Below are 72089 nucleotides of genomic sequence, written 5' to 3'. Positions count from 1 at the left end.
GAAGAGTGAATCTTCTTACTGTCTATGATTTGAACCATTCCTGTGACGCTAGTTATAGATTCCGATGCGACACTCCAGGTTTACTGTATCCCTTGGACCTTCTCATTGACGATGAAACACAGAAATTGCAACGGAAGTTAATACAAAAGGCACAATGCCGACTTAAGTACAAGAAGACTGACTCTTCTTACTGTCTACGGTTTGAACCATTTCTGTGACACTAGTTATAGATTCCGATGCTACACTCCATGTTTAATGTATCCTTTGGACCTTCGTATTGACGATGAAACACAGAAATTGCGTCGGAATTAAATGCTAAAGGCACAATGCAGACTTAAGGACAAGACGACTGACTCTTCTTACTGACTTTGTTTTGAACCATTCCTGTGACACTAATAAGAGATTCCGATGCTTCACTTCAGGTTTATTGTATCCCTCTGACCTTCTTATTGACGATGAAACACAGAAATTGCATCGGAATTAAATAGAAAAGGCACAATGCCGACTTAAGTACAAGAAGACTGACTCTTCTTCCTTACTATGTTTTGAACCATTCCTGTGACACTAGTTATAGATTCCGATGCTTCACTTCAGGTTTACTGTTTACCTTGGACCGTCTTATTGACGATGAAACACAGAAATTGCAGCGGAATTAAATACAAAAGGCACAATGCCGACTTAAGTACAAGAAGACTGACTCTTCTTACTGACTATGTTTTGAACCATTCCTGTGACACTAGTAATAGATTCCGATGCTTTACTTCAGGTTTACTGTATCCCTCTGACCTTCTTATTGACGATGAAACACAGATATTGCATCGGAATTAAATACAAAAGGCACAATGCCGACTTAAGTTCAAGAAGACTGACTCTTCCTACTGTCTATGTTTGGAACCATTCCTGTGACACTAGTATTAGATTCCGTTGCTTCACTTCAGGTTTACTGTATCCCTCTGACCTTATTGCCGATGAAACACAGAAATTGCATCGGAATTAAATACAAAATGCACAATGCCGACTTAAGGACAAGAAGACTGACTCTTCATACTGACTATGCTTTGAACCATTCCTATGACACTAGTTATAGATTCCGATGCTTCACTTCAGGTTAACTGTATCCCTGTGACCTTCTTATTGACGATGAAACACAGAAATTGCATCGGAATTAAATACAAAAGGCACAATGCCGACTTAAGTACAAGAAGACGGACTCTTCTTACTGTGTAAAATTTGAAACATTCCAGTGACACTAGTTATAGATTCCGATGCTTCACTTCAGGTTTACTGTGTCCCTGTGACCTTCGTATTGACGATGAAACACAGAAAGTGCATCGGAATTAAATACAGAAGGCACAATGCCGACTTAAGTACAAGAAGACTGACTCTTCTTACAGTCAATGTTTCTAACCATTACAGTGACACTAGTTATTGAATCCGATGCTTGACTCCAGGTTTACTGTATCCATTGGACCTTCGTATTGACGATGAAACACAGAATTTGCATCGGAATTAAGTAGAAAAGGCACAATGCCGACTTAAGTACAAGAAGACTGACTCTTCTTACTGACTATGTTTGAACCATTCCTGTGACACTAGTTATAGATTCCGATGCTTCACTCCAAGTTTACTGTATCCCTTGGACGTTCTAATTGACGATGAAACACAGAAATTGCTTTGGAATTAAATAGAAAAGGCACAATGCCGACATAAGTACAGGAAGACTGACTCTTCTTACTGATTATAGTTTGAACCATTCCTGTGACACTAGTTATGGATTCCGTTGCTTTACTTCAAGTTCACTGTATACCGTGGACTTTCTTATTGACGATGAAACACAGAAATTGCATCGGAATTAAATACAAAAGGCACAATGCCGACTTAAGTACAAGAAGACTGACTCTTCCAACTGTCTATGCTTTGAACCATTCCTGTGACACTAGTTTTGGATTCCGATGCTTCACTTCAGGTTAACTGTATCCCTCTGACCTTCTTATTGACGATGAAACTCAGAAATTGCATGGGAATTAAATACAAAAGGCACAATGCCGGCTTAAGTACAAGAAGACTGACTCTTCCTACTGTCTATGTTTTGAACCATTCCTGTGACACTAGTTATAGATTCCGACGCTTCACTTCAGGTTTACTGTATCCCTCTGACCTTATTGCCGATGAAACACAGAAATTGCATCGGAATTAAATAGAATAGGCACAATGCCGGCTTAAGAACAAGAAGACTGACTCTTCTTACTGACTTTGCTCTGAACCATTCCTGAGACACTAATTATAGATTCCGATGCTTCACTTCAGGTTTATTGTATTCCTCTGACCTTCTTATTGACGATGAAACACAGAAATTGCATCGGAATTAAATAGAAAATGCACAATGCCGACTTAAGTACAAGAAGACTGACTCTTCTTACTGTCTATGTTTTGAACCATTCTTGTGACACTAGTTATAGATTCCGATGCTTCACTCCGGGTGTACCGTATCCCCTGGACCTACTTATTGACGATGAAATACAGAAATTGCATTGGAATTAATTACAAAAGGCACAATGCCGACTTAAGAACAAGAAGACTGACTCTTCTTACTGACTATGTTTTGAACCATTCCTGTGACTCTAGTTATAGATTCCGATGCTTCACTTCAGGTTTACTGTATCCCTTGGACCTTCTTATTGACGATGAAACACAGAAATTGCATCGGAATTAAATACAATAGGCAAAATGCCGACTTAAGTACACGAACACTGACTCTTCTTACTGTCTGTGTTTTGAACCATTCCTGTGACACTAGTTATACATTCCGATGCTACACTCCAGGTTTACTGTATCCCTTGGACGCTCTTATTGACGATGAAACACAGAAATTGCTTCGGAATTAAATACAAAAGGCACAATGCCGACTTAAGTACAAGAAGACTGACTCTTACTATTGTCTATATTTTGAACCATTCCTGTGACACAAGTTGTGGATTCCGATGCTTCACTTCAGGTTTACTGTATCCCTCTGATCTTCTTATTGACGATGAAACACAGAAATTGCATCGGAATTAAATACAAAAGGCACAATGCCAACTTAAGGACAAGAAGACTGACTCTTCATACTGACTATGCTTTGAACCATTCCTATGACACTAGTTATAGATTCCGATGCTTCACTTCAGGTTAACTGTATCCCTGTGACCTTCTTATTGACGATGAAACACAGAAAGTGCATCGGAATTAAATACAAAAGGCACAATGCCGACATAAGTACAAGAAGACGGACTCTTTTTACTGTCTAAAATTTGAAACATTCCAGTGACACTAGTTATAGATTCCGATGCTTCACTTATGGTTTACTGTGTCCCTGTGACCTTCGTATTGACGATGAAACACAGAAAGTGCATCGGAATTAAATACAAAAGGCACAATGCCGACTTAAGTACAAGAAGACTGACTCTTCTTACAGTCAATGTTTCTAACCATTACAGGGACAGTAGTTATTGAATCCGATGCTTGACTCTAGGTTTACTGTATCCCTTGGACCTTCTTATTGACGATGAAACACAGAAATTGCTTCGGAATTAAATACAAAAGACATAATGCCGACTCAAGGACAAGAAGACTGACTCTTCTTACTGACTATGTTTTGAACCACTCCTGTAACACTAGTTATAGATTCCGATGCTTCACTTCAGGTTTACTGTATCCCCCTGACATTCTTATTGACGATGAAACACAGAAATGGCATCGGAATTAAATACAAAATGCACAATGCCGACTTATGTACAAGAAGACTGACTCTTCTTACTGACTATGTATTGAACCATTCCTGTGACACTAGTTATAGATTCCGATGATTCACTCCAGGTTTACTGTATCCCTTGGACCTTCTTATTGACGATGAAACACAGAATTTGCATCGGAATTAAGTAGAAAAGTCACAATGCCGACTTAAGTACAAGAGAACTGACTCTTCTTACTTACTATGTTTGACCCATTCCTGTGACACTAGTTATAGATTCCGATGCTTCACTTCAGGTTTACTGTATCCCTTGGACCTTCTCATTGGCGATGAAACACAGAAATGGCATAGGAATTAAATACAAATGGCAAAATGCCGACTTAAGTACACGAAGAGTGAATCTTCTTACTGTCTATGTTTTGAACCACTCCTGTGACACTAGTTATAGATTCCGATGCGACACTTGCGATCCTTCACTATTTTGTTCGCTGGAGAACAAATGAAGCCTTGAGCGCTAAGAGGACTTTTACTGTTTTTCTCGAGTAAGACGGACGCAGATTTGTGGCGGTCTGATCTAATTTTTGCTAAATGTATAAAAACGTGTATGTCTGAGTTGAGTGAAGTGTAAAGAACTGTTATAACTTACCGTGACGACGCACGAGCGACTCAAAGAAGACAATGGCTATATAAAAGAGCGCTAAATGGACATGATACGGACATAAAAATCTACCGTCATTGTTGTATTAAGCTTAAGGTACGATAGATGTTTTAGTTATAATAAATATTTGTTCTGGGAATACTGAATCATTTAGCAGTGCTCATTCCTATTATCTCCTCAGTATTATTTTCATTTTAATTATGCATTTTGCTAATATTACAGACTCTAAGATCAGCAGTCCAATGTGCGTGTTACATTGATAAAAAGAAAACTGTTTTATCGTCTTCTTGCATCAGCTTTAATATTGAATTTCTCTTTTGTGTGATGTTACAGTTGTTTTTGCGCCCTTAAGAACTTTCTGGTCCCTTAGGAAATTGTTTTGTCATAACAATAACTTCACAACCGGGTATGATCGTATCTACGATCATGAAGTAATTAGAAAGACGATAACGCAATTTCTTAATCAATAGCACGCTAGTTGAGACTGCCTCAAGCCACGCGAAACTGCAAGTAGAAACTATTCACATCTCATAATGCAATATTTTATGACAATGGTCAATCCATGATTCTTACGCCAATTGCGATTGATAAAACAGTAAGCTAAATCTCAATTTCCAACTTTCCATTGAATAGCAACATCACTTCTATTTTGTAGCATCACACTTGGCGCCCGAACAGGGACTTGACCAAAAATTAGTTCAGATTCTTGGAAAATTTTCTATGTGCTTGTGTTAATAAATGTTCTCTCGTTTCATGTACACATCATCTCTCTGTGAGTAAGACAGAAAATACGCTGGTCGATAACGCAGTTTAATTATCGAGAGAAAGGAAAAGAAAAGAGACGCGAATTTGCTGAGACAACATAGCGGTAACCAAGCCATCAAAAAGTAAGTCAGAATTTTGCATACGCAGTGTAGTGCTTCAGTAGCAACGTTGCTTTTCCAAGTCGATCCACATCCTTTCTATCTCCTTCCCGCTATAGAAAATCTGCTTTATTTTATCTTTCAAAGTAAAATTATTCGTAGTCTGATAATAGAAATTATTTCTCCCCATTGTTAGTATAGCTGTATTACATTTTCAACATGGTGGATAGTGTGCGCAATTTGCAGTGAAGAGTATCTTCATTCATTTGTCTGAAACGGTTAGGTTCCATCTTGTCTTCTTGCCAGATAGAATTTCATTTGTTGCTCACGCGAGAGTGGTGCTCTTAGCGGACTCACCACGTCACTGACAAACGACGAAAGCCTTACGTAGCACGTGATTTACTAACGAAAATGGCGGATAGTAAACAGAGACAGGTGACAACAGGAGACGGGAGTGAAGACGTTAATAGTATTCCATACCCTTTACGATCGCGAACGGTAGGTTCCCGTGTGGAAACTGAACTAACCATGTCTGTAACAGGGGAAAGTGACCCTAAAGTCCAAATTCTTCCCGCTGCAGCTACAAATGACCTCGGCGCGTTAATGGAAATGCTGAAACAACAGTTTGACGCAGTAAATGAGACTATAAAAACACAAAATGAGACTGTTAACGCCCGATTAGATGCTGTAAGCGAATCAGTAAAAACACAAAATGAAACTGTTAACGCCCGATTAGATGCTGTAAGCGAATCAGTAAAAACACAAAATGAGACTATAAAAACACAAAATGAGACTGTTAACGCCCGATTAGATGCTGTAAGCGAATCATTAAAAACACAGCTAGGCACAATCAAAACGGATCTGTATAAAGAAATAACGGCTGAATTAAATACCCATTTGGGTGAGGTGCAAACTAAGATCAGTGATCAAATTCAGAAAATGCAGAAACAGGTGAAAAGTGAAATAGCTGAAGTATCTGGAACATTAAACACAAAAATTCAGGCAGCTACCAAAGAAATAAACTCAGTTAGAAATGCAGTATCTGACATTGAAGGTGTAGTGGAGGATCTGTCGAGGCAGATAGACTCAATCAATATTGAAGAACAGGTTAAGAGCACCGTGAAAGCACACGCGGAGGCATTGTCGGAACACTACAGTGAATGGATAAAGGGTAAAGATATTTTTATCGAAAAGAAGGTCAGGGAGGAGCTTAGGGAGACTGTCAAGGATGTAACTTACGAAATCTTAGCTGCTCCTGGTAAGTCGGGAGACACAGTAGTTTCTGAATTGGGACAGATTCGGAGGACACTCACACGGGATCTTCCCGAGTGGAAGCAGCAAGTAGTGGACGAAGTCAGAATGCTGAGAAACTGGGTAGAAAATCCGCACACGCATACGCAAACGATAGGGAACAACTCTTTAGACGGTGACGAATGTCAGTCAACTCCTTATTGTTCACCGCCTGATTACATGCAAAACAACAGTCCTGTTGAGTCCCGAGTAGGGAAACTAAATGATCCGCCCACAATTGTGAGTTTAATGCAAGAGGAAAGTGTGATTAAGCATCGCACTTTTCCTGTTTTTCATCCGCAGAAGCGAGAAATACACCCCATCGTGTTCCTAAAGAATTTTTCCGGCATATTTCCCAGGAGCTGGACAGACAGACAGCGTATTCAGTTCGTCACTGGCTTTATTTCTGGTGATGCAGCTTTATGGGGAACGGAAATGGTAGACACGTGTAGGAATTATGAAGAGTTTGAGAAAATGTTCTTGGCAAAATTTTGGAGTAATGGGGTACAGCAAAGATTAAGGAAGGAGGTGTATGGTGCGGAAATTTTCAATGAGAAGCATGGAAGTCTCCGGCGATACTTTGAGAAGTATCTAGCAAAAATTAAATTCTGGGATTCTCCGATTTCTTCCAAGGACGTAATTATGATTCTCAAAAGCAAACTCCCTGTGTCTATTAGAGAGAAATTAGTAAATGTGTCCGAAGAAGACACGGATGTATTCCTTTCTGTGCTGGATTCCTTAGATTTAATTAGCGAGGATGTGCGCTCCAAGGTTGGCAGCGGCAAATTCTTCCCTGGCAGCCAGCAGAATGCATCGCACGCGGACAACAATGCGCCCAAGGAGAGAGCGAGCTACTGCGACCGCTGTTACCAACCTGCCAGCGGTTATCAAAACGCAAACGGCAATAACTTTAAACGGAAGCAGAAAACCAATTACAGTAATCAGCAGAGATACCACCCAATTTACAACCACCAGGTACAACATCAGTACGGAAACCCACCCTTTAATTCTGCGCCTGAGCAGTATGGAAATTCTCCACAAACTAGTGGTAATGTTTCAAATGTGCCAGTGTACAATCAAAGTTATAGGTCGAAAAATAGCAAGTGGCATGGACAAGGCGGAGGCCACCCAGCACATCAGAACAACTTTTCACAGAATAGAGGACCGCGGAACAATTTTCAAATGGCACCAAATGCGAACTTTCCTTCACAAGGAAATGGTTTTGCCGGGAACCAAAAGATCGGGCGACAGCAGACGTCTCAAGTATTTTATTCACAAGTGAATGCACCCAGTGGATTTTACCCCTCTACACCGGCATTTGTACCACATAACCAGCACCAATATGAAACGGAACAAACACTTAAGGCCATGAATGACAAACAGGTTAAACATCCTGCGGAAAATTAGAGGCAGCACCTTTCAGCCTCCTAGAGGTCGCTGCCGGTTCCAGTGGGGGTACTAACGAATACTCTGATTCTGAGTATGTTAATGCGATACGGTACGACCATGAGACCGACTTACGAGATGACCTTGCACGTGACAAAGAAGCTCAAAACATTAACAACATTTATGATGAACAGGTCCAGGCTGCGATTAAGATTTCTATTGCCAACATTCCTTTCACAGCCGTTGTTGATACAGGAGCAAACATCAATGTCATGTCACCATGTCTCTTCAGACAGGTGTCTTCTGTTTCAAAAGTTTTATCATTGCCGATTCAGGGTTGCTCCATATCGGGAGCGACTGGTCCATTGAAACAAAGAGTTAGTTTACAGACACAGCCTCAACTGCAGATAGAATCTATTTCGGTTTCCTGCCTCTTGCTTACTGGAAATTTCCTTGTGTGAACTGTTAATGATAAGTATTGTGTTGAACAGCGCAATGACTACATGGTAACGGCTACTACATGTCATCTTTAAGTATTAAATGTTAAGTATGGAAAAATTGTTTATAGTAATGGACATGAACTGATATTTCTTCAACAAGCTGAAGCAGGAAATAGGGGTTGCACCAGGAATTTCAATTTAATTTTAAGTTAGTATTAAGAAAAAAAGTGCTTGCGAGGTGATTGCCCGGAGCTAAATAAAATATGTAAAGGTGAGAAATGGAGGAGGATGCGTAAATAAGCACTTCTCTCAAGGTACAAGAATATTTATAGATTTATTTTTAGTAATGTAAGTACTTGAAGTTCTGTTGTAAAAGCCCAAATTACCTGCTTAAAAAAAAAAAGGTACATGTTCAAACAGTCCAGACAGTGGACAGGAGTAGAAGAAATAGCTTAAAGTTCAGTTAAAGCGTGCTGTTAAATGGAAAAGCAAGTGGTAACCCACATGTGTTCACGCAAGGAGACAATAAGCTGTAGTAAACGAAGTTAGGTGAAATACAGTACAAATAGAGGCAAACCATGAAGCATCAATAATGTAGCGTAAGTACTCCACGAGGCCACTAATTGCTATGAAAGTAAACTATTTCCCTGTGATCTGAGCCCAATGTAAAGAGTATATGAGGAATGTTAGCTGACGAATTGATTTCAGTAGAATCGAGGTACTAAATAACCACACAGCAAGCCACCTGTATCATAAATAAGTCCAAGTAAAGATCTTCAGAAGATCTGTAGTGTAATCTAGCGACCATTCAATACCCTAATTGAAGACTAATCTAAAGAACAAGCAATGCAGTGATATTTAAACTTAATATTGACTATAACCTGAGTAAGACGTAGAAGTAGCAAAGCATGCTGTAAGGAAGGAGGTTGAAGTTTATGTATGTGCCTATGTTTATTAAGATAATTTTATTTACATGCAGATTTTATTGCAAAAATGTCTCCTAAGACACTCCTCTTATGAAATCCATTTTCCTTGTGCCCGTTCCTTTTGATCCTGGTTCATTAACCCAGACCAAGGGTCGACTTGTAAAAGGCACGTGTGCTTCGGGGCAAAGCAGTGCTTATGAGAAATGAGACACGTAGCGTGATGAACTTCGCTAGCTTTGGTAATGTTTGTTATGGACCGGTTGCGTAAACCCAGTGAACTGTCGGTAATTCCATTCATGCGAAAAATAGTAGACACGCGTTACCCTATTTTTTTTTAACAGAGAACGATTGCTGAGTACATGAAGCGAAGAGGGAGACCTATTGTTTTCCAGTCTGCCCTCAAATTTATAAAAAAAAAAAAAAATTGGCAAGCACAAAAAAAAAAAAAAAAAAAAAGATTCAGCGTTAAATGCGTACTCGTTAAGTAGTAGATATGCTGCGTGGCAGTAGAAAATGATCTTGGCTGCACTAAAGAATAAATGCAACGAGTGTTGCGAGACCTGTAGTTTTCATAATGAGGAGATGAGCCCTTAAAAGAAAGTTTGAAAGAATATTTTTAGGTTCACTAGTGAAAGTAAACCTTGAGATATAAAGAGTCCATTCATAAAGCAGTTGTTCACTGGACTTAACAAAAGGAGTGACCATTAATTGTAAATATTAGCTCGTAAGTGATCTTTTGTAAATAGTAGAATATAAGTCTTTCTGTACCAATGGAGGAAACCTGCAAAATTAATTGTTTTGTAAATGAACTCCATCGGCGAAGGAACTAAGCACGAATGCTGAGTGAAGATGCACACTAAAGTGCGACGTGCATAATAAAAGTAACTGTTCACTGTATATTAGTGGTAGTGTTGTACTGCAAGTGTAAAAAGAAGTCAAGGCTACGACAACAGGTGCAACGCAAAGTTCAGTGTTGTTCTAAGTGCAGCGACAGCTAAAACATTCGTCGTCAGTTACCTGTGAGCTTCATGGGAGGCAGTTGACAGAAGTATGGAGGCAACTTCAGTGTCCGGCTCCTCCGATGGGAAACGCGCGCGAGGTGTTTGTATCGATGCACTCGTGTGATACGAAGTTCACAAAAAAAAGGAGCAATCTGCGACCAGCAGCTCTGTTACAGCCTTAGCGCGAACGGATACTGAGTATTGGAGCTCACGCAACACTGTGCAGCCGCTGTGAGTGGCTGACGTGTGGGTGACGAAACAATCCAAACTTTAAACTGCTAACCGCCATGACTTCCATCGTACATACTGGAGGAAAGACATTTGTACACTTGTGTGACTACATTTTCATACGTAAATTAAGCAATTTTCTTGGGTTGAAGTTAAGATGAGTGAGAAGTAGATTGTTAGATTACTCAGGCCTTAAAGCCATTAATACCGGCACTCCTGAACACTGCTAAAATGAATTATAATCCTGTCTCTTGATGGACAAAGGAAATGAATGTGCACTATAGGAAGACCCTAAACTCCAGACCAGTCCCGATCCTTAACAAATGTATCCAATAGGTTGTAAGTCATACTAATAATTTTCCACTTCTTCTGTTTCATATTGTAAACAAGAACCCGGGAAGCCACTTGAATTCCTGGCACCACAGTGGAAAGGACAGATGTACTGCATGATGAACGCCGTAGACAGCTAACACAGAAAGTGAAAGCATCACGAAGTGTAGTGCTACGTTATTAAACTGTAATTGAACCGCAATGAGTCAACAGATGCTCGAACATTGTCCACTCTAGTTTAGTGAAAATAAGCACTCACTGTACTCATGTATTAGTTGTTAAGCTCAAGAGAAAGTAATTCCTGAATTCTATCCCCTGAAGTGCGAAATGAACGTTCACTTATTGTTATAAGCAAATATGGACCAAACTTAAAAATGCACATAAATGTTAGTCTTGGTATTATGGAATGAAGTGACTGATGAACAAAGAATGAAAAACTTTATTTTGAAAAATGATAAATATCTGATATATGTTTATAAATGTGATTTCAATTTATGTACTTTGTACGCCAGTAACATTATGTAAATGTCACACCAAAAATCACGAATATCTCATGAGGACATGAGGATCGAGGTAATCCTTCGGCATTCCCTCTCTCCTCATGGGAGGCAATGTGATATTCGCTATTTTTTACTTCATTAAAACAGCAAATACGAGTAGTTAATACTTTCAGCCAGAAGGCAAATACTTGTTTGTAAATAATGATTAATGTATAATGAGGCGTCGCATAGTGACGGTGGAATTTTCTAGTGATGTAATTTGTCGTCTTTGGGCGGCAATATAAACAGAAAAGTACGGATGGATATGCGATCCTTCACTATTTTGTTCGCTGGAGAACAAATGAAGCCTTGAGCGCTAAGAAGACTTTTACTGTTTTTCTCGAGTAAGACAGACGCAGATTTGTGGCGGTCTGATCTAATTTTTACTAAATGTATAAAAACGTGTATGTCTGAGTTGAGTGAAGTGTAAAGAACTGTTATAACTTACCGTGACGACGCACGAGCGACTCAAAGAAGACAATGGCTATATAAAAGAGCGCTAAATGGACATGATACGGACATAAAAATCTACCGTCATTGTTGTATTAAGCTTAAGGTAAGATGGATGTTTTAGTTATAATAAATATTTGTTCTGGGAATACTGAATCATTTAGCAGTGCTCATTCCTATTATCTCCTCAGTATTATTTTCATTTTAATTATGCATTTTGCTAATATTACAGACTCCAAGATCAGCAGTCCAATGTGCGTGTTACATTGATAAAAAGAAAACTGTTTTATCGTCTTCTTGCATCAGCTTTAATATTGAATTTCTCTTTTGTGTGATGTTACAGTTGTTTTTGCGCCCTTAAGAACTTTCTGGTCCCTTAGGAAATTGTTTTGTCATAACAATAACTTCACAACCGGGTATGATCGTATCTACGATCATGAAGTAATTAGAAAGACGATAACGCAATTTCTTAATCAATAGCACGCTAGTTGAGACTGCCTCAAGCCACGCGAAACTGCAAGTAGAAACTATTCACATCTCATAATGCAATATTTTATGACAATGGTCAATCCATGATTCTTACGCCAATTGCGATTGATAAAACAGTAAGCTAAATCTCAATTTCCAACTTTCCATTGAATAGCAACATCACTTCCATTTTGTAACATCACACACTCCAGGTTTACTGTATCCCTTGGACCTTCTCATTGACGATGAAACACAGAAATTGCATCGGAATTAAATAGAAAAGGCACAATGTCGACTTGAGTACAAGAAGACTGACTCTTCTTACTGTCTATGCTTTGAACCATTTTTGCGACACTAGTCATAGATTCCGATGCTTCACTCCAGGTTTACTGTATCCCTTGGATTTTCTTATTAACGATGAAACACAGAAATTGCAGCGGAATTAAATACAAAAGGCACAATGCCGACTTAAGTACAAGAAGACTGACTCTTCATACTGACTATGTTTGAACCATTCCTGTGACACTAATTATAGATTCCGATGCTTCACTTCAGGTTTACTGTATCCCTTGGACCTCCTCATTGACGATGAAACACAGAAATTGCATCGGAATTAAATACAAATGGCAAAATGCCGACTTAAGTACACGAAGAGTGAATCTTCTTACTGTCTATGTATTGAACCATTCCTGTGACACTAGTTATAGATTCCGATGCGACACTCCAGGTTTACTGTATCCCTTGGACCTTCGCATTGACGATGAAACACAGAAATTGCATCGGAAGTTAATACAAAAGGCACAATGCCGACTTAAGTACAAGAAGACTGACTCTTCTTACTGTCTATGTTTTGAACCATTCCTGTGACACTAGTAATGGATTCCGATGCTTCACTTCAGGTTTACTGTATCCCTCTGACCTTATTGCCGATGAAACACAGAAATTGCATCGGAATTAAATACAAAATGCACAATGCCGACTTAAGGACAAGAAGACTGACTCTTCATACTGACTATGCTTTGAACCATTCCTATGACACTAGTTATAGATTCCGATGCTTCACTTCAGGTTAACTGTATCCCTGTGACCTTCTTATTGACGATGAAACACAGAAATTGCATCGGAATTAAATACAAAAGACACAATGCCGACTTAAGTACAAGAAGACGGACTCTTTTTACTGTCTAAAATTTGAAACATTCCAGTGACACTAGTTATAGATTCCGATGCTTCACTTCAGGTTTACTGTGTCCCTGTGACCTTCGTATTGACGATGAAACACAGAAAGTGCATCGGAATTAAATACAAAAGGCACAATGCCGACTTAGGTACAAGAAGACTGACTCTTCTTACAGTCAATGTTTCTAACCATTACAAGGACACTAGTTATTGAATCCGATGCTTGACTCCAGGTTTACTGTATCCCTTGGACCATCTTATTGACGATGAAACACAGAAATTGCTTCGGAATTAAATACAAAAGACACAATGCCGACTCAAGGACAAGAAGACTGACTCTTCTTACTGACTATGTTTTGAACCATTCCTGTGACACTAGTTATAGATTCCGATGCTTCACTTCAGCTTTACTGTATCCCTCTGACCTTCTCATTGACGATGAAACACAGAAATTGTATCGGCTTTAAATAGAAAAGGCACAATGCCGACTTAAGTACAAGAAGACCGACTCTTCTTACTGCCTATGATTAGAACCATTCCATTGTCACTAGTTAAAGATTCCGATGCTTCACACCAGGTTTACTGTATCCCTTGGACCTTCTTATTGACGATGAAACACAGAATTTGCATCGGAATTAAGTAGAAAAGTCACAATGCCGACTTAAGTACAAGAGAACTGACTCTTCTTACTGACTATGTATTGAACCATTCCTGTGACACTAGTTATAGATTCCGATGCTTCAATTCAGGTTTATTGTATCCCTCTGACCTTCTTATTGACGATGAAACACAGAAATTGCATCGGAATTAAATAGAAAAGGCACAATGCCGACTTAAGTACAAGAAGACTGACTCTTCTTACTTACTATGCTTAGAACCATTCCTGTGACACTAGTTATAGATTCCGATGCTTAACTTCAGGTTTACTGTTTACCTTGGACCGTCTTATTGACGATGAAACACAGAAATTGCAGCGGAATTAAATACAAAAGGCACAATGCCGACTTAACTACAAGAAGACTGACTCTTCTTACTGACTATGTTTTGAACCATTCCTGTGACACTAGTAATAGATTCCGATGCTTTACTTCAGGTTTACTGTATCCCTCTGACCTTCTTATTGACGATGAAACACATATATTGCATCGGAATTAAATACAAAAGGCACAATGCCGACTTAAGTACAAGAAGACTGACTCTTCCTACTGTCTATGTTTGGAACCATTCCTGTGACACTAGTATTAGATTCCGTTGCTTCACTTCAGGTTTACTGTATCCCTCTGACCTTATTGCCGATGAAACACAGAAATTGCATCGGTATTAAATACAAAATGCACAATGCCGACTTAAGGACAAGAAGACTGACTCTTCATACTGACTATGCTTTGAACCATTCCTATGACACTAGTTATAGATTCCGATGCTTCACTTCAGGTTAACTGTATCCCTGTGACCTTCTTATTGACGATGAAACACAGAAATTGCATCGGAATTAAATACAAAAGGCACAATGTCGACTTAAGTACAAGAAGACGGACTCTTCTTACTGTCTAAAATTTGAAACATTCCAGTAACACTAGTTATAGATTCCGATGCTTCACTTCAGGTTTACTGTGTCCCTGTGACCTTCGTATTGACGATGAAACACAGAAAGTGCATCGGAATTAAATACAAAAGGCACAATGCCGACTTAAGTACAAGAAGACTGACTCTTCTTACAGTCAATGTTTCTAACCATTACAGTGACACTAGTTATTGAATCCGATGCTTGACTCCAGGTTTACTGTATCCCTTGGACCTTCTTATTGACGATGAAACACAGAAATTCCTTAGGAATTAAATACAAAAGACACAATGCCGACTCAAGGACAAGAAGACTGACTCTTCTTACTGACTATGTTTTGAACCACTCCTGTGACACTAGTTTTAGATTCCGATGCTTCACTTCAGGTTTACTGTATCCCTCTGACCTTCTTATTGACGATGAAACACGGATATGGCATCGGAATTAAATACAAAAGGCACAATGCCGACTTATCTACAAGAAGACTGACTCTTCTTACTGACTATGTATTGAACCATTCCTGTGACACTAGTTATAGATTCCGATGCTTCACTTCAGGTTTACTGTGTCCCTGTGACCTTCGTATTGACGATGAAACACAGAAAGTGCATCGGAGTTAAATACAAAAGGCACAATGCCGACTTAAGTACAAGAAGACTGACTCTTCTTACAGTCAATGTTTCTAACCATTACAGTGACACTAGTTATTGAATCCGATGCTTGACTCCAGGTTTACTGTATCCCTTGGACCTTCTTATTGACGATGAAACACAGAAATTGCTTCGGAATTAAATACAAAAGACACAATGCCGACTCAAGGACAAGAAGACTGACTCTTCTTACTGACTATGTTTTGAACCATTCCTGTGACACTAGTTATAGATTCCGATGCTTCACTTCAGCTTTACTGTATCCCTCTGACCTTCTCATTGACGATGAAACACAGAAATTGTATCGGCTTTAAATAGAAAAGGCACAATGCCGACTTAAGTACAAGAAGACCGACTCTTCTTACTGCCTATGATTAGAACCATTCCATTGTCACTAGTTAAAGATTCCGATGCTTCACACCAGGTTTACTGTATCCCTTGGACCTTCTTATTGACGATGAAACACAGAATTTGCATCGGAATTAAGTAGAAAAGTCACAATGCCGACTTAAGTACAAGAGAACTGACTCTTCTTACTGACTATGTATTGAACCATTCCTGTGACACTAGTTATAGATTCCGATGCTTCAATTCAGGTTTATTGTATCCCTCTGACCTTCTTATTGACGATGAAACACAGAAATTGCATCGGAATTAAATAGAAAAGGCACAATGCCGACTTAAGTACAAGAAGACTGACTCTTCTTACTTACTATGCTTAGAACCATTCCTGTGACACTAGTTATAGATTCCGATGCTTAACTTCAGGTTTACTGTTTACCTTGGACCGTCTTATTGACGATGAAACACAGAAATTGCAGCGGAATTAAATACAAAAGGCACAATGCCGACTTAACTACAAGAAGACTGACTCTTCTTACTGACTATGTTTTGAACCATTCCTGTGACACTAGTAATAGATTCCGATGCTTTACTTCAGGTTTACTGTATCCCTCTGACCTTCTTATTGACGATGAAACACATATATTGCATCGGAATTAAATACAAAAGGCACAATGCCGACTTAAGTACAAGAAGACTGACTCTTCCTACTGTCTATGTTTGGAACCATTCCTGTGACACTAGTATTAGATTCCGTTGCTTCACTTCAGGTTTACTGTATCCCTCTGACCTTATTGCCGATGAAACACAGAAATTGCATCGGTATTAAATACAAAATGCACAATGCCGACTTAAGGACAAGAAGACTGACTCTTCATACTGACTATGCTTTGAACCATTCCTATGACACTAGTTATAGATTCCGATGCTTCACTTCAGGTTAACTGTATCCCTGTGACCTTCTTATTGACGATGAAACACAGAAATTGCATCGGAATTAAATACAAAAGGCACAATGTCGACTTAAGTACAAGAAGACGGACTCTTCTTACTGTCTAAAATTTGAAACATTCCAGTAACACTAGTTATAGATTCCGATGCTTCACTTCAGGTTTACTGTGTCCCTGTGACCTTCGTATTGACGATGAAACACAGAAAGTGCATCGGAATTAAATACAAAAGGCACAATGCCGACTTAAGTACAAGAAGACTGACTCTTCTTACAGTCAATGTTTCTAACCATTACAGTGACACTAGTTATTGAATCCGATGCTTGACTCCAGGTTTACTGTATCCCTTGGACCTTCTTATTGACGATGAAACACAGAAATTCCTTAGGAATTAAATACAAAAGACACAATGCCGACTCAAGGACAAGAAGACTGACTCTTCTTACTGACTATGTTTTGAACCACTCCTGTGACACTAGTTTTAGATTCCGATGCTTCACTTCAGGTTTACTGTATCCCTCTGACCTTCTTATTGACGATGAAACACGGATATGGCATCGGAATTAAATACAAAAGGCACAATGCCGACTTATCTACAAGAAGACTGACTCTTCTTACTGACTATGTATTGAACCATTCCTGTGACACTAGTTATAGATTCCGATGCTTCACTTCAGGTTTACTGTGTCCCTGTGACCTTCGTATTGACGATGAAACACAGAAAGTGCATCGGAGTTAAATACAAAAGGCACAATGCCGACTTAAGTACAAGAAGACTGACTCTTCTTACAGTCAATGTTTCTAACCATTACAGTGACACTAGTTATTGAATCCGATGCTTGACTCCAGGTTTACTGTATCCCTTGGACCTTCTTATTGACGATGAAACACAGAAATTGCTTCGGAATTAAATACAAAAGACACAATGCCGACTTAAGTACCAGAAGACTGACTCTTCTTACTGCCTATGATTAGAACCATTCCATTGGCACTAGTTAAAGATTCCGATGCTTCACTCCAGGTTTACTGTATCCATTGGTCCTTCGTATTGACGATGAAACACAGAATTTGCATCGGAATTAAGTAGAAAAGGCACAATGCCGACATAAGTACAGGAAGACAGACTCTTCTTACTGATTATAGTTTGAACCATTCCTGTGACACTAGTTATGGATTCCGTTGCTTTACTTCAAGTTTACTGTATACCGTGGACCTTCTTATTGACGATGAAACACAGAAATTGCATCGGAATTAAATAGAAAAGGCACAATGTCGACTTAAGTACAAGAAGACTCACTCTTCTTACTGTCTATGCTTTGAACCATTCCTGTGACACTAGTTATAGATTCCGATGCTTCACTCCAGGTTTACTATATCCCTTGGACCTTCTTATTGACGATGAAATATAGAAATTGCATCGGAATTAAATTGAAAAAGCACAATGCCGACTTAAGTAAAAGAAGACTGACTCTTCTTACTGACTATGTTTTGAACCATTCCTGTGACACTAGTTATAGATTCCGATGCTTCACTTCAGGATTACAGTATACCTTGGCCCTTCTTATTGACGATGAAACACAGAAATTGCATCGGAATTAAATACAAAAGGCACAATGCCGACTTAAGTACAAGAAGACTGACTCTTCCAACTGTCTATGCTTTGAACCATTCCTGTGACACTAGTTTAAATTCCGATGCTTCACTTCAGGTTAACTGTATCCCTCTGACCTTCTTATTGACGATGAAACTGAGAAATTGCATGGGAATTAAATACAAAAGGCACAATGCCGGCTTAAGTACAAGAACACTGACTCTTCCTACTGTCTATGTTTTGAACCATTCCTGAGACACTAGTTATAGATTCCGACGCTTCACTTCAGGTTTACTGTATCCCTCTGACCTTATTGCCGATGAAACACAGAAATTGCATCGGAATTGAATAGAAAAGGCACAATGCCGGCTTAAGAACAAGAAGACTGACTCTTCTTACTGACTTTGCTCTGAACCATTCCTGAGACACTAATTATAGATTCCGATGCTTCACTTCTGGTTTATTGTATCCCTCTGACCTTCTTATTGACGATGAAACACAGAAATTGCATCGGAATGAAATAGAAAATGCACAATGCCGACTTAAGTACAAGAAGACTGACTCTTCTTACTGTCTATGTTTTGAACCATTCTTGTGACACTAGTTATAGATTCCGATGCATCACTCCGGGTGTACTGTATCCCCTCGACCTTCTTATTGACGATGAAATACAGAAATTGCATTGGAATTAATTACAAAAGGCACAATGCCGACTTAAGAACAAGAAGACTGACTCTTCTTACTGTCTGTGTTTTGAACCATTCCTGTGACACTAGTTATACATTCCGATGCTACACTCCAGGTTTACTGTATCCCTTGGACGTTCTTATTGACGATGAAACACAGAAATTGCATCGGAATTAAATACAAAAGGCACAATGCCGACTTAAGTACAAGAAGACTGACTCTTACTATTGTCTATATTTTGAACCATTCCTGTGACACTAGTTGTGGATTCCGATGCTTCACTTCAGGTTTACTGTATCCCTCTGATCTTCTTATTGACGATGAAACACAGAAATTGCATCGGAATTAAATACAAAAGGCACAATGCCAACTTAAGGACAAGAAGACTGACTCTTCTTACTGACTATGTTTGAACCATTCCTGAGACACTAGTTATAGATTCCGATGCTTCACTCCAGGTTTACTATATCCATTGGACCTTGTTATTGACGATGAAACACAGATATTGCATCGGAATTAAATACAAAAGGCACAATGCCGACTTAAGTACAAGAAGACTGACTCTTCTTACTGACTATGTTTTGAACCATTCCTGTGACACTAGTTATAGATTCCGATGCTTCACTTCAGGTTTACTGTGTCCCTTGGTCCTTCTTATTGACGATGTAGCACAGAAATTGCATCGGAATTTAATACAGAAGGCACAATGCCGACTTAAGTACAAGAAGAGTGACTCTTCCTACTGTCTATGCTTTGAACCATTCCTGTGTCGCTAGGTTTGGATTCCGATGCTTCACGTCAGGTTTACTGTAACCCTCTGACCTTCTCATTGACGATGAAACACAGAAATTGCATCGGAATTAAATACAAAAGGCACAATGCCGACTTAAGGACAAGAAGACTGACTCTTCCTACTGTCTATGTTTTCAACCATTTCTGTGACACTAGTTATAGAGTGCGATGCTTCACTTCAGTTTTACTGTATCCCTTGGACCTTCTTATTGACGATGAAACACAGAAATTGCATCGGAATTAAATACAAAAGGCACAATGCCGACTTAAGTACAAGACGTCTGACTCTTCTTACTGACTATGTTTTGAACCATTCTTGTGACACTAGTTATAGATTCCGATGCTTCACTCTAGGTTTACTGTATCCCTTGGACCATCTTATTGACGATGAAATACAGAAATTGCAACGCAATTAAATAGAAAATGCACAATGCCGACTTAAGTACAAGAAGACTGACTCTTCCTACTGTCTATGTTTTCAACCATTTCTGTGACACTAGTTATAGATTGCGATGCGTCACTTCAGGTTTACTGTATCCCTTGGACCTTCTTATTGACGATGAAACACAGAAATTGCATCGGAATTAAATACAAAAGGCACAATGCCGACTTAAGTACAAGACGTCTGACTCTTCTTACTGTCTATGTTTTGAACCATTACTGTGACACCAGTTATTGATTCCGATGCTTCACTCCAGGTTTTCTGTATCCCTTGGACCTTCTTATTGACGATGAAACACAGAAATTGCATCGAAATCAAATAGAAGAGGCACAATGCCGACTTCAGTACAAGAGGACTGACTTTTCTTACTGTCTATGTTTTGAACCATTCCTGTGACACTAGTTATAGGTTCCGATGCTTCACTCCAGGTTTACTGTATCCCTTGGACCATCTTATTGACGACGAAACACAGAAATTGCATCGGAATTAAGTAGAAAAGGCACAATGCCAACTTATGTACAGGCTGATACTGATCTTCGGCCTGACATGGCTGCTTGTCCTGTTCCAGAGGTTGCCCGTCAGTCTGCAAGATCCGGGCAGTCGCAGAGGGTGGGCTTACTGGTAGTTGGGAGCTCCAACGTCAGGCGCGTAATGGGGCCCCTTAGGGAAATGGCAGCAAGAGAGGGGAAGAAAACCAATGTGCACTCCGTGTGCATACCGGGGGGAGTCATTCCAGATGTGGAAAGGGTCCTTCCGGATGCCATGGAGGGTACAGGGTGCACCCATCTGCAGGTGGTCGCTCATGTCGGCACCAATGATGTGTGTCGCTATGGATCCGAGGAAATCCTCTCTGGCTTCCGGCGGCTATCTGATTTGGTGAAGACTGCCAGTCTCGCTAGCGGGATGAAAGCAGAGCTCACCATCTGCAGCATCGTCGACAGGACTGACTGCGGACCTTTGGTACAGAGCCGAGTGGAGGGTCTGAATCAGAGGCTGAGACGGTTCTGCGACCGTGTGGGCTGCAGATTCCTCGACTTGCGCCATAGGGTGGTGGGGTTTCGGGTTCCGCTGGATAGGTCAGGAGTCCACTACACGCAACAAGCGGCTACACGGGTAGCAGGGGTTGTGTGGCGTGGGCTGGGCGGTTTTTTAGGTTAGATGGCCTTGGGCAAGTACAGAAAGGGCAACAGCCTCAACGGGTGCGGGGCAAAGTCAGGACATGCGGGGACCAAGCAGCAATCGGTATTGTAATTGTCAACTGTCGAAGCTGCGTTGGTAAAGTACCGGAACTTCAAGCGCTGATAGAAAGCACCGAAGCTGAAATCGTTATAGGTACAGAAAGCTGGCTTAAGCCAGAGATAAATTCTGCCGAAATTTTTACAAAGGTACAGACGGTGTTTAGAAAGGATAGATTGCATGCAACCGGTGGTGGAGTGTTCATCGCTGTTAGTAGTAGTTTATCCTGTAGTGAAGTAGAAGTGGATAGTTCCTGTGAATTATTATGGGTGGAGGTTACACTAAACAACCGAACTAGGTTAATAATTGGCTCCTTTTACCGACCTCCCGACTCAGCAGCATTAGTGGCAGAACAACTGAGAGAAAATTTGGAATACATTTCACATAAATTTTCTCAGCATGTTATAGTCTTAGGTGGAGATTTCAATTTACCAGATATAGACTGGGACACTCAGATGTTTAGGACGGGTGGTAGGGACAGAGCATCGAGTGACATTATACTGAGTGCACTATCCGAAAATTACCTCTAGCAATTAAACAGAGAACCGACTCGTGGAGATAACATATTGGACCTACTGATAACAAACAGACCCGAACTTTTCGAATCTGTATGTACAGAACAGGGAATCAGTGATTATAAGGCCGTTGCAGCATCCCTGAATATGGAAGTTAATAGGAATATAAAAAAAGGGAGGAAGGTTTATCTGTTTAGCAAGAGTAATAGAAGGCAGATTTCAGACTACCTAACAGATCAAAACGAAAATTTCTGTTCCGACACTGACAATGTTGAGTGTTTATGGAAAAAGTTCAAGGCAATCGTAAAATGCGTTTTAGACAGGTACGTGCCGAGTAAATCTGTGAGGGACGGGAAAAACCCACCGTGGTACAACAACAAAGTTAGGAAACTACTGCGAAAGCAAAGAGAGCTCCACTCCAAGTTTAAACGCAGCCAAAACCTCTCAGACAAACAGAAGCTAAACGATGTCAAAGTTAGCGTAAGGAGGGCTATGCGTGAAGCGTTCATTGAATTCGAAAGTAAAATTCTATGTACCGACTTGACAGAAAATCCTAGGAACTTCTGGTCTTACGTTAAATCAGTAAGTGGCTCGAAACAGCATATCCAGACACTACGGGATGATGATGGCATTGAAACAGAGGATGACACGCGTAAAGCTGAAATACTAAACACCTTTTTCCAAAGCTGTTTCACAGAGGAAGACCGCACTGCAGTTCCTTCTCTAAATCCTCGCACAAACGAAAAAATGGCTGACATCGAAATAAGTGTCCAAGGAATAGAAAAGCAACTGGAATCACTCAATAGAGGAAAGTCCACTGGACCTGACGGGATACCAATTCGATTCTACACAGAGTACGCGAAAGAACTTGCCCCCCTTCTAACAGCCGTGTACCGCAAGTCTCTAGAGGAACGGAGGGTTCCAAATGATTGGAAAAGAGCACAGATAGTCCCAGTCTTCAAGAAGGGTCGTCGAGCAGATGCGCAAAACTATAGACCTATATCTCTTACGTCGATCTCTTGTAGAATTTTAGAACATGTTTTTTGCTCGCGTATCATGTCATTTCTGGAAACTCAGAATCTACTATGTAGGAATCAACATGGATTCCGGAAACAGCGATCGTGTGAGACCCAACTCGCCTTATTTGTTCATGAGACCCAGAAAATATTAGATACAGGCTCCCAGGTAGATGCTATTTTTCTTGACTTCCGGAAGGCGTTCGATACAGTTCCGCACTATCGCCTGATAAACAAAGTAAGAGCCTACGGAATATCAGACCAGCTGTGTGGCTGGATTGAAGAGTTTCTAGCAAACAGAACACAGCATGTTGTTATCAATGGAGAGACGTCTACAGACGTTAAAGTAACCTCTGGCGTGCCACAGGGGAGTGTTATGGCACCATTGCTTTTCACAATATATATACATGACCTAGTAGATAGTGTCGGAAGTTCCACGCGGCTTTTCGCGGATGATGCTGTAGTATACAGAGAAGTTGCTGCATTAGAAAATTGTAGCGAAATACAGGAAGATCTGCAGCGGATAGGCACTTGGTGCAGGGAGTGGCAACTGACCCTTAACATAGACAAATGTAATGTATTGCGAATATATAGAAAGAAGGATCCTTTATTGTATGATTATATGATAGCGGAACAAACACTGGTAGCAGTTACTTCTGTAAAATATCTGGGAGTATGCGTACGGAACGATTTGAAGTGGAATGATCATATAAAACTAATTGTTGGTAAGGCGGGTACCAGGTTGAGATTCATTGGGAGAGTGCTTAGAAAATGTAGTCCATCAACAAAGGAGGTGGCTTACAAAACACTCGTTCGACCTATACTTGAGTATTGCTCATCAGTGTGGGATCCGTACCAGGTCGGGTTGACGGAGGAGATAGAGAAGATCCAAAGAAGAGCGGCACGTTTCGTCACTGGGTTATTTGGTAACCGTGATAGCGTTACGGAGATGTTTAATAAACTCAAGTGGCAGACTCTGCAAGAGAGGCGCTCTGCATCGCGGTGTAACTTGCTCGCCAGGTTTCGAGAGGGTGCGTTTCTGGATGAGGTATCGAATATATTGCTTCCCCCTACTTATACTTCCCGAGGAGATCACGAATGTAAAATTAGAGAGATTAGAGCGCGCACGGAGGCTTTCAGACAGTCGTTCTTCCCGCGAACCATACGCGACTGGAACAGGAAAGGGAGGTAATGACAGTGGCACGTAAAGTGCCCTCCGCCACACACCGTTGGGTGGCTTGCGGAGTATCAATGTAGATGTAGATGTAGATGTAGAAGAATGACTCTTCTTACTGATAATAGTTTGAACCATTCCTGTGACACTAGTTACAGAATCCGATGCTTTACCTCAGGTTTACTGTATCCCTCTGAACTTCTTATTGACGATGAAACACAGAAATTGCATCAGAATTAAATACAAAAGCCACAATGCCGACTTAAGTACAATAAGACTGACTCTTCCTACAGTCTATGATTTGAACCATTTCTGTGACACTAGTTGAAGAGTCCGATGCATCACCTCAGGTTTTCTGTATCCCTTGGACCTTCTTATTGACGATGAATCACAGAAATTACATCGGAATTAAATACAAAAGGCACAATGCCGGCTTAAGTTCAAGAAGACTGACTCTTCTTACTGTCTATATTTTGAACCATTCCAGTGACACTAGTTATAGATTCCGATGCTTCACTTCAGGTTTACTGTATCCCTTGGCCTCCTTATTGACGATGAAACACAGAAATTGCATTGGAATTAAATACAAATGGCACAATGCCGACTTAAGTACAAGAAGACTGACTCTTCTTACTGTCTATGTTTGAACTATTAGTGTGGCACTAGTTATAGATTCCAATGCTTCACTCCAGGTTTACTGTATCCCTTGGACCTTCTTATTGACGATGAAACACAGAAATTGCACCGGAATCAAACACAAAAGGCACAATGCCGATTTAAGGACAAGAAGACGGACTCTTCTTACTGACTATGTTTTGAACCATTCCTGTGACACTAGTTATAGATTCCGATGCTTCACTTCTGGTTTACTGTACCCCTCTGACCTTCTTATTGACGATGAAACACAGATATTGCATCGGAATTAAATACAAAAGGCACAATGCCGACATAAGTACAAGAACACTGTCTCTTCCTACTCTCTATGATTTGAACCATTCCTTTGACACTAGTTATAGATTCCGATGCTTCACTTCAGGTTTACTGTATCCCTTGTACCTTCTTATTGACGATGAAACACAGAAATTGCATCGGAAATTAATACAAAAGGCACAATGCCGACTTAAGTACATGAAGACCGACTCTTCTGATTGACAATGATTTGAACCATTCATGTGACACTAGTTATAGATTCGAATGCTTCACTTCTGGTTTACTGTGTCCCTTGGACATTATTATTGACGATGAAACACAGAAATTGCATCGGAATTAAATACAAAATGCACAATGCCGACTTGAGTACAAGAAGACTGACTCTTGTTACTTTCTATGTTTTGAACCATTCTTGTGACACTAGTTATAGGTTCCGGTGCTTCACTCCAGGTTTAATATATCCCTTGGACCTTCTTATTGACAATGAAACACAGAATTTGCGTCGGAATTAAATACAAAAGGCTCAATGTCGACTTAAGTACAAGAAGACTGACTCTTCTTACTGTCTATGTTTTGAACCATTCCTGTGACACTAATTGTAGATTTCGATGCTTCACTTCAGGTTTACTGTATCCCTTGGACCTTCTTATTGACGATGAAACACAGAAATTGCATCGGAATTAAATACAAAAGTCACAATGCCGACTTAAGGACAAGAAGACTGACTCATCCTATTGTCTATGCTTTGAACCATTCCTGTGACACTAGTTTTGAAATTCCGATGCTTCACTTCAGGTTTACTGTATCCCTCTGTCCTTCCTATTAACGATGAAACACAGAAATTTCCTGGGAATTAAATACAAAAGGCACAATCCCGACTAAAATACAAGAAGACGGACTCTTTGTACTGTCTATGTTTGAACCATTCATGTGACACTAGTTATAGATTCCGATGCTTCAATTCAGGTTTACTGTATCCCTCTGACCTTATTGCCGATGAAACACAGAAATTGCATCGGAATAAAATACTAAAGGCACAATGCCGACTTAAGGACAAGAAGACCAACTCTTCTTACTGGCTATGTTTTGAACCATTCCTGTGACACTAGTTATAGATTCCGATGCTTCACTTCAGGTTTACTGTTTCCCTTGGACATTCTAATTAACGATGAAGCACAGAAATTGCATCGGAATTAAATATAAAAGGAACAATGCCGACTTAAGTACAAGAAGACTGACTCTTCCTACTGTCTATGCTTTCAACCATTTCTGTGACACTAGTTATAGATTCCGATGCTTCTCTCCAGGTTTACTGTATCCCTTGGACCACCTTATTGACGATGAAACACAGAAATTGCATCGGAATTAAATAGAAAAGGCACAATGCCGACTTAAGTACAAGAAGACTGACTCTTCTTACTGTCTATGTTTTCAACCATTACTGTGACACTAGTTATTGATTCCGATGCTTCACTCCAGGTTTTCTGCATCCCTTGGACCTTCTTATTGACGATGAAACACAGAAATTGCATCGGAATTAAATACAAAAGGCACAATGCCGACTTAAGTACAAGAAGACTGACTCTTACTCCTGTCTATGCTTTCAACCATTTCTGTGACACTAGTTATAGATTCCGATGCTTCTCTCCAGGTTTACTGTATCCCTTGGACCACATTATTGACGATGAAACACAGAAATTGCATCGGAATTAAATAGAAAAGGCACAATGCCGACTTAAGTACAAGTAGAGTGACTCTTCTTACTGATTATAGTTTGAACCATTCCTGTGACACTAGTTACAGAATCCGATGCTTTACTTCAGGTTTACTGTATCCCTCTGACCTTCTTATTGACGATGAAACACAGAAATTGCATCGGAATTAAATACAAAAGCCACAATGCCGACTTAAGTACAAGAAGACTGACTCTTCTTACTCTCTATATTTTGAACCATTCCAGTGACACTAGTTATAGATTCCGATGCTTCACTTCAGGTTTACTGTTTCCCTTGGACATTCTAATTAACGATGAAGCACAGAAATTGCATCGGAATTAAATATAAAAGGAACAATGCCGACTTAAGTACAAGAAGACTGACTCTTCCTACTGTCTATGCTTTCAACCATTTCTGTGACACTAGTTATAGATTCCGATGCTTCTCTCCAGGTTTACTGTATCCCTTGGACCACCTTATTGACGATGAAACACAGAAATTGCATCGGAATTAAATAGAAAAGGCACAATGCCGACTTAAGTACAAGAAGACTGACTCTTCTTAATGTCTATGTTTTGAAACATTCCAGTGACACTAGTTATAGATTCCGATGCTTCACTCCAGGTTTGCTGTATCCCTTGGACCTCCTTCTTGACGATGAAACACAGAAATTGCATCAGAATCAAATACAAAAGGCACAATGCCGATTTAAGGACAAGAAGACTGACTCTTCTTACTGACTATGTTTTGAACCATTCCTGTGACGATAGTTATAGATTCCGATGCTTCACTTCATGTTTACTGTACCCCTCTGACCTTCTTATTGACGATGAAACACAGAAATTGAATCGGAATTAAATACAAAAGGCACAATGCCGACTTAAGTATATGAAGACTGACTCTTCTTATTGTCTATGTTTGAACCAATCCTGTGACACTAGTTATAGATTCCGATGCTTCACTTCAGGTTTACTGTATCCCTTGGACCTTCGTATTGACGATGAAACACAGAAATTGCATCGGAATTAAATACAAAAGGCACAATGCCGACTTAAGTACAAGAACACTGTCTCTTCCTACTCTCTATGTTTTGAACCATTCCTTTGACACTAGTTACAGATTCCGATGCTTCACTTCAGGTTTACTGTATCCCTTGGACATTCTTATTGACGATGAATCACAGAAATTGCATCGTAATTAAATACAAAATGCACAATGCCGACTTGAGTACAAGAAGACTGACTCTTCTTATTTTCTATGCTTTGAACCATTCCTGTGACACTAGTTATAGGTTCCGGTGCTTCACTCCAGGTTTAATATATCCCTTGGACCTTCTTATTGACGATGAAACACAGAATTTGCGTCGGAATTAAATACAAAAGGCACAATGCCGACTTAAGGACAAGAAGACTGACTCCTCTTACTGACTATGATTTGAACCATTCCTGTGACACTAGTTATAGATTTCGATGCTTCACTTCAGGTTTACTGTATCCTTCTGACTTTCTTATTGACGATGAAACTCAGAAATTGCATCGGAATTAGATACAAAAGGCACAATGCCGACTTAAGTACAAGAAGTCTGACTCTTCTTACTGTCTATGTTTTGAACCATTACTCTGACACTAGTTATTGATTGCGATGCTTCACTCCAGGTTTACTGTATCCCTTGGACGTTCTTATTGACGATGAAACACAGAAATTGTATCGGCTTTAAATAGAAAAGGCACAATGCCGACTTAAGTACCAGAAGACTGACTCTTCTTACTGCCTATGATTAGAACCATTCCATTGGCACTAGTTAAAGATTCCGATGCTTCACTCCAGGTTTACTGTATCCATTGGACCTTCGTATTGACGATGAAACACAGAATTTGCATCGGAATTAAGTAGAAAAGGCTCAATGCCGACATAAGTACAGGAAGACTGACTCTTCTTACTGATTATAGTTTGAACCATTCCTGTGACACTAGTTATGGATTCCGTTGCTTTACTTCAAGTTTACTGTATACCGTGGACCTTCTTATTGACGATGAAACACAGAAATTGCATCGGAATTAAATAGAAAAGGCACAATGTCGACTTAAGTACAAGAAGACTCACTCTTCTTACTGTCTATGCTTTGAACCATTTCTGTGACACTAGTTATAGATTCCGATGCTTCACTCCAGGTTTACTATATCCCTTGGACCTTCTTATTGACGATGAAATATAGAAATTGCATCGGAATTAAATAGAAAAAGCACAATGCCGACTTAAGTAAAAGAAGACTGACTCTTCTTACTGACTATGTTTTGAACCATTCCTGTGACACTAGTTATAGATTCCGATGCTTCACTTCAGGATTACAGTATACCTTGGCCCTTCTTATTGACGATGAAACACAGAAATTGCATCGGAATTAAATACAAAAGGCACAATGCCGACTTCAGTACAAGAAGACTGACTCTTCCAACTGTCTATGCTTGGAACCATTCCTGTGACACTAGTTTAAATTCCGATGCTTCACTTCAGGTTAACTGTATCCCTCTGACCTTCTTATTGACGATGAAACTCAGAAATTGCATGGGAATTAAATACAAAAGGCACAATGCCGGCTTAAGTACAAGAAGACTGACTCTTCCTACTGTCTATGTTTTGAACCATTCCTGTGACACTAGTTATAGATTCCGACGCTTCACTTCAGGTTTACTGTATCCCTCTGACCTTATTGCCGATGAAACACAGAAATTGCATCGGAATTGAATAGAAAAGGCACAATGCCTGCTTAAGAACAAGAAGACTGACTCTTCTTACTGACTTTGCTCTGAACCATTTCTGAGGCACTAATTATAGATTCCGATGCTTCACTTCAGGTTTATTGTATCCCTCTGACATTCTTATTGACGATGAAACACAGAAATTGCATCGGAATTAAATAGAAAATGCACAATGCCGACTTAAGTACAAGAAGACTGACTCTTCTTACTGTCTATGTTTTGAACCATTCTTGTGACACTAGTTATAGATTCCGATGCTTCACTCCGGGTGTACTGTATCCCCTGGACCTTCTTATTGACGATGAAATACAGAAATTGCATTGGAATTAATTACAAAAGGCACAATGCCGACTTAAGAACAAGAAGACTGACTCTTCTTACTGTCTGTGTTTTGAACCATTCCTGTGACACTAGTTATACATTCCGATGCTACACTCCAGGTTTACTGTATCCCTTGGACGTTCTTATTGACGATGAAACACAGAAATTGCATCGGAAATAAATACAAAAGGCACAATGCCGACTTAAGTACAAGAAGACTGACTCTTACTATTGTCTATATTTTGAACCATTCCTGTGACACTAGTTGTGGATTCCGATGCTTCACTTCTGGTTTACTGTATCCCTCTGATCTTCTTATTGACGATGAAACACAGAAATTGCATCGGAATTAAATACAAAAGGCACAATGCCAACTTAAGGACAAGAAGACTGACTCTTCTTACTGACTATGTTTGAACCATTCCTGAGACACTAGTTATAGATTCCGATGCTTCACTTCAGGTTTACTGTATCCCTTGGACCTTCGTATTGACGATGAAACACAGAAATTGCATCGGAATTAAATACAAAAGGCACAATGCCGACTTAAGTACAAGAACACTGTCCCTTCCTACTCTCTATGTTTTGAACCATTCCTTTGACACTAGTTACAGATTCCGATGCTTCACTTCAGGTTTACTGTATCCCTTGTACCTTCTTATTGACGCTGAAACACAGAAATTGCATCGGAAATTAATACAAAACGCACAATGCCGACTTAAGTACATGAAGACCGACTCTTCTGATTGACAATGATTTGAACCATTCATGTGACACTAGTTATAGATTCCGATGCTTCACTTCAGGTTTACTGTATCCCTTGGACATTCTTATTGACGATGAATCACAGAAATTGCATCGTAATTAAATACAAAATGCACAATGCCGACTTGAGTACAAGTAGACTGACTCTTCTTATTTTCTATGCTTTGAACCATTCCTGTGACACTAGTTATAGGTTCCGGTGCTTCACTCCAGGTTTAATATATCCCTTGGACCTTCTTATTGACGATGAAACACAGAATTTGCGTCGGAATTAAATACAAAAGGCACAATGCCGACTTAAGGACAAGAAGACTGACTCCTCTTACTGACTATGATTTGAACCATTCCTGTGACACTAGTTATAGATTTCGATGCTTCACTTCAGGTTTACTGTATCCTGCTGACTTTCTTATTGACGATGAAACTCAGAAATTGCATCGGAATTAGATACAAAAGGCACAATGCCGACTTAAGTACAAGAAGTCTGACTCTTCTTACTGTCTATGTTTTGAACCATTACTCTGACACTAGTTATTGATTGCGATGCTTCACTCCAGCTTTACTGTATCCCTTGGACGTTCTTATTGACGATGAAACACAGAAATTGTATCGGCTTTAAATAGAAAAGGCACAATGCCGACTTAAGTACCAGAAGACTGACTCTTCTTACTGCCTATGATTAGAACCATTCCATTGGCACTAGTTAAAGATTCCGATGCTTCACTCCAGGTTTACTGTATCCATTGGACCTTCGTATTGACGATGAAACACAGAATTTGCATCGGAATTAAGTAGAAAAGGCACAATGCCGACATAAGTACAGGAAGACTGACTCTTCTTACTGATTATAGTTTGAACCATTCCTGTGACACTAGTTATGGATTCCGTTGCTTTACTTCAAGTTTACTGTATACCGTGGACCTTCTTATTGACGATGAAACACAGAAATTGCATCGGAATTAAATAGAAAAGGCACAATGTCGACTTAAGTACAAGAAGACTCACTCTTCTTACTGTCTATGCTCTGAACCATTTCTGTGACACTAGTTATAGATTCCGATGCTTCACTCCAGGTTTACTATATCCCTTGGACCTTCTTATTGACGATGAAATATAGAAATTGCATCGGAATTAAATAGAAAAAGCACAATGCCGACTTAAGTAAAAGAAGACTGACTCTTCTTACTGACTATGTATTGAACCATTCCTGTGACACTAGTTATAGATTCCGATGCTTCACTTCAGGATTACAGTATACCTTGGCCCTTCTTATTGACGATGAAACACAGAAATTGCATCGGAATTAAATACAAAAGGCACAATGCCGACTTAAGTACAAGAAGACTGACTCTTCCAACTGTCTATGCTTTGAACCATTCCTGTGACACTAGTTTAAATTCCGATGCTTCACTTCAGGTTAACTGTATCCCTCTGACCTTCTTATTGACGATGAAACTCAGAAATTGCATGGGAATTAAATACAAAAGGCACAATGCCGGCTTAAGTACAAGAAGACTGACTCTTCCTACTGTCTATGTTTTGAACCATTCCTGTGACACTAGTTATAGATTCCGACGCTTCACTTCAGGTTTACTGTATCCCTATGACCTTATTGCCGATGAAACACAGAAATTGCATCGGAATTGAATAGAAAAGGCACAATGCCGGCTTAAGAACAAGAAGACTGTCTCTTCTTACTGACTTTGCTCTGAACCATTCCTGAGACACTAATTATAGATTCCCATGCTTCACTTCAGGTTTATTGTATCCCTCTGACCTTCTTATTGACGATGAAACACAGAAATTGTATCGGAATTAAATAGAAAATGCACAATGCCGACTTAAGTACAAGAAGACTGACTCTTCTTACTGTCTATGTTTTGAACCATTCTTGTGACACTAGTTATAGATTCCGACGCTTCACTCCAGGTGTACTGTATCCCCTGGACCTTCTTATTGACGATGAAATACAGAAATTGCATTGGAATTAATTACAAAAGGCACAATGCCGACTTAAGAACAAGAAGACTGACTCTTCTTACTGTCTGTGTTTTGAACCATTCCTGTGACACTAGTTATACATTCCGATGCTACACTCCAGGTTTACTGTATCCCTTGGACGTTCTTATTGACGATGAAACACAGAAATTGCATCGGAATTAAATACAAAAGGCACAATGCCGACTTAAGTACAAGAAGACTGACTCTTACTATTGTCTATATTTTGAACCATTCCTGTGACACTAATTGTGGATTCCGATGCTTCACTTCAGGTTTACTGTATCCCTCTGATCTTCTTATTGACGATGAAACACAGAAATTGCATCGGAATTAAATACTAAAGGCACAATGCCAACTTAAGGACAAGAAGACTGACTCTTCTTACTGACTATGTTTGAACCATTCCTGAGACACTAGTTATAGATTCCGATGCTTCACTCCAGGTTTACTATATCCCTTGGACCTTGTTATTGACGATGAAACACAGATATTGCATCGGAATTAAATTCAAAAGGCACAATGCCGACTTAAGTACAAGAAGACTGACTCTTCTTACTGACTATGTTTTGAACCATTCCTGTGACACTAGTTATAGATTCCGATGCTTCACTTCAGGTTTACTGTGTCCCTTGGTCCTTCTTATTGACGATGTAGCACAGAAATTGCATCGGAATTTAATACAAAAGGCACAATGCCGACTTAAGTACAAGAAGAGTGACTCTTCCTACTGTCTATGCTTTGAACCATTCCTGTGTCACTAGTTTTGGATTCCGATGCTTCACGTCAGGTTTACTGTAACCCTCTGACCTTCTCATTGACGATGAAACACAGAAATTGCATCGGAATTAAATACAAAAGGCACAATGCCGACTTAAGGACAAGAAGACTGACACTTCTTACTGACTTTGTTTTGAACCATTCCTTTGACACTAATTATAGATTCCGATGCTTCACTTCAGGTTTAATGTATCCCTCTGACCTTCGTATTGACGATGAAACACTGAAATTGAATCGGAATTAAATAGAAAACGCACAATGTCGACTTAAGTACAAGTAGACTGACTCTTCCTACTGTCTATGTTTTCAACCATTTCTGTGACACTAGTTATAGAGTGCGATGCTTCACTTCAGTTTTACTGTATCCCTTGTACCTTCTTATTGACGATGAAACACAGAAATTGCATCGGAATTAAATACAAAAGGCACAATGCCGACTTAAGTACAAGACGTCTGACTCTTCTTACTGACTATGTTTTGAACCATTCCTGTGACACTAGTTACAGATTCCGATGCTTCACTTCAGGTTTACTGTGTCCCTTGGTCCTTCTTATTGACGATGTAGCACAGAAAATGCATCGGAATTTAATACAAAAGGCACAATGCCGAGTTAAGTACAAGAAGACTGACTCTCCTTACTGTCTATGTTTTGAACCATTCCTGTGACACTAATTATAGATTCCGATGCTTCACTTCAGGTTTAATGTATCCCTCTGACCTTCGTATTGACGATGAAACACAGAAATTGAATCGGAATTAAATAGAAAACGCACAATGTCGACTTAAGTACAAGTAGACTGACTCTTCTTACTGTCTATGTTTTGAACCATTCTTGTGACACTAGTTATAGATTCCGATGCCTCACTCTAGGTTTACTGTATCCCTTGGACCATCTTATTGACGATGAAATACAGAAATTGCAACGCAATTAAATAGAAAATGCACAATGCCGACTTAAGTACAAGAAGACTGACTCTTCCTACTCTCTATGTTTTCAACCATTTCTGTGACACTAGTTATAGATTGCGATGCTTCACTTCAGGTTTACTGTATCCGTTGGACCTTCTTATTGACGATGAAACACAGAAATTGCATCGGAATTAAATACGAAAGGCACAATGCCGACTTAAGTACAAGACGTCTGACTCTTCTTACTGTCTATGTTTTGAACCATTACTGTGACACTAGTTATTGATTCCGATGCTTCACTCCAGGTTTTCTGTATCCCTTGGACCTTCTTATTGACGATGAAACACAGAAATTGCATCGAAATCAAATAGAAAAGGCACAATGCCGGGTTCAGTACAAGAGGACTGACTTTTCTTACTGTCTATGTTTTGAACCATTCCTGTGACACTAGTTATAGGTTCCGATGCTTCACTCCAGGTTTACTGTATCCCTTGGACCATCTTATTGACGACGAAACACAGAAATTGCATCGGAATTAAATAGAAAAGGCACAATGCCAACATATGTACAGGCTGATACTGATCTTCGGCCTGACATGGCTGCTTGTCCTGTTCCAGAGGTTGCCCCTCAGTCTGCAAGATCCGGGCAGTCGCAGAGGGTGGGCTTACTGGTAGTTGGGAGCTCCAACGTCAGGCGCGTAATGGGGCCCCTTAGGGAAATGGCAGCAAGAGAGGGGAAGAATACCAATGTGCACTCCGTGTGCATACCGGGGGGAGTCATTCCAGATGTGGAAAGGGTCCTTCCGGATACCATTGAGGGTACAGGGTGCACCCATCTGCAGGTGGTCGCTCATGTCGGCACCAATGATGTGTGTCGCTATGGATCCGAGGAAATCCTCTCTGGCTTCCGGCGGCTATCTGATTTGGCGAAGACTGCCAGTCTCGCTAGCGGGATGAAAGCAGAGCTCACCATCTGCAGCATCGTCGACAGGACTGACTGCGGACCTTTGGTACAGAGCCGAGTGGAGGGTCTGAATCAGAGGCTGAGACGGTTCTGCGACCGTGTGGGCTGCAGATTCCTCGACTTGCGCCATAGGGTGGTGGGGTTTCGGGTTCCGCTGGATAGGTCAGGAGTCCACTACACGCAACAAGCGGCTACACGGGTAGCAGGGGTTGTGTGGCGTGGGCTGGGCGGTTTTTTAGGTTAGATGGCCTTGGGCAAGTACAGAAAGGGCAACAGCCTCAACGGGTGCGGGGCAAAGTCAGGACATGCGGGGACCAAGCAGCAATCGGTATTGTAATTGTCAACTGTCGAAGCTGCGTTGGTAAAGTACCGGAACTTCAAGCGCTGATAGAAAGCACCGAAGCTGAAATCGTTATAGGTACAGAAAGCTGGCTTAAGCCAGAGATAAATTCTGCCGAAATTTTTACAAAGGTACAGACGGTGTTTAGAAAGGATAGATTGCATGCAACCGGTGGTGGAGTGTTCATCGCTGTTAGTAGTAGTTTATCCTGTAGTGAAGTAGAAGTGGATAGTTCCTGTGAATTATTATGGGTGGAGGTTACACTAAACAACCGAACTAGGTTAATAATTGGCTCCTTTTACCGACCTCCCGACTCAGCAGCATTAGTGGCAGAACAACTGAGAGAAAATTTGGAATACATTTCACATAAATTTTCTCAGCATGTTATAGTCTTAGGTGGAGATTTCAATTTACCAGATATAGACTGGGACACTCAGATGTTTAGGACGGGTGGTAGGGACAGAGCATCGAGTGACATTATACTGAGTGCACTATCCGAAAATTACCTCGAGCAATTAAACAGAGAACCGACTCGTGGAGATAACATATTGGACCTACTGATAACAAACAGACCCGAACTTTTCGAATCTGTATGTACAGAACAGGGAATCAGTGATTATAAGGCCGTTGCAGCATCCCTGAATATGGAAGTTAATAGGAATATAAAAAAAGGGAGGAAGGTTTATCTGTTTAGCAAGAGTAATAGAAGGCAGATTTCAGACTACCTAACAGATCAAAACGAAAATTTCTGTTCCGACACTGACAATGTTGAGTGTTTATGGAAAAAGTTCAAGGCAATCGTAAAATGCGTTTTAGACAGGTACGTGCCGAGTAAAACTGTGAGGGACGGGAAAAACCCACCGTGGTACAACAACAAAGTTAGGAAACTACTGCGAAAGCAAAGAGAGCTCCACTCCAAGTTTAAACGCAGCCAAAACCTCTCAGACAAACAGAAGCTAAACGATGTCAAAGTTAGCGTAAGGAGGGCTATGCGTGAAGCGTTCATTGAATTCGAAAGTAAAATTCTATGTACCGACTTGACAGAAAATCCTAGGAACTTCTGGTCTTACGTTAAATCAGTAAGTGGCTCGAAACAGCATATCCAGACACTACGGGATGATGATGGCATTGAAACAGAGGATGACACGCGTAAAGCTGAAATACTAAACACCTTTTTCCAAAGCTGTTTCACAGAGGAAGACCGCACTGCAGTTCCTTCTCTAAATCCTCGCACAAACGAAAAAATGGCTGACATCGAAATAAGTGTCCAAGGAATAGAAAAGCAACTGGAATCACTCAATAGAGGAAAGTCCACTGGACCTGACGGGATACCAATTCGATTCTACACAGAGTACGCGAAAGAACTTGCCCCCCTTCTAACAGCCGTGTACCGCAAGTCTCTAGAGGAACGGAGGGTTCCAAATGATTGGAAAAGAGCACAGATAGTCCCAGTCTTCAAGAAGGGTCGTCGAGCAGATGCGCAAAACTATAGACCTATATCTCTTACGTCGATCTCTTGTAGAATTTTAGAACATGTTTTTTGCTCGCGTATCATGTCATTTCTGGAAACTCAGAATCTACTATGTAGGAATCAACATGGATTCCGGAAACAGCGATCGTGTGAGACCCAACTCGCCTTATTTGTTCATGAGACCCAGAAAATATTAGATACAGGCTCCCAGGTAGATGCTATTTTTCTTGACTTCCGGAAGGCGTTCGATACAGTTCCGCACTATCGCCTGATAAACAAAGTAAGAGCCTACGGAATATCAGACCAGCTGTGTGGCTGGATTGAAGAGTTTCTAGCAAACAGAACACAGCATGTTGTTATCAATGGAGAGACGTCTACAGACGTTAAAGTAACCTCTGGCGTGCCACAGGGGAGTGTTATGGCACCATTGCTTTTCACAATATATATACATGACCTAGTAGATAGTGTCGGAAGTTCCACGCGGCTTTTCGCGGATGATGCTGTAGTATACAGAGAAGTTGCTGCATTAGAAAATTGTAGCGAAATACAGGAAGATCTGCAGCGGATAGGCACTTGGTGCAGGGAGTGGCAACTGACCCTTAACATAGACAAATGTAATGTATTGCGAATATATAGAAAGAAGGATCCTTTATTGTATGATTATATGATAGCGGAACAAACACTGGTAGCAGTTACTTCTGTAAAATATCTGGGAGTATGCGTACGGAACGATTTGAAGTGGAATGATCATATAAAACTAATTGTTGGTAAGGCGGGTACCAGGTTGAGATTCATTGGGAGAGTGCTTAGAAAATGTAGTCCATCAACAAAGGAGGTGGCTTACAAAACACTCGTTCGACCTATACTTGAGTATTGCTCATCAGTGTGGGATCCGTACCAGGTCGGGTTGACGGAGGAGATAGAGAAGATCCAAAGAAGAGCGGCACGTTTCGTCACTGGGTTATTTGGTAACCGTGATAGCGTTACGGAGATGTTTAATAAACTCAAGTGGCAGACTCTGCAAGAGAGGCGCTCTGCATCGCGGTGTAGCTTGCTCGCCAGGTTTCGAGAGGGTGCGTTTCTGGATGAGGTATCGAATATATTGCTTCCCCCTACTTATACTTCCCGAGGAGATCACGAATGTAAAATTAGAGAGATTAGAGCGCGCACGGAGGCTTTCAGACAGTCGTTCTTCCCGCGAACCATACGCGACTGGAACAGGAAAGGGAGGTAATGACAGTGGCACGTAAAGTGCCCTCCGCCACACACCGTTGGGTGGCTTGCGGAGTATCAATGTAGATGTAGATGTAGATGTAGAAGAGTGACTCTTCTTACTGATAATAGTTTGAACCATTCCTGTGACACTAGTTACAGAATCCGATGCTTTACTTCAGGTTTACTGTATCCCTCTGAACTTCTTATTGACGATGAAACACAGAAATTGCATCGGAATTAAATACAAAAGCCACAATGCCGACTTAAGTACAATAAGACTGACTCTTCCTACAGTCTATGATTTGAACCATTTCTGTGACACTAGTTGAAGAGTCCGATGCTTCACCTCAGGTTTTCTGTATCCCTTGGACCTTCTTATTGACGATGAATCACAGAAATTACATCGGAATTAAATACAAAAGGCACAATGCCGGCTTAAGTTCAAGAAGACTGACTCTTCTTACTGTCTATATTTTGAACCATTCCAGTGACACTAGTTATAGATTCTGATGCTTCACTTCAGGTTTACTGTATCCCTTGGCCTCCTTATTGACGATGAAACACAGAAATTGCATTGGAATTAAATACAAATGGCACAATGCCGACTTAAGTACAAGAAGACTGACTCTTCTTACTGTCTATGTTTGAACCATTAGTGTGGCACTAGTTATAGATTCCGATGCTTCACTCCAGGTTTACTGTATCCCTTGGACCTTCTTATTGACGATGAAACACAGAAATTGCATCGGAATCAAACACAAAAGGCACAATGCCGATTTAAGGACAAGAAGACGGACTCTTCTTACTGACTATGTTTTGAACCATTCCTGTGACACTAGTTATAGATTCCGATGCTTCACTTCAGGTTTACTGTACCCCTCTGACGTTCTTATTGACGATGAAACACAGATATTGCATCGGAATTAAATACAAAAGGCACAATGCCGACATAAGTACAAGAACACTGTCTCTTCCTACTCTCTATGATTTGAACCATTCCTTTGACACTAGTTATAGATTCCGATGCTTCACTTCAGGTTTACTGTATCCCTTGTACCTTCTTATTGACGATGAAACACAGAAATTGCATCGGAAATTAATACAAAAGGCACAATGCCGACTTAAGTACATGAAGACCGACTCTTCTGATTGACAATGATTTGAACCATTCATGTGACACTAGTTATAGATTCGAATGCTTCACTTCTGGTTTACTGTGTGCCTTGGACATTATTATTGACGATGAAACACAGAAATTGCATCGGAATTAAATACAAAATGCACAATGCCGACTTGAGTACAAGAAGACTGACTCTTGTTACTTTCTATGTTTTGAACCATTCCTGTGACACTAGTTATAGGTTCCGGTGCTTCACTCCAGGCTTAATATATCCCTTGGACCTTCTCATTGACAATGAAACACAGAATTTGCGTCGGAATTAAATACAAAAGGCTCAATGTCGACTTAAGTACAAGAAGACTGACTCTTCTTACTGTCTATGTTTTGAATCATTCCTGTGACACTAATTGTAGATTTCGATGCTTCACTTCAGGTTTACTGTATCCCTTGGACCTTCTTATTGACGATGAAACACAGAAATTGCATCGGAATTAAATACAAAAGTCACAATGCCGACTTAAGTACAAGAAGACTGACTAATCCTATTGTCTATGCTTTGAACCATTCCTGTGACACTAGTTTTGAAATTCCGATGCTTCACTTCAGGTTTACTGTATCCCTCTGACCTTCCTATTAACGATGAAACACAGAAATTGCATGGGAATTAAATACAAAAGGCACAATGCCGACTAAAATACAAGAAGACAGACTCTTTGTACTGTCTATGTTTTGAACCATTCCTGTGACACTAGTTATAGATTCCGATGCTTCACTTCAGGTTTACTGTATCCCTCTGACCTTATTGCCGATGAAACACAGAAATTGCATCGGAATAAAATACTAAAGGCACAATGCCGACTTAAGGACAAGAAGACCAACTCTTCTTACTGGCTATGTTTTGAACCATTCTTGTGACACTAGTTATAGATTCCGATGCTTCACTTCAGGTTTACTGTTTCCCTTGGACCTTCTCTTTGACGATGAAACACAGAAATTGCATCGGAATTAAATACAAAAGGCACAATGCCGACTTAAGTACAAGAAGACTGACTCTTCCTACTGTCTATGCTTTCAACCATTTCTGTGACACTAGTTATAGAGTCCGATGCTTCACTTCAGCTTTACCGTATCCCTTGGACCTTCTTATTGACGATGAATCACAGAAATTGCATCGGAATTAAATACAAAAGGCACAATGCCGACTTAAGTACAAGAAGACTGACTCTTCTTAATGTCTATATTTTGAAACATTCCAGTGACACTAGTTATAGTTTCCGATGCTTCACTTCAGGTTTACAGTATCCCTTGGACCTTCTTATTGACGATGAAACACAGAAATTGCATCGGAATTAAATACAAAAGGTACAATGCCGACTTAAGTACAAGAAGTCTGACTCTTCTTACTGTCTATGTTTTCAACCATTACTGTGACACTAGTAATTGACTCCGATGCTTCACTCCAGGTTTTCTGTATCCCTTGGACCTTCTTATTGACGATGAAACACAGAAATTGCATCGGAATTAAATACAAAAGGAACAATGCCGACTTAAGTACAAGAAGACTGACTCTTCCTACTGTCTATGCTTTCAACCATTTCTGTGACACTAGTTATAGATTCCGATGCTTCTCTCCAGGTTTACTGTATCCCTTAAACCACCTTATTGACGATGAAACACAGAAATTGCATCGGAATTAAATAGAAAAGGCACAATGCCGACTTAAGTACAAGTAGAGTGACTCTTCTTACTGATTATAGTTTGAACCATTCCTGTGACACTAGTTATAGAATCCGATGCTTTACTTCAGGTTTACTGTATCCCTCTGACCTTCTTATTGACGATGAAACACAGAAATTGCATCGGAATTAAATACAAAAGCCACAATGCCGACTTAAGTACAAGAAGACTGACTCTTCTTACTCTCTATATTTTGAACCATTCCAGTGACACTAGTTATAGATTCCGATGCTTCACTTCAGGTTTACTGTTTCCCTTGGACCTTCTAATTAACGATGAAGCACAGAAATTGCATCGGAATTAAATACAAAAGGAACAATGCCGACTTAAGTACAAGAAGACTGACTCTTCCTAGTGTCTATGCTTTCAACCATTTCTGTGACACTAGTTATAGATTCCGATGCTTCTCTCCAGGTTTACTGTATCCCTTGGACCACCTTATTGACGATGAAACACAGAAATTGCATCGGAATTAAATAGAAAAGGCACAATGCCGACTTAAGTACAAGAAGACTGACACTTCTTAATGTCTATATTTTGAAACATTCCAGTGACACTAGTTATAGATTCCGATGCTTCACTCCAGGTTTGCTGTATCCCTTGGACCTCCTTATTGACGATGAAACACAGAAATTGCATCAGAATCAAATACAAAAGGCACAATGCCGATTTAAGGACAAGAAGACTGACTCTTCTTACTGACTATGTTTTGAACCATTCCTGTGACGATAGTTATAGATTCCGATGCTTCACTTCATATTTACTGTACCCATCTGACCTTCTTATTGACGATGAAACACAGAAATTGAATCGGAATTAAATACAAAAGGCACAATGCCGACTTAAGTATATGAAGACTGACTCTTCTTATTGTCTATGTTTGAACCATTCCTGTGACACTAGTTATAGATTCCGATGCTTCACTTCAGGTTTACTGTATCCCTTGGACCTTCGTATTGACGATGAAACACAGAAATTGCATCGGAATTAAATACAAAAGGCACAATGCCGACTTAAGTACAAGAACACTGTCTCTTCCTACTCTCTATGTTTTGAACCATTCCTTTGACACTAGTTACAGATTCCGATGCTTCACTTCAGGTTTACTGTATCCCTTGTACCTTCTTATTGACGCTGAAACACAGAAATTGCATCGGAAATTAATACAAAACGCACAATGCCGACTTAAGTACATGAAGACCGACTCTTCTGATTGACAATGATTTGAACCATTCATGTGACACTAGTTATAGATTCCGATGCTTCTCTCCAGGTTTACTGTATCCCTTGGACCACCTTATTGACGATGAAACACAGAAATTGCATCGTAATTAAATACAAAATGCACAATGCCGACTTGAGTACAAGAAGACTGACTCTTCTTATTTTCTATGCTTTGAACCATTCCTGTGACACTAGTTATAGGTTCCGGTGCTTCACTCCAGGTTTAATATATCCCTTGGACCTTCTTATTGACGATGAAACACAGAATTTGCGTCGGAATTAAATACAAAAGGCACAATGCCGACTTAAGGACCAGAAGACTGACTCCTCTTACTGACTATGATTTGAACCATTCCTGTCACACTAGTTATAGATTTCGATGCTTCACTTCAGGTTTACTGTATCCTTCTGACTTTCTTATTGACGATGAAACTCAGAAATTGCATCGGAATTAGATACAAAAGGCACAATGCCGACTTAAGTACAAGAAGTCTGACTCTTCTTACTGTCTATGTTTTGAACCATTACTCTGACACTAGTTATTGATTGCGATGCTTCACTCCAGGTTTACTGTATCCCTTGGACGTTCTTATTGACGATGAAACACAGAAATTGCATCGAAATTAAATAGAAAAGGCACAATGCCGACTTAAGTACAAGAAGGCTGACTCTTCCTACTGTATATGTTTTGAACCATTCGTGTGACACTAGTTATAGATTCCGATGCTTCACTCCAAGTTTACTGTGTCCCTTGGACCATCTTATTGACGATGAAACACAGTAATTGCATCGGAATTAAATAGAAAAGGCACAATGCCGACTTAAGTACAAGAAGGCTGACTCTTCTTACTGTCTATATTTTGAAACATTCCAGTGACACTAGTTATATATTCCGATGCTTCACTTCAGGTTTACTGTATCCCTCTGACCTTATTGCCGATGAAACACAGAAATTGCATCGGAATTAAATACAAAAGGCACAATGCCGACTTAAGTACAAGAAGACTGACTCTTTTTACTCTCTATATTTTGAACCATTCCTGTGACACTAGTTATAGATTCCGATGCTTGACTTCAGGTTTACTGTTTCCCTTGGACCTTCTAATTAGCGATGAAAAACAGAAACGGCATCGGAATTAAATAGAAAAGGCACAATGCCGACTTAAGTATAAGAAGACTGACTCTTCCTACAGTCTATGTTTTGAACCATTCATGTGACACTAGTTGAAGTGTCCGATGCTTCACTTCAGGTTTTCTGTATCCCTTGGACCTTCTTATTGACGATGAATCACAGACATTACATCGGAATTAAATACAAAAGGCACAATGCCGGCTTAAGTTCAAGAAGACTGACTCTTCTTACTGTCTATATTTTGAACCATTTGAGTGACACTAGTTATAGAGTCCGATGCTTCACTCCAGGTTAACTGTATCCCTTGGACCTTCTTATTGACGATGAAACACAGAAATTGCATCGGAATTAAATACAAAAGGCACAATGCCGACTTAAGGACAAGAAGACTGGCTCTTCTTACTGACTATGTTTTGAACCATTCCTGTGACACTTGTTATGGATTCCGATGGTTCACTTCAGGTTTACTGTACCCCACTGACCTTCTTATTGACGATGAAACACAGAAATTTCAACGGATTTAGATACGAAAGGAACAATGCCGATTTAAGTACAAGAAGACTGTCTCTTCTTACTGACTTTGATTTGAACCATTCCTGTGACACTAGTTATAGATTCCGATGCTTCACTTCAGGTTTATTCTATCACTCTGACCTTCTTGTTGACGATGAAACACAGAAATTGCATCGGAATTAAATACAAAAGGCTCAATGTCGACTTAAGTATAAGAAGACTGACTCATCCTGTTGTCTATGCTTTGAACCATTCCTGTGACACTAGTTTTGAAATTCCGATGCTTCACTTCAGGTTTACTGTATCCCTCTGACCTTCCTATTAACGATGAAACACAGAAATTGCATGGGAATTAAATACAAAAGGCACAATGCCGACTAAAATACAAGAAGACTGACTCTTTGTACTGTCTATGTTTTGAACCATTCCTTTGACACTAGTTATAGATTCCGATGCTTCACTTCATGTTTACTGTATCCCTCTGACCTTATTGCCGATGAAACACAGAAATTGCATCGGAATAAAATACTTAAGGCACAATGCCGACTTAAGGACAAGAAGACCGGCTCTTCTTACTGGCTATGTTTTGAACCATTCCTGTGACACAAGTTATAGATTCCGATGCTTCACTTCAGGTTTACTGTTTCCCTTGGACCTTCTTTTTGATGATGAAACACAGAAATTGCATCGGAATTAAATACAAAAGGCACAATGCCGACTTAAGTACAAGAAGACTGACTCTTCCTACTGTCTATGCTTTCAACCATTCCAGTGACACTAGTTATAGATTCCGATGCTTCTCTCCAGGTTTACTGTATCCCTTGGACCACCTTATTGACGATGAAACACAGAAATTGCATCGGAATTAAATAGAAAAGGCACAATGCCGACTTAAGTACAAGTAGAGTGACTCTTCTTACTGATTATAGTTTGAACCATTCCTGTGACACTAGTTACAGAATCCGATGCTTTACTTCAGGTTTACTGTATCCCTCTGACCTTCTTATTGACGATGAAACACAGAAATTGCATCGGAATTAAATACAAAAGCCACAATGCCGACTTAAGTACAAGAAGACTGACTCTTCTTACTCTCTATATTTTGAACCATTCCAGTGACACTAGTTATAGATTCCGATGCTTCACTTCAGGTTTACCGTATCGCTTGGACCTTCTAATTAACGATGAAGCACAGAAATTGCATCGGAATGAAATACAAAAGGAACAATGCCGACTTAAGTACAAGAAGACTGACTCTTCCTACTGTCTATGCTTTCAACCATTTCTGTGACACTAGTTATAGAGTCCGATGCTTCACTTCAGGTTTACCGTATCGCTTGGACCTTCTAATTAACGATGAAGCACAGAAATTGCATCGGAATGAAATACAAAAGGAACAATGCCGACTTAAGTACAAGAAGACTGACTCTTCCTACTGTCTATGCTTTCAACCATTTCTGTGACACTAGTTATAGATTCCGATGCTTCACTCCAGGTTTACTGTATCCCTTGGACCTCCTTATTGACGATGAAACACAGAAATTGCATCAGAATCAAATACAAAAGGCACAATGCCGATTTAAGGACAAGAAGACTGACTCTTCTTACTGACTATGTTTTGAACCATTCCTGTGACGATAGTTATAGATTCCGATGCTTCACTTCAGGTTTACTGTACCCCTCTGACCTTCTTATTGACGATGAAACACAGAAATTGAATCTGAATTAAATACAAAAGGCACAATGCTGACTTAAGTATATGAAGACTGACTCTTCTTATTGTCTATGTTTGAAACATTCCTGTGATACTAGTTATAGATTCCGATGCTTCACTTCAGGTTTACTGTATCCTTTGGACCTTCGTATTGACGATGAAACACAGAAATTGCATCGGAATTAAATACAAAAGGCACAATGCCGACATAAGTACAAGAACACTGTCTCTTCCTACTCTCTATGTTTTGAACCATTCCTTTGACACTAGTTATAGGTTCCGGTGCTTCACTCCAGGTTTAATATATCCCTTGGACCTTCTTATTGACGATGAAACACAGAATTTGCGTCGGAATTCAATACAAAAGGCACAATGCCGACTTAAGTACAAGAAGTCAGACTCTTCTTACTGTCTATGTTTTGAACCATTACTGTGACACTAGTTATTGATTCCGATGCTTCACTCCAGATTTCCTGTATCCCTTGGACCCTCTTATTGACGATGAAACACAGAAATTGCATCGAAATTAAATGGAAAATGCACAATGCCGACTAAAGTACAAGAAGGCTGACTCTTCCTACTGATTATAGTTTGAACCTTTCCTGTAACACTAGTTACAGAATCCGATGCTTTATTTCAGGTTTACTGTATCCCTCCGCCCTTCTTATTGACGATGAAACACAGAAATTGCAACGGAATTAAATAGAAAAGGCACAATGCCGACTTATGTACAAGAAGAGTGACTCTTCTTACTGATAATAGTTTGAACCATTCCGGTGACACTAGTTATAGATTCCGATACTTCACTTCAGGTTTACTGTTTCCCTTGGACCTTCTAATTAACGATGAAACACAGAAATTGCATCGGAATTAAATACAAAAGGCACAATGCCGACTTAAGTATAAGAAGACTGACTCTTCCTACAGTCTACGATTTGAACCATTTCTGCGACACTAGTTGAAGTGTCCGATGCTTCACTTCGGGTTTTCTGTATCCCTTGGACATTCTTATTGACGATGAATCACAGAAATTACATCGGAATTAAGTACAAAAGGCACAATGCCGGCTTAAGTTCAAGACGACTGACTCTTCTTACTGTCTTTATTTTGAACCATTCCAGTGACACTAGTTATAGATTCCGATGCTTCACTTCAGGTTTACTGTATCCCTTGGACCTCCTTAATGACGATGAAACACAGAAATTGCATCGGAATTAAATACAAAAGGCACAATCCGACTTAAGTACAAGAAGACTGACTCTTCTTACTGTCTATGTTTGAACCATTAGTGTGGCACTAGTTATAGATTCCGATGCTTCATTCCAGGTTTACTGTATCCCTTGGACCTTCTTATTGACGATGAAGCACAGAAATTGCATCGGAATCAAATACAAAAGGCACAATGCCGACATAAGGACAAGAAGACTGACTCTTCTTACTGACTATGTTTTGAACCATTCCTGTGACACTAGTTATAGATTCCGATGCTTCACTTCAGGTTTACTGTACCCCTCTGACCTTCTTATTGACGATGAAATACAGAAATTGCATCGGAATTAAATACAAAAGGCACAATGCCGACTTAAGTACATGAAGGCAGACTCTTCTTACTGTCTATGTTTTTAACCATTCCTGTGACACTAGTTATAGTTTCCGATGCTTCACTCCAGGTTTACTGTATACCTTGGACCTTCTTATTGACGATGAAACACAGAAATTGCTTCGGAATTAAATACAAGAGGCACAATGCCGTCTTAAGTCAAGAAGACTGACTTTTCTTACTGACTATGTTTTGAACCACTCCTGTGACACTAGTTATAGATTCCGATGCTTCACTTCAGGTTTACTGTGTCCCTGTGCCCTACGTATTGACGATGAAACACAGAAAGTGCATCGGAATTAAATACAAAAGGCACAATGCCGACATAAGTACAAGAAGACTGACTCCTCTTACAGTCAATGTTTCTAACCATTACAGTGACACTAGTTATTGAATCCGATGCTTGACTCCAGGTTTACTGTATCCCTTAAACCTTCTTATTGACGATGAAACACAGAAATTGCTTCGGAATTAAATACAAAAGACACAATGCCGACTCAAGGACAAGAAGACTGTCTCTTCTTATTGACTATGTTTCGAACCACTCCTGTGACACTAGTTATAGATTCCGATGCTTCACTTCAGGTTCACTGTATCCCTCTGACCTTCTTGTTGACGATGAAACACAGAAATGGCATCGGAATTAAATACAAAAGGCACAATGCCGACTTATGTACAAGAAGACTGACTCTTCAAACTGACTATGTATTGAACCATTCCTGTGACACTAGTTATAGATTCCGATGCTTCACTTCAGGTTTACCGTATCCCTCTGACCTTCTCATTGACGATGAAACACAGAAATTGTATCGGCTTTAAATAGAAAAGGCACAATGCCGACTTAAGTACAAGAAGACTGACTCTTCTTACTGCCTATGATTAGAACCATTCCATTGACACTAGTTAAAGATTCCGATGCTTCACTCCAGGTTTACTGTATCCCTTGGACCTTCTTATTGACGACGAAACACAGAATTTGCTTCGGAATTAAGTGGAAAAGACACAATGCCGACTTAAGTACAAGAAGACTGACTCTTCTTACTGACTATGTTTGAACCATTCCTGTGACACTAGTTACAGATTCCGACGCTTCACTTCAGGTTTACTGTATCCCTTGGACCATCTCATTGACGATGAAACACAGAAATTGCATCGGAATTAAATACAAATGGCAAAATGCCGACTTAAGTACACGAAGAGTGAATCTTCTTACTGTCTATGTTTTGAACCATTCCTGTGACACTAGTTATAGATTCCGATGCGACACTCCAGGTTTACTGTATCCCTTGGACCTTCTCATTGACGATGAAACACAGATATTGCATCGGAAGTTAATACAAAAGGCACAATGCCGACTTAAGTACAAGAAGACTGACTCTTCTTACTGACTATGCTTTGAACCATTTCTGTGACACTAGTTATAGATTCCGATACTTCACTTCGGGTTTACTGTATCCCTCTGACATTCTTAATGACGATGAAACACAGAAATTGCATCGGAATGAAATACAAAAGGCACAATGCCGACTTAAGTACAAAAAGTCTGACTCCTCTTACTGTCTATGTTTTGAACCATTCCTGTCACACTAGTTATAGATTCCGATGCTTCACTCCAAGTTTACTGTATCCCTTGGACGTTCTAATTGACGATGAAACACAGAAATTGCATCGGAATTAAATAGAAAGGGCACAATGCCGACTTAAGTACAGGAAGACTGACTCTTCTTACTGATTATAGTTTGAACCATTCCTGTGACACTAGTTATGGATTCCGTTGCTTTACATCAGGTTTACTGTATACCGTGGACCTTCTTATTGACGATGAGACACAGAAATTCCATCGGAATTAAATAGAAAAGGCACAATGTCGACTTAAGTACAAGAAGACTCACTCTTCTTACTGTCTATGCTTTGACCATTCCTGTGACACTAGTTATAGATTCCGATGCTTCACTCCAGGTTTACTGTATCCCTTGGACCTTCTTATTGACGATGAAATATAGAAATTGCATCGGAATTAAATAGAAAAAGCACAATGCCGACTTATGTACAAGAAGACTGACTCTTCTTACTGACTATGTTTTGAACCATTCGTGTGACACTAGTTATAGATTCCGATGCTTCACTTCAGGATTACAGTATACCTTGGCCCTTCTTATTGACGATGAAACACAGAAATTGCATCGGAATTAAATACAAAAGGCACAATGCCGACTTAAGTACAAGAAGACTGACTCTTCCAACTGTCTATGCTTTGAACCATTCCTGTGACACTAGTTTTGGTTTCCGATGCTTCACTTCAGGTTAACTGTATCCCTCTGACCTTCTTATTGACGATGAAACTCAGAAATTGCATGGGAATTAAATACAAAAGGCACAATGCCGACTTAAGTACAAGAAGACTGACTCTTCCAACTGTCTATGTTTTGAACCATTCCTGTGACACTAGTTATAGATTCCGACGCTTCACTTCAGGTTTAATGTATCCCCCTGACCTTATTGCCGATGAAACACAGAAATTGCATCGGAAATAAATAGAAAAGGCACAATGCCGGCTTAAGGACAAGAAGACTGACTCTTCTTACTGACTTTCTTCTGAACCATTCCTGAGACACTAATTATAGATTCCGATGCTTCACTTCAGGTTTATTGTATCCCTCTGACCTTCTTATTGACGATGAAACACAGAAATTGCATCGGAATTAAATAGAAAATGCACAATGCCGACTTAAGTACAAGAAGACTGACTCTTCTTACTGTCTATGTTTTGAACCATTCTTGTGACACTAGTTATAGATTCCGATGCTTCACTCCGTGTGTACTGTATCCCCTGGACCTTCTTATTGACGATGAAATACAGAAATTGCATCGGAATTAAATACAAAAGGCACAATGCCGACATAAGTACAAGAAGACTGACTCTTCTTACTGACTATGTTTTGAACCATTCCTGTGACTCTAGTTATAGATTCCGATGCTTCACTTCAGGTTTAGTGTATTCCTTGGACCTTCTTATTGACGATGAATTACAGAAATTGTATCGGAATAAAATACAAAAGGCACAATGCCGACTTAACTACAAGAAGACTAACTCCTCCTACTGTCTATGTTTTGAATCATTCCTGTGACACTAGTTTTGGATTCCGATGCTTCACTTCAGGTTTACTGTATCCCGCTGACGTTCTTATTGACGATGAAACACTGAAATTGCATGGGAATGTAATTCAAAAAGCACAATGCCGACTTAAGTACAAGAAGACTGACTCTTCCTACTGTCTGTGTTTTGAACCATTCCTGTGACACTAGTTATACATTCCGATGCTACACTCCAGGTTTACTGTATCCCTTGGACCTTCTTATTGACGATGAAACACAGAAATTGCATCGGAATTAAATACAAAAGGCACAATGCCGACTTAAGTACAAGAAGACTGACTCTTCTTAATGACTATGTTTAGAAAAATTCCTGTGACACTAGTTATAAATTCCGATGCTTCACTTCAGGTTTACTGTATCCCTCTGGCCTTCGTAGTGACGATGACACACAGATGTTGCATCGGAATTAAATAGAAAAGCCACAATACCGACTTAAGTACAAAAAGACTGACTCTTCTTACTGTCATTGTTTTGAACCATTCCTGTGACACTAGTTATAGATTCCGATGCTTCGCTCCAGGTTTACTGAATCTCTTGTACCTTCTAATTGACGTTGAAACACAGAAATTATATCGGAATTCAATGGAAAAGGCACAATGCCGACTTAAGTACAGGAAGACTGACGCTTCTTACTGATTATAGTTTGAACCATTCCTGTGACACTAGTTATAGATTCCGATGCTTTACTTCAGGTTTACTGTATACCTTGGCCCTTCTTATTGACGATGAAACACAGAAATTGCATCTGAATTAAATACAAAAGGCACAATGCCGACTTAAGTACAAGAAGACTGACTCTTACTATTGTCTATATTTTGAACCATTCCTGTGACACTAGTTGTGGATTCCGATGCTTCACTTCAGGTTTACTGTATCGTTCTGACCTTCTTATTGACGATGAAACACAGAAATTGCATCGGAATTAAATACAAAAGGCACAATGCCAACTTAAGGACAAGAAGACTGACTCTTCTTACTGACTATGTTTTGAACCATTCCTGAGACACTAGTTATAGATTCCGATGCTTCACTCCAGGTTTACTATATCCCTTGGACCTTCTTATTGACGATGAAGCACAGAAATTGCATCGGAATTTAACACAAAAGGCACAATGCCGACTTAAGTACAAGAAGAGTGACTCTTCCTACTGTCTATGCTTTGAACCATTCCTGTGTCACTAGTTTTGGATTCCGATGCTTCACTTCAGGTTTACTGTATCCCTCTGACCTTCTCATTGACGATGAAACACAGAAATTGCATCGGAATTAAATAGAAAAGGCATAATGCCAACTTAAGTAAAAGAAGACTGACTCTACTTACTGTCTATGATTTGAACCATTCCTGTGACACTAGTTGTAGATTCCGATGCTTCACTTCAGGTTTAATGTATCCCTCTGACCTTCTTATTGACGATGAAATACAGAAATTGAACCGGAATTAAATAGAAAAGGCACAATGTCGACTTCAGTACAAGTAGACTGACTCTTCTTACTGACTTTGTTTGAACCATTCCTGTGACACTAATTATAGATTCCGATGCTTCACTTCAGGTTTACTGTATCCCCTTGACCTTCTTATTGACGATGAAACACAGAAATTGCATGGGAATTAAATACAAAAGGCACAATGCCGACTAAAATACAAGAAGACTGACTCTTCGTACTGTCTACGTTTTGAACGATTCCTGTGACACTAGTTATAGATTCCGATGCTTCACTTCAGGTTTACTGTATCCCTCTGACCTTATTGCCGATGAAACACAGAAATTGCATCGGAATTAAATACAAAAGGCACAATGCCGACTTAAGGACAAGTAGACTGTCTGTTCTTAATGACTATGTTTTGAATCATTCCGGTGACACTAGTTATAGATTCCGATGCTTCACTTCAGGTTTACTGTATCCCTCTGACCTTCTCATTGACGATGAAACACAGAAATTGCATCGGAATTAAATAGAAAAGGCATAATGCCAACTTAAGTAAAAGAAGACTGACTCTACTTACTGTCTATGATTTGAACCATTCCTGTGACACTAGTTGTAGATTCCGATGCTTCACATGAGGTTTACTGTATCGCTTGGACCTTCTTATTGACGCTGAAACACAGAAATTGCATCGGAAAAAAATACAAAAGGCACAATGGCGACTTCAGTACATGAAAACCGACTCTTCTTATTGACAATGATTTGAACCATTCCTGTGACACTAGTTATAGATTCCGATACTACACTCCAGGTTTATTGTATCCTTTGGACCTTCTTATTGACGATGAAACACAGAAATTGCATCGGAATTAAATACAAAAGGCACAATGCCGACTTAAGGACAAGAAGACTGACTCTTCTTACTGACTTTGTTTGAACCATTCCTGTGACACTAATTATAGATTCCGATGCTTCACTTCAGGTTTAATGTATCCCTCGGACCTTCTTATTGACGATGAAATACAGAAATTGAACCGGAATTAAATAGAAAAGGCACAATGTCGACTTAAGTACAAGTAGACTGACTCTTCTTACTGACTTTGTTTGAACCATTTCTGTGACACTAATTATAGATTCCGATGCTTCACTTCAGGTTTACTGTATCCCCTTGACCTTCTTATTGACGATGAAACACGGAAATTGCATGGGAATTAAATACAAAAGGCACAATGCCGACTAAAATACAAGAAGACTGACTCTTCGTACTGTCTACGTTTTGAACGATTCCTGTGACACTAGTTATAGATTCCGATGCTTCACTTCAGGTTTACTGTATCCCTCTGACCTTATTGCCGATGAAACACAGAAATTGCATCGGAATTAAATACAAAATGCACAATGCCGACTTGAGTACAAGAAGATTGACTCTTGTTACTTTCTATGTTTTGAACCATTCCTGTGACACTAGTTATAGGTTCCAGTGCTTTGCTTCAGGTTTACTGTATCCCTCTGACCTCCTTATTGACGATGAAACACAGAAATTGCATCGGAATTAAATACAAAAGCCAAAATGCCGACTTAAGTACAAGAAGACTGACTCTTCTTACTCTCTATATTTTGAACCATTCCAGTGACACTAGTTATAGATTCCGATGCTTCACTTCAGGTTTACTGTTTCCCTTGGACCTTCTAATTAACGATGAAGCACAGAAATTGCATCGGAATTAAATACAAAAGGAACAATGCCGACTTAAGTATAAGAAGACTGACTCTTCCTACAGTCAATGATTTGAACCATTTCTGTGACACTAGTTGAAGAGTCCGATGCTTCACTTCAGGTTTTCTGTATCCCTTGGACCTTCGTATTGACGATGAATCACAGATATTACATCGGAATTAAATACAAAAGGCACAATGCCGGCTTAAGTTCAATAAGACTGACTCTTCTCACTGTCTATATTTTGAACCATTCCAGTGACACTAGTTATAGATTCCGATGCTTCACTTCAGGTTTACTGTATCCCTTGGACCTCCTTATTGACGATGAAACTCAGAAATTGCATCGGAATTAAATACAAAAGGCACAATGCCGACTTAAGTACAAGAAGACTGACTCTTCTTACTGTCTATGTTTGAACCATTAGTGTGGCACTAGTAATAGATTCCGATGCTTCACTCCAGGTTTACTGTATCCCTTGGACCTCCTTATTGACGATGAAACACAGAAATTGCATCAGAATCAAATACAAAAGGCACAATGACGATTTAAGGACAAGAAGACTGACTCTTCTTACTGACTATGTTTTGAACCATTCCTGTGACACTAGTTATAGATTCCGATGCTTCACTTCAGCTTTACTGTACCCCTCTGACCTTCTTATTGACGATGAAACACAGAAATTGAATCGGAATTAAATACAAAAGGCACAATGCCGACTTAAGTATATGAAGACTGACTCTTCTTATTGTCTATGTTTGAACCATTCCTGTGACACTAGTTACAGATTCCGATGCTTCACTTCAGGTTTACTGTATCCCTTGTACCTTCTTATTGACGATGAAACACAGAAATTGCATCGGAAATTATTACAAAAGGCACAATGCCGACTTAAGTACATGAAGACCGGCTCTTCTGATTGACAATGATTTGAACCATTCATGTGACAATAGTTATAGATTCCGATGCTTCACTTCAGGTTTACTGTATCCCTTGTACATTCTTATTGACGATGAAACACAGAATTTGCGTCGGAATTAAATACAAAAGGCACAATGCCGACTTAAGGACAAGAAGACTGTCTCCTCTTACTGACTTTGTTTTGAACCATTCCTGTGACACTAGTTATAGATTCCGATGCTTCACTTCAGGTTTACTGTATCCTTCTGACTTTCTTATTGACGATTAAACTCAGAAATTGCATCGGAATTACATACAAAAGGCAAAATGCCGACTTAAGTACAAGAAGTCTGACTCTTCTTACTGTCTATGTTTTGAACCATTACTGTCACAGTAGTTATTGATTCCGATGCTTCACTCCAGGTTTACTGTATCCCTTGGACCCTCTTATTGACGATGAAACACAGAAATTGCATCGAAATTAAATAGAAAAGGCACAATGTCGACTTGAGTACAAGAAGGCTGACTCTTCTGACTGATTATAGTTTGAACCATTCCTGTGACACTAGTTACAGAATCCGATGCTTTACTTCAGGTTTACTGTATCCCTCTGACCTTCTTATTGACGATGAAACACAGAAATTGCATCGGAATTAAATACAAAAGCCACAATGCCGACTTAAGTACAAGAAGACTGAATCTTCTTATTCTCTATATTTTGAACGATTCCGGTGACACTAGTTATAGATTCCGATGCTTCACTTCAGGTTTATTGTTTCCCTTGGACCTTCTAATTAACGATGAAACACAGAAATTGCATCGGAATTAAATACAAAAGGCACAATGCCGACTTAAGTACAAGAAGACTGACTCTTTCTACAGTCTACGATTTGAACCATTTCTGTGACACTAGTTATAGATTCCGATGCTTCACTTCGGGTTTTCTGTATCCCTTGGACCTTCTTAATGACGATGAATCACAGAAATTACATCGGAATTAAATACAAAAGGCACAATGCCGGCTTAAGTTCAAGACGACTGACTCTTCTTACTGTCTATATTTTGAACCATTCCAGTGACACTAGTTATAGATTCCGATGCTTCACTTCAGGTTTACTGTATCCCTTGGACCTCCTTAATGACGATGAAACACAGAAATTGCATCGGAAAAAAATACAAAAGGCACAATGGCGACTTCAGTACATGAAAACCGACTCTTCTTATTGACAATGATTTGAACCATTCCTGTGACTCTAGTTATAGATTCCGATGCTACACTCCAGGTTTATTGTATCCTTTGGACCTTCTTATTGACGATGAAACACAGAAATTGCATCGGAATTAAATAGAAAATGCACAATGCCAACTTAAGTAAAAGAAGACTGACTCTTCTTACTGTCTATGATTTGAACCATTCCTGTGACACTAGTTGTAGATTCCGATGCTTCACTTCAGGTTTACTGTATCCCTTGGACCTTCTTATTGACGATGAAACACAGAAATCGCATCGGAAAAAAATATAAAAGGCACAATGGCGACTTCAGTACATGAAAACCGACTCTTCTTATTGACAATGATTTGAACCATTTCTGTGACACTAGTTATAGATTCCCATGCTACACTCCAGGTTTATAGTATCCTTTGGACCTTCTTATTGACGATGAAACACAGAAATTGCATCGGAATTAAATACAAAAGGCACAATGCCGACTTAAGGACAAGAAGACTGACTCTTCTTACTGACTTTGTTTGAACCATTCCTGTGACACTAATTATAGATTCCGATGCTTCACTTCAGGTTTAGTGTATCCCTCTGACCTTCTTATTGACGATGAAACACAGAAATTGAATCGGAATTAAATAGAAAAGGCACAATGTCGACTTAGGTACAAGTAGACTGACTCTTCTTACAGTCTATGCTTTGAACCATTCTTGTGACACTAGTTATAGATTCCGATGCTTCACTCTAGGTTTACTGTATCCCTTGGACCATCTAATTGACGATGAAATACAGAAATTGCAACGCAATTAAATAGAAAATGCACAATGCCGACTTAAGTACTAGAAGACTGACTCTTCCTACTGACTATGTTTGAATCATTCCTGTGACACTAGTTATAGATTCCGATGCTTCACTTCAGGTTTACTGTATCCCTCTGACCTTATTGCCGATGAAACCCAGAAATTGTATCGGAATTAAATACAAAAGGCAGAATGCCGACTTAAGTACAAGAATCATGACTCTTCCTGCTGTCTATGTTTTCAACCATTTCTGTGACACTAGTTATAGAGTGTGATGCTCCACTTCAGGTTTACTGTATCCCTTGGACCTTCTTATTGACGATGAAACACAGAAATTGCATCGGAATTAAATACAAAAGGCACAATGCCGACTTAAGTACAAGAAGACTGACTCTTCTTACTGTCTATGTTTGAACCATTAGTGTGGCACTAGTTATAGATACCGATGCTTCACTCCAGGTTTACTGTATCCCTTGGACCTCCTTATTGACGATGAAACACAGAAATTGCATCGGAATTAAATACAAAAGCCACAATGCCGACTTAAGGACAAGAAGACTGACACTTCTTATTTTCTATGCTTTGAACCATTCCTGTGACACTAGTTATAGGTTCCGGTGCTTCACTCCAGCTTTAATATATCCCTTGGACCTTCTTATTGACGAAGAAACACAGAATTTGCGTCGGAATTAAATACAAAAGGCACAATGCCGACTTAAGGACAAGAAGACTGTCTCCTCTTACTGACTTTGTTTTGAACCATTCCTGTGACACTATTTATAGATTCCGATGCTTCACTTCAGGTTTACTGTATCCTTCTGACTTTCTTATTGACGATTAAACTCAGAAATTGCATCGGAATTACATACAAAAGGCACAATGCCGACTTAAGTACAAGAAGTCTGACTCTTCTTACTGTCTATGTTTTGAACCATTACTGTGACACTAGTTATTGAGTCCGATGCTTCACTCCAGGTTTACTGTATCCCTTGGACCCTCTTATTGACGATGAAACACAGAAATTGCATCGAAATTAAATAGAAAAGGCACAATGTCGACTTAAGTACAAGAAGGCTGACTCTTCTTACTGATTATAGTTTGAACCATTCCTGTGACACTAGTTACAGAATCCGATGCTTTACTTCAGGTTTACTGTATCCCTCTGACCTTCTTATTGACGATGAAACACAGAATTTGCATCGGAATTAAATACAAAAGCCACAATGCCGACTTAAGTACAAGAAGACTGACTCTTCTTACTCTATATATTTTGAACCATTCCGGTGACACTAGTTATAGATTCCGATGCTTCACTTCAGGTTTACTGTTTCCCTTGGACCTTCTAATTAACGATGAAACACAGAAATTGCATCGGAATTAAATACAAAAGGCACAATGCCGACTTAAGTATAAGAAGACTGACTCTTCCTACAGTCTACGATTTGAACCATTTCTGTGACACTAGTTGAAGAGTCCGATGCTTCACTTCGGGTTTTCTGTATCCCTTGGACCTTCTTATTGACGATGAATCACAGAAATTACATCGGAATTAAATAGAAAAGGCACAATGCCGGCTTAAGTTCAAGACGACTGACTCTTCTTACTGTCTATATTTTGAACCATTCCAGTGACACTAGTTATAGATTCCGATGCTTCACTTCAGGTTTACTGTATCCCTTGGACCTCCTTAATGACGATGAAACACAGAAATTGCATCGGAATTAAATACAAAAGGCACAATGCCGACTTAAGTACAAGAAGACTGACTCTTCTTACTGTGTATGTTTGAACCATTAGTGTGGCACTTGTTATAGATTCCGATGCTTCACTCCAGGTTTACTGTATCCCTTGGACCTTCTTATTGACGATGAAGCACAGAAATTGCATCGGAATCAAATACAAAAGGCACAATGCCGACATAAGGACAAGAAGACTGACTCTTCTTACTGACTATGTTTTGAACCATTCCTGTGACACTAGTTATAGATTCCGATGCTTCACTTCAGGTTTACTGTACCCTCTGACCTTCTTATTGACGATGAAACACAGAAATTGCATCGGAATTAAATACAAAAGGCACAATGCCGACTTAAGTCCATGAAGACAGACTCTTCTTATTGTCTATGTTTTTTAACCATTCCTGTGACACTAGTTATAGTTTCCGATGCTTCACTTCAGGTTTACTGTATCCCTTGGACCTTCTTATTGACGATGAAACACAGAAATTGCATCGGAATTAAATGCAAAAGGCACAATGCCGACCTAAGTACAAGAAGACTGACTCTTCTTACTGTCTATGTTTTGAACCATTCCTGTGATACTAATTGTAGATTCCGATGCTTCACTTCAGGTTTACTGTATCCCTTGGACCTTCTTATTGACGATGAAACACAGAAATTGCATCGGAATTAAATACAAAAGGCACTATGCCGACTTAAGTACAGGAACACTGTCTCTTCCTACTCTCTATGACTTGAACCATTCCTTTGACACTAGTTATAGATTCCGATGCTTCACTTCAGGTTTACTGTATCCCTTGTACCTTCTTATTGACGATGAAACACAGAAATTGCATCGGAAATTAATACAAAAGGCACATTGCCGACTTAAGTACATGAAGTCCGACTCTTCTAATTGACAATGATTTGAACCATTCATGTGAGATTAGTTATAGATTCCGATGCTTCACTTTAGGTTTACTGTATCCCTTGGACATTCTTATTGACGATGAAACACAGAAATTGCATCGGAATTAAATACAAAATGCACAATGCCGACTTGAGTACAAGAAGAGTGACTCTTCTTACTTTCTATGTTTTGAACCATTCCTGTGACACTAGTTATAGGTTCCGGTGCTTCACTCCAGGTTTTATATATCCCTTGGACCTTCTTATTGACGATGAAACACAGAATTTGCGTCGGAATTAAATACAATAGGCACAATGCCGACTTAAGGACAAGAAGACTGACTCTTCTTACTGACTATGCTTTGAACCATTCCTGTGACACTAGTTATAGATTCCGATGCTTCACTTCAGGTTTACTGTATCCTTCTGACTTTCTTATTGACGATGAATGTCAGAAATTACATCGGAATTAAGTACAAATGGCACAATGCCGACTTAAGTACAAGAAGACTGACTCTTCTTACTGTGTATGTTTTGAACCATTCCATTGACACTAGTTATATATTCCGATGCATCACTCCAGGTTTACTGTATCCCTTGGACCTTCTTATTGACGATGAAACACAGAAATTGCATAGGAATTAAATACAAAAGGCTCAATGCCGTCTTAAGTGCAAGAAGACTGACTCTTCTTACTGACTTCGTTTTGAACCATTCCTGTGACACTAGTTATAGATTCCGAGGCTTCACTTCAGGTATACTGTATAATTTGGACCTTCGTATTGACGATGAAACATAGAAATTGAATCGGAATTAAATACAAAAGGCACAATGCCGACTTACGTACATGAAGACCGACTCTTCTTACTGTCCATGTTTTGAACCATTCTCTGTGACACTAGTTATAGATTCCGATGCTACACTTCAGATTTACTGTATCACTTTGACCTTCTTATTGACGATGAAACACAGAAATTGCATCGGAATTAAATACAAAAGGCACAATGCCGACTTAAGTACAAGAAGACTGACTCTTCCTACTGTCTATGTTGTGAACTATTCCCGTTACACTAGTTACAGAGTCCGATGCTTCACTTTCGGTTTATTGTATCCCTTGGACCTTCTTATTGACGATGAAAAACAGAAACAGCATCGGAAGTAAATACAAAAGGCACAATGCCGACTTACGGACAAGAAGACTGACTCATCTTAATGACCATGCTTTGAACCATTCCTGTAACACTAGTTATAGATTCCGATGCTTTACTTCATGTTTACGGTATCCCTCTGACCTTCTTATTAACGATGAAACACAGAAATTTCATCGGAAATAAATAGAAAAGGCACTATGCCGACTTAAGTACAATAAGACTGACTCTTCTTACTGTCTATGTTTTCAACCATTCCTGCGACAATAGTTATAGATTCCGATGCTTGACTTCATTTTTACTATATCCCTTGGACTTTCTTACTGACAATGATACACAGAAATTGGATCGGAATTAAACACAAAAGGTACAATGCCGACTTAAGTACAAGAAGACTGACTCTTCCTACTGTCTATGTTTTGAACCATTCCTGTGACACTAGTTATAGATTCCGATGCTTCACTTCAGGTTTACTGTCTCCCTTGGACCTTCGTATTGACGATGAAACACAGAAATTGCATCGGAATTAAATACAAAAGGCACAATGTCGAATGAAGTACATGAAGACTGACTCTTCTTACTGACTATGTATTGAACCATTCCTGTGACACTAGTCATAGATTCCGATGCTTCACTTCAGGTTTACTGTATCCCTTGGACCTTCTTATTGACGATGAAACACAGAAATTGCATCAGAATCAAATACAAAAGGCACAATGCCGATTTAAGGACAAGAAGACTGACTCTTCTTACTGACTATGATTTGAACCATTCCTGTGACACTAGTTACAGATTCCGATGCTTCACTTCAGGTTTACTGTATCCCTTGTACCTTCTTATTGACGATGAAACACAGAAATTGCATCGGAAATTAATACAAAGGGCACAATGCCGACTTAAGTACATGAAGACCGACTCTTCTGATTGACAATGATTTGAACCATTCATGTGACATTAGTTATAGATTCCGATGCTTGACTTCAGCTTTACTGTATCCCTTGGACATTCTCATTGACGATGAATCACAGAAATTGCATCGGAATTAAATACAAAATGCACAATGCCGACTTGAGTACAAGAAGACTGACACTTCTTATTTTCTATGCTTTGAACCATTCCTGTGACACTAGTTATAGGTTCCGGTGCTTCACTCCAGGTTTAATATATCCCTTGGACCTTCTTATTGACGATGAAACACAGAATTTGCGTCGGAATTAAATACAAAAGGCACAATGCCGACTTAAGGACAAGAAGACTGTCTCCTCTTACTGACTTTGTTTTGAACCATTCCTGTGACACTAGTTATAGATTCCGATGCTTCACTTCAGGTTTACTGTATCCTTCTGACTTTCTTATTGACGATTAAACTCAGAAATTGCATCGGAATTACATACAAAAGGCACAATGCCGACTTAAGTACAAGAAGTCTGACTCTTCTTACTGTCTATGTTTTGAACTATTACTGTGACACTAGTTATTGAGTCCGATGCTTCACTCCAGGTTTACTGTATCCCGTGGACCCTCTTATTGACGATGAAACACAGAAATTGCATCGAAATTAAATAGAAAAGGCACAATGTCGACTTAAGTACAAGAAGGCTGACTCTTCTTACTGATTATAGTTTGAACCATTCCTGTGACACTAGTTACAGAATCCGATGCTTTACTTCAGGTTTACTGTATCCCTCTGACCTTCTTATTGACGATGAAACACAGAATTTGCATCGGAATTAAATACAAAAGCCACAATGCCGACTTAAGTACAAGAAGACTGACTCTTCTTACTCTGTATATTTTGAACCATTCCGGTGACACTAGTTATAGATTCCGATGCTTCACTTCAGGCTTACTGTTTCCCTTGGACCTTCTAATTAACGATGTAACACAGAAATTGCATCGGAATTAAATACAAAAGGCACAATGCCGACTTAAGTATAAGAAGACTGACTCTTCCTACAGTCTACGATTTGAACCATTTCTGTGACACTAGTTGAAGAGTCCGATGCTTCACTTCGGGTTTTCTGTATCCCTTGGTCCTTCTTATTGACGATGAATCACAGAAATTACATCGGAATTAAATACAAAAGGCACAATGCCGGCTTAAGTTCAAGACGACTTACTCTCCTTACTGTCTATATTTTGAACCATTCCAGTGACACTAGCTATAGATTCCGATGCTTCACTTCAGGTTTACTGTATCCCTTGGACCTCCTTAATGACGATGAAACACAGAAATTGCATCGGAATTAAATACAAAAGGCACAATGCCGACTTAAGTACAAGAAGACTGACTCTTCTTACTGTCTATGTTTGAACCATTAGTGTGGCACTTGTTATAGATTCCGATGCTTCCCTCCAGGTTTACTGTATCCCTTGGACCTTCTTATTGACGATGAAGCACAGAAATTGCATCGGAATCAAATACAAAAGGCACAATGCCGACATAAGGACAAGAAGACTGACTCTTCTTACTGACTATGTTTTGAACCATTCCTGTGACACTAGTTATAGATTCCGATGCTTCACTTCAGGTTTACTGTACCCCTCTGACCTTCTTATTGACGATGAAACACAGAAATTGCATCGGAATTAAATACAAAAGGCACAATGCCGACTTAAGTACATGAAGACAGACTCTTCTTATTGTCTATGTTTTTTAACCATTCCTGTGACACTAGTTATAGTTTCCGATGCTTCACTTCAGGTTTACTGTATCCCTTGGACCTTCTTATTGACGATGAAACACAGAAATTGCATCGGAATTAAATGCAAATGGCACAATGCCGACTTAAGTACAAGAAGACTGACTCTTCTTACTGTCTATGTTTTGAACCATTCCTGTGAAACTAATTGTAGATTCCGATGCTTCACTTCTGGTTTACTGTATCCCTTGGACCTTCTTATTGACGATGAAACACAGAAATTGCATCGGAATTAAATACAAAAGGCACTATGCCGACTTAAGTACAGGAACACTGCCTCTTCATACTCTCTATGACTTGAACCATTCCTTTGACACTAGTTATAGATTCCGATGCTTCACTTCAGGGTTACTGTATCCCTAGTACCTTCTTATTGACGATGAAACATAGAAATTGAATCGGAATTAAATACAAAAGGCACAATGCCGAGTTACGTACATGAAGACCGACTCTTCTTACTGTCTATGTTTTGAACCATTCTCTGTGACACTAGTTATAGATTCCGATGCTACACTCCAGATTTACTGTATCACTTTGACCTTCTTATTGACGATGAAACACAGAAATTGCATCGGAATTAAATACAAAAGGCACAATGCCGACTTAAGTACAAGAAGACTGACTCTTCCTACTGTCTATGTTGTGAACTATTCCCGTGACACTAGTTACAGAGTCCGATGCTTCACTTTCGGTTTATTGTATCCCTTGGACCTTCTTATTGACGATGAAAAACAGAAACAGCATCGGAAGTAAATACAAAAGGCACAACGCCGACTTAAGGACAAGAAGACTCACTCATCTTAATGACCATGCTTTGAACCATTCCTGTAACACTAGTTATAGATTCCGATGCTTTACTTCAGGTTTACTGTATCCCTCTGACCTTCTTATTAACGATGAAACACAGAAATTTCATCGGAAATAAATAGAAAAGGCACTATGCCGACTTCAGTACAATAAGACTGACTCTTCTTACTGACTATGCTTTGAACCATTCCTGTGACACTTGTTATAGATTCCGATGGTTCACTTCAGGTTTACTGTGTCCCTCTGACCTTCTTATTGACGATGAAACACAGAAATTGCATCGGAATCAAATAGAAAATGCACAATGTAGACTTAAGTACAAGAAGACTGACTCTTCTTACTGTCTATGTTTTCAACCATTCCTGCGACAATAGTTATAGATTCCGATGCTTGACTTCATTTTTACTATATCCCTTGGACCTTCTTACTGACGACGATACACAGAAATTGGATCGGAATTAAACACAAAAGGTACAATGCCGACTTAAGTACAAGAAGACTGACTCTTCCTACTGTCTATGTTTTGAACCATTCCTGTGACACTAGTTATAGATTCCGATGCTTCACTTCAGGTTTACTGTCTCCCTTGGACCTTCGTATTGACGATGAAACAAAGAAATTGCATCGGAATTAAATACAATAGGCACAATGCCGACTTAAGTACAAGAAGACTGACTCTTCTTACTGACTATCTTTTGAACCATTCCTGTGACACTAGTTATAGAATCCGATGCTTTACTTCGGGTTTACTGTATCCCTCTGACCATCGTATTGACGATGAAACACAGAAATTGCACCGGAATTAAATACATAAGGAACAATGCCAACATTAGTAAAAGAAGACTGACTCTTCTTACTGTCTATGTTTTGAACCAATCCATTGAGACTAGATATAGATTCCGATGCTTCACTCCAAGTTTACTGTATCCCTTGGAGCTTCTTATTGACGACGAAACACAGAAATTGCATCGGAATTAAATACAAAAGACACAATTCCGACTTAAGGGCAAGAAGACCGACTCTTCTTACAGACTATGTTCTGAACCATTCCTGTGACACTAGTTACATATTCCGATGCTTCACTTTAGGTTACTGTATCCCTTGGACCTTCTTATTGACGTTGAAACACAGAAATTGCATCGGAATTTAAATACAAAAGGCACAATGCCGACTTAAGTACAAGAAGTCTGACTCTTCTTACTGTCTATGTTTTGAACCATTCATGTGACACGAGTTATAGATTCCGATGCTTCACTTCAGGTTTACTGTATCCCTCTGGCCTTCGTATTGACGACGAAACACAGAAATTGCACCGCAATTAAATACAAAAGGCACAATGCCGACTTAAGTACAAGAAGACTGACTCTTCTTACTGTCTATGTTTTGAAGCATTCCATTGACACTAGTTATAGATTCCGATGCTTCACTACAGGCTTACTTTATCACTTGGACCTTCGTATTGACGATGAAACACAGAAATTGCATCGGAATTAAATAGAAAAGGCACAATGCCGACTGAAGTACAAGAACACTGACTCTTCTTACTGTCTATGCTTTTGAACCATTCCTGCGACACTAGTTATAGATTCCGTTGCTTGACTTCAGTTTTACTGTATCCCTTGGACCTTCTTATTCACGATGAAACACAGAAATTGCGTCGGAAATAAATACAAAAGGCACAATGCCGACTTAAGGACAAGAAGACATACTGTTCTTACTGTGACACTACTTATAGATTCCGATGCTTCACTTCCGGTTTACTGTATCCCTTGGACATTCTTATTGACGAAGAAACACAGAAATTGCATCGGAATTAAATACAAAAGGCACAATGCTGACTTAAGTACAAGAAGACTGACCCTTCTTACTGTCTATGTTTTGCACCAATCCTGTGACACTAGTTATAGATTCCGATGCTTCACTTCAGGTTTACTGTATCCCTTGGACCTCCTTATTGACGATGAAACTCAGAAATTGCATCGGAATGAAATACAAAATGCACAATGCCGACTTATGTACAAATAGACTGACTCTTCTTACTGACTATGTTTGAACCATTCCTGTGACACTAGTTATAGATTCCGATGCTTCACTACAGGTTTACTGTATTCCACTGACCTTCTTATTGACGATGAAACACAGAAATTGCATCGGAATTAAATACAAATGGCACTATGCCGACTTAAGTACAAGAAGACTGACTCTTCTTACTGTCTATATTTTGAAACATTCCAGTGACACTAGTTATGTATTCCGATGCTTCACTTCAGGTTTACTGTATTCCTTGGATCTTCTTATTGACGATGAAACACAGAAAATGCATCGGAATTAAATACAAAAGGCACAATGCCGACTTAAGTACAAAAAGACTGACTCTTCTTACTGTCTATGTTTTGAACCATTACTATGACACAAGTTGTTGATTCCGATGCTTCACTCCAGGTTTACTGTATCCCTTGGACCTTCTTATTGACGATGAAACACAGAGATTGCATCGGAATTAAATACAAAAGGCACAATGCCGACTCAAGGACACGAAGACTGACTCTTCTTACTGACTATGCTTTGAACTATTCCTGTGACACTAGTTATAGATTGCGATGCTTAACTTCAGGTTTACTGTATCCCTTGGACATTCTTATCGACGATGAAACACAGAAATTGCATCGGAATTAAATACAAAACGCACAAAGCCGACTTAAGTACAGGAAGACTGACTCTTTTAACTGTCTGTGTTGTGAACGATTCCTGTGACACTAGTTATAGATTCCGATGCTTCACTTCAGGTTTACTGTATCCCTCAGACCTTCTTATTGACGATGAAACTCAGATATTGCATCGGAATTAAATACAAAATGCACAATGAAGACATAAGTACAAGAAGACTGACTCTTCTTACTGTCTATGTTTTGAACCATTCTATTGACACTAGATATAGATTCCGATGCTTCACTCTAGGTTTACTGTATCCCTTGGACCTTCTTATTGACGATGAAACACAGAAATTGCATCGGAATTAAATAGAAAGGGCACAATGCCGTCTTAAGTACAAGAAGACTGACTCCTCTTACTGACCATGCTATGAACCATTCCTGTGACACTAGTTATAGATTCCGATGCTTCACTTCAGGTTTACTGTATCCCTTGGACCTTGTCATTGACGATGAAACACAGATATTGCATCGGAATTAATTACAAACGGCACAATGCCGACTTAAGGACAAGAAGACTGACTCTTCTTACTGACTATCTTTTGAACCATTCCTGTGACACTAGTTATAGAATCCGATGCTTCACTTCAGGTTTACTGTATCCCTCTGACCATCGTATTGACGATGAAACACAGAAATTGCACCGGAATTAAATACAAAAGGAACAATGCCAACATAAGTAAAAGAAGACTGACTCTTCTTACTGTCTATGTTTTGAACCAATCCATTGAGACTAGTTATAGATTCCGATGCTTCACTCCAAGTTTACTGTATCCCTTGGAGCTTCTTATTGACGACGAAACACAGAAATTGCATCGGAATTAAATACAAAAGACACAATTCCGACTTAAGGGCAAGAAGTCCGACTCTTCTTACAGACTATGTTCTGAACCATTCCTGTGACACTAGTTACATATTCCGATGCTTCACTTTTGGTTACTGTATCCCTTGGACCTTCTTAATGACGTTGAAACACAGAAATTGCATCGGAATTTAAATACAAAAGGCACAATGCCGACTTAAGTACAAGAAGTCTGACTCTTCTTACTGTCTATGTTTTGAACCATTCATGTGACACGAGTTATAGATTCCGATGATTCACTTCAAGTTTACTGTATCCTTGGACCTTCTAATTGACGATGAAATACAGAAATTGCATCGGAATTAAATACAAAAGGCACAATGCCGACTTAAGGACAAGAAGACTGACTCTTCTTACTGACTCTGTTTTGAATCATTCCTGTAACACTAGTTATAGATTCCGATGCTTCACTTCAGGTTTACTGTATCCCTCTGGCCTTCGTATTGACGACGAAACACAGAAATTGCACCGCAATTAAATACAAAAGGCACAATGCCGACTTAAGTACAAGAAGACTGACTCTTCTTACTGTCTATGTTTTGAACCATTCCATTGACACTAGTTACAGATTCCGATGCTTCACTACAGGCTTACTGTATCACTTGGACCTTCGTATTGACGATGAAACACAGAAATTGCATCGGAATTAAATAGAAAAGGCACAATGCCGACTGAAGTACAAGAACACTGACTCTTCTTACTGTCTATGCTTTTGAACCATTCCTGCGACACTAGTTATAGATTCCGTTGCTTGACTTCAGTTTTACTGTATCCCTTGGACCTTCTTATTCACGATGAAACACAGAAATTGCATCGGAATTGAATACAAAAGGCACAATGCCTACTTAAGTTCAAGAGACTGACTCCTCTTACTGTCTATGTTTTGAACCATTCCTGTGACACTAATTATAGATTCCGATGCTTCACTTCCGGTTTACTGTATCCCTTGGACATTCTTATTGACGAAGAAACACAGAAATTGCATCGGAATTAAATACAAAAGGCACAATGCTGACTTAAGTACAAGAAGACTGACTCTTCTTACTGTCTATGTTTTGCACCAATCCTGTGACACTAGTTATAGATTCCGATGCTTCACTTCAGGTTTACTGTATCCCTTGGACCTCCTTATTGACGATGAAACTCAGAAATTGCATCGGAATTAAATAAAAAATGCACAATGCCGACTTATGTACAAATAGACTGACTCTTCTTACTGACTATGTTTGAACCATTCCTGTGACACTAGTTATAGATTCCGATGTTTCACTACAGGTTTACTGTATTCCACTGACCTTCTTATTGACGATGAAACACAGAAATTGCATCGGAATTAAATACAAATGGCACTATGCCGACTTAAGTACAAGAAGACTGACTCTTCTTACTGTCTATATTTTGAAACATTCCAGTGACACTAGTTATGTATTCCGATGCTTCACTTCAGGTTTACTGTATTCCTTGGATCTTCTTATTGACGATGAAACACAGAAAATGCATCGGAATTAAATACAAAAGGCACAATGCCGACTTAAGTACAAAAAGACTGACTCTTCTTACTGTCTATGTTTTGAACCATTACTATGACACAAGTTGTTGATTCCGATGCTTCACTCCAGGTTTACTGTATCCCTTGGACCTTCTTATTGACGATGAAACACAGAGATTGCATCGGAATTAAATACAAAAGGCACAATGCCGACTCAAGGACACGAAGACTGACTCTTCTTACTGACTATGCTTTGAACTATTCCTGTGACACTAGTTATAGATTGCGATGCTTCACTTCAGGTTTACTGTATCCCTTGGACATTCTTATCGACGATGAAACACAGAAATTGCATCGGAATTAAATACAAAACGCACAAAGCCGACTTAAGTACAGGAAGACTGACTCTTTTAACTTTCTGTGTTGTGAACGATTCCTGTGACACTAGTTATAGATTCCGATGCTTCACTTCAGGTTTACTGTATCCCTCAGACCTTCTTATTGACGATGAAACTCAGATATTGCATCGGAATTAAATACAAAATGCACAATGAAGACATAAGTACAAGAAGACTGACTCTTCTTACTGTCTATGTTTTGAACCATTCTATTGACACTAGATATAGATTCCGATGCTTCACTCTAGGTTTACTGTATCCCTTGGACCTTCTTATTGACGATGATACACAGAAATTGCATCGGAATTAAATAGAAAGGGCACAATGCCGTCTTAAGTACAAGAAGACTGACTCCTCTTACTGACCATGCTATGAACCATTCCTGTGACACTAGTTATAGATTCCGATGCTTCACTTCAGGTTTACTGTATCCCTTGGACCTTGTCATTGACGATGAAACACAGATATTGCATCGGAATTAATTACAAACGGCACAATGCCGACTTAAGGACAAGAAGACTGACTCTTCTTACTGACTATCTTTTGAACCATTCCTGTGACACTAGTTATAGAATCCGATGCTTCACTTCAGGTTTACTGTATCTCTCTGACCATCGTATTGACGATGAAACACAGAAATTGCACCGGAATTAAATACAAAAGGAACAATGCCAACATAAGTAAAAGAAGACTGACTCTTCTTACTGTCTATGTTTTGAACCATTACTATGACACAAGTTGTTGATTCCGATGCTTCACTCCAGGTTTACTGTATCCCTTGGACCTTCTTATTGACGATGAAACACAGAGATTGCATCGGAATTAAATACAAAAGGCACAATGCCGACTCAAGGACACGAAGACTGACTCTTCTTACTGACTATGCTTTGAACTATTCCTGTGACACTAGTTATAGATTGCGATGCTTAACTTCAGGTTTACTGTATCCCTTGGACATTCTTATCGACGATGAAACACAGAAATTGCATCGGAATTAAATACAAAACGCACAAAGCCGACTTAAGTACAGGAAGACTGACTCTTTTAACTGTCTGTGTTGTGAACGATTCCTGTGACACTAGTTATAGATTCCGATGCTTCACTTCAGGTTTACTGTATCCCTCAGACCTTCTTATTGACGATGAAACTCAGATATTGCATCGGAAGTAAATACAAAATGCACAATGAAGACATAAGTACAAGAAGACTGACTCTTCTTACTGTCTATGTTTTGAACCATTCTATTGACACTAGATATAGATTCCGATGCTTCACTCTAGGTTTACTGTATCCCTTGGACCTTCTTATTGACGATGAAACACAGAAATTGCATCGGAATTAAATAGAAAGGGCACAATGCCGTCTTAAGTACAAGAAGACTGACTCCTCTTACTGACCATGCTATGAACCATTCCTGTGACACTAGTTATAGATTCCGATGCTTCACTTCAGGTTTACTGTATCCCTTGGACCTTGTCATTGACGATGAAACACAGATATTGCATCGGAATTAATTACAAACGGCACAATGCCGACTTAAGGACAAGAAGACTGACTCTTCTTACTGACTATCTTTTGAACCATTCCTGTGACACTAGTTATAGAATCCGATGCTTCACTTCAGGTTTACTGTATCCCTCTGACCATCGTATTGACGATGAAACACAGAAATTGCACCGGAATTAAATACAAAAGGAACAATGCCAACATAAGTAAAAGAAGACTGACTCTTCTTACTGTCTATGTTTTGAACCAATCCATTGAGACTAGTTATAGATTCCGATGCTTCACTCCAAGTTTACTGTATCCCTTGGAGCTTCTTATTGACGACGAAACACAGAAATTGCATCGGAATTAAATACAAAAGACACAATTCCGACTTAAGGGCAAGAAGACCGACTCTTCTTACAGACTATGTTCTGAACCATTCCTGTGACACTAGTTACATATTCCGATGCTTCACTTTTGGTTACTGTATCCCTTGGACCTTCTTAATGACGTTGAAACACAGAAATTGCATCGGAATTTAAATACAAAAGGCACAATGCCGACTTAAGTACAAGAAGTCTGACTCTTCTTACTGTCTATGTTTTGAACCATTCATGTGACACGAGTTATAGATTCCGATGATTCACTTCAAGTTTACTGTATCCTTGGACCTTCTAATTGACGATGAAATACAGAAATTGCATCGGAATTAAATACAAAAGGCACAATGCCGACTTAAGGACAAGAAGACTGACTCTTCTTACTGACTCTGTTTTGAATCATTCCTGTAACACTAGTTATAGATTCCGATGCTTCACTTCAGGTTTACTGTATCCCTCTGGCCTTCGTATTGACGACGAAACACAGAAATTGCACCGCAATTAAATACAAAAGGCACAATGCCGACTTAAGTACAAGAAGACTGACTCTTCTTACTGTCTATGTTTTGAACCATTCCATTGACACTAGTTACAGATTCCGATG

Source organism: Schistocerca piceifrons, chromosome X (genome assembly GCF_021461385.2).
Source record: "Schistocerca piceifrons isolate TAMUIC-IGC-003096 chromosome X, iqSchPice1.1, whole genome shotgun sequence".
In the NCBI taxonomy this organism is placed as follows: domain Eukaryota; kingdom Metazoa; phylum Arthropoda; class Insecta; order Orthoptera; family Acrididae; genus Schistocerca; species Schistocerca piceifrons.
Note: the sequence above shows the minus strand (reverse complement) of the source record.